The sequence below is a fragment of the Bos grunniens genome, chromosome 20 (genome assembly GCF_055505025.1).
Source record: "Bos grunniens cultivar Pamir isolate PY7600 chromosome 20, Bosgru_T2T1.0, whole genome shotgun sequence".
Classification (NCBI taxonomy): domain Eukaryota; kingdom Metazoa; phylum Chordata; class Mammalia; order Artiodactyla; family Bovidae; genus Bos; species Bos grunniens.
In genome coordinates this window covers 6950707-7022795 of record NC_141184.1, presented here as the reverse complement: position 1 = coordinate 7022795, position 72089 = coordinate 6950707, and the positions used below count along the sequence as shown (strand labels likewise).

Genomic DNA, 72089 nt, shown 5'->3' with positions numbered 1-72089 from the left:
ACCCACTCCAGTATTCTTGCCTGGAGAATCCCATGGTGGGCTACAACCCATGTGGTTGCAAGAATCAGACATGACTTATTGACTGAATCACCACTGCCACTAATATTTTATTAAATTTTCCTAAAAAAGTGTTATTTCAAAAAAAAAGCATGTCAATATTACTGGGAAATATGGTGCTACTCTATAAGGGAAAGGAGAGCAAATCATGGAAAAAGTCAATGAAAACATTCGTTTAATTTCCCAAAACAACTTGTAACAGTGATTCAGTTGTTGATAAAGGTTATTGCCATTTGTAGGTAGATGAATTATGTCAGTTTTCAAAGGACTTACCTGCAGAAGACATTTCAAACAAGATGTTGTAAGAGTTTGTTATGAGTTACACTGGGAGAAGTCCTAAATTGTTAAATTACAGAAGTATAACAATTTCAGTGGTCATTTGACTCTATTTTCATAAGAAAATTATTTGGTTCAATCTTACATCTTTCCCCTAAATATGTTTATTCGGCTATTTTGTAATTTATGGATGTGAGAGTTAGATCATAAAGAAGGCTGAATGTCAAAGAATTGATGTTTTCAAACTGTGGTGCTGGAGAAGACTCTTGACAGTCCCTTAGACAGCAAGGAGATCAAACCAGTCAATCCTAAAGGAAATCAGTCCTGAATATTCATTGGAAGGACTGATGCTGAAGCTGAAATCCCAGTACTTTGGCCACCTGTTGTGAAGAACTGATTCACTGGAAAAGATCCTGATGCTGGGAAAGATTGAAGGTGAGAGAAGAAGGGGACGACAGAGGATGAGATGGTTGGATGGCATCATCGACTCAATGGACATGAGTTTGAGCAAACCCTGGAAGACAGTGAAGGACCGGGAAGCATGGTATGCTGCAGTTCATGGAGTCTCAAAGATTTGGAAATGACTTAGTGACTGAACAACAATAAATTTGTTCTTTAGAAGTTGTGCTCCCTTAGACTTTCTTGCCTTCCATAAAATGTACCCTATAAAAGAGATTATGTATCCCTAGTGGTGTCTTTAAGTTTCAGGTGCTAGTAATTATTGCCATTTAATTTCTTAATTATGTGCCTCTTTTCTGAAGTGCTCTTGTGGTTTACTCTCCTTAAGCACCCAGGTTAATGAGGTACTTTGCCGTTTGAGATTACAGTTATTGTAAGGAGCAATTCTCTCACCTTGGTGTGGTTTATTTCAGGCAGCTTTCGTATTTGGATAGGAAATGGAGTCCTCTTGGTGAGAGGCTCAGTAATGCTCTCAGTTAGATTTAATTAGGGCTTTAAAGCACCATGTATGAGAATAGTTTGTTTCCTCTCAGAGCTTATCTCTTGCCTTGTACTCTGAGTCAGCCTCCTGGTTCTCCGTAAAGTCAGGAGTAAGGAGGTATTACGAATAGACTTAGACTTAGTTGTGGTCACTCCTTGGCCTCTGATTTCTGCAGCTCCTCCTGAGGGGCCAGCAGACTTCCTCACTAACAGCGGCATCTTTTTCCTTCATCCCCACTGAGCCAAGAGGGCTCAGAACAAATAATATCATCTCAGAGAATGAACCCATTGGCTAATGTGTTATTCCTTTCTACTGTACAAATCTTAGGCTTTAAGTAATGATAAATTCTGGGATTTCAGGTATCAGGTGAACCAAGAGGTTTTGGTGGCTGTCAACAGGAAGTATGTATTCAACTCAACTCATCAAGTCTCTGTCATCTCTGGCTTATTCTTGAAGTCTCTCTTTCTCCCCTTTATTCCCAGTGCCCACTCCAACACAACCCATATTTACTGAGTCGCTGGGTCATACGAGGAAAAATAAAATAACAATGTGTTCAGCCCATTCAACGGTGTGGATGGAAAGCTCAGAGCAACTCTGACTTGAAAGCTTGCTCATCAGGTGTCTTTTCCTCTCAGAAGCAAACCTATCGTCTTCCCTACCTCTCCCTGGGTTCCTTCTTTCCTTTCCCAGTCCTCTCAGCTTCTTTCCTGAAGTTCTCCCTATATAGAACCACTTGGGCAAGAAGTTCTCTTTTCATATTTAGTGAGGGGAGAAAGAAACCTTATCTCCATCTTCATCTGTTGGCAAAATCTTAGAACGGTTTGTCTTGGAGTATCCATATTCTGCCTTTGGGATGTTGTTTCCACTGTGCCTCTTATGAAATATGCATGTGGCTGTGGCATCTTGGGAGCAGAAACGGCTCTGTTTTATCCCAAGCCTTGGTACATTTCTTACATTCTAGCCTGGATTGAGGTATTTACCACCTATTTAACAATAACAGTGAAGAAAGCAGCCTTTCATCCAGACTATGCTGGTGGGTCATCAAGAGGTCTTCTAATTAATCAAATAATCTACATTTTTATTTCCAACTTAAAAAGCTCACAGTTGAAGTGTGATTTCCCTATAGTCTCAAAAAGTAGAAAAAAAAATGTATTTCCAAAAGAAAAGTCATGTTCTTCCCTTGAAATTTGCAGACTATGTAAAGGAACTCAAAGATTTCTTCTTTCTTACAAGAAGGTTTACCTCACATCAGGAAGGAGTTCTTTAGTTCTGTATTATTTTTCTGTTCTTGTTTAATCAATTAACATGAACTTAGTGGCTTAATTTAACACCCATATATTATCTCACTGTTCTGTGTATTACAGGTCTCATATGGATGGTAGGGCTTTCCAGGTGGCGCTAATGGTAAAGTACTTGCCTGCCAATGCAGGAGACATAGGAGACTCAGATTCAATCCCTGAGTCAGGAAGATCCCCTGGAGGAGGGCATGGCAACCCCCTCCAATATTCTTGCCTGGAAAATCCCACAGACAGAGGAGTCTGGTGGGCTACAATCCATGGCGTCACAGAGAGTCGGACATGACTGAAGCAACGGATCATGCATGCACATATGGAAGGTTTTGAAAATAAATAACAGAAACCATAGTTTAATTGTGAAATTGCCCTTGGACTGCAAGGAGGTCCAACCAGTCCATCCTAAAGGAGATCAGTCCTGGGTGTTCATTGGAAGGACTGAAGCTAAAGCTGAAACTCCAATACTTTGGCCACCTTATGCAAAGAGTTGACTCATTGGAAAAGATCCTGATGCTGGGAGGGATTGAGAGCAGGAAGAGAAGGGGATGACAGAGGATGAGATGGCTGGATGGCATCACTGACTCAATGGACATGAGTCTGAGTGAATTCCGGGAGTTGGTGATGGACAGGGAGGCTTGGCGTGCTGCAATTCATGTGGTCACAAAGAGTTGGACATGACTGAGCCACTGAACTGAACTGAACTAAATCTCTCATTACAAAGTAATCCTAAACTTCAGACAGTTTAGAAACAACAACAACAAAAATTACTGTGACCAGAGATCGCCATTGCTATTGTTATTATTAGTTTTGATACCAAACTGGCTTCACATCATGAGACTCTGAATCATTTATTAGTCAAGCCAACGAGACTAATGCCAGTTACCTAAGGTATTTATAACCCAGATATCTAGATATCAGATATCTAGAATCCAGAATCTAGATAAAATTTGACTTGAAATACATCAAATATGAACACTTTTAACATTGGGCAGTGACTTTGAATGACCTTGCTTTCATCCTGGTGCATGTTCTTAGAGCCTTGGGCTCTGTTCCAGGGTGCCTCTGTCTCTGTGTCTATTCTCAAGTAGTGGTAATTAGGGTGTGGTCCTGGGACCAGCCAGCCAGTCTCCTGGAGAACTTGGTAGAAATACAAGTTCCCCACCTCCATTTGCTGATTCAGGAATCCCAAGAGGGAAACCAAAACCACGCTTTGACCAGTGCTCCAGTCCATAGTCATCACGTGCAGGCACTCTGCCCCTTCTTCTAAAACTAACACCATCTATAGGGCTTGGTGGTGGTGGTGCTTTAGTCGCTAAGTCATCTGCAACTCTTGAAACCCCACGGACCATAGGCCACTTTGTCCATGGGCTTGCCCAGGCAAGAATACTGGAATGGGTTGCCATTTCCTTCTTCAGAGGATCTTCCCAACCCAGAGATCCAACACGGTCTCCTGCATTGCAGGCAGTCTCCTACATTTCAGGTGGATTCTTTGCCGACTGAGCCACCAGTGAAGTTCTTCTACAAGATTTACACTTATTTAACAGGTGCAGAGTTAGCAATTAACCCTAGTAATGCACATCAATATGGCACGTCCCTAAAGTCAGTGAGCACGCACTGGATGCAGTGTTCATAGTATGCGCCGGGACTTGCCGAGTATGGGGATCTGTTGCTGGCAAACAGTCCTGAAACTACAACAGATGGAACACGGAAGTGAAAGTGAAAGTCACTCAATCGTGTCCGACTCTTTGTAATCCCATGGACTCTACAGTCCATGGAATTCTCCAGGCCAGAGTGCTAGATGGGGTAGCTGTTTCCTTCTCCAGGGGATCTTCCCAACCCAGGGATCAAACCCAGGTCTCCTGCATTGCAGGTGAATTCTTTATCAGCTGAACCACAACGGAAGCCCAAGAATGCTGGAGTGGGAAGCCTATCCCTTCTCCAGCGGATCTTCCTGACTCAGGAATTGAACCGGGGTCTCCTGCATTGCAGGCGGGTTCTTTACCAACTAAGCTATCGGGGAAGCTCAGATGGAACATATGAGACCTGAATTCTGACAAACTGGATTTAGTAGCAAGGGATTACTTGTTTTAGTCTTTTTTTTTTTTTTTTTAATAATTATGTACACTGTGCTCCTAAGCTTTGACCCTCTTAACTAACAGTGTGTCTCTCTTGCTCTGTAGATGAGAAATCTCTAGTTTATAAGCCAGAAATGCCTTCAATTCGCCACCTTCTAGCCACTTGTGATTCTAAGAACTCAAACTACTCAGATTTCCCTTGTTCACTCAGTTCAGACACCCTGCAGCCTTGTTTCCACTTTAAGAGACTTTAATTAGCTGCTTATCTGTCCTACTGCCTGCCATAGGCCATTTCTATTGGCTTAAACTGTTCAAGGACTCATTTTACTTAAGGTCAGAGTTCCAAAACCCTCTCCCTTTCTAAGGAGCTCAGGCTGAACTTAGGAACCAGCTTGCTGAAAAATAACCTACCCTGAGATTATCTCAATCAATTACTCAGGGATTAGCAATCAGACATAAATGGGTCTCTAACTTTTCTCAGCAGACCACGAACAGATAATCACTCATAGAGCATCACACAATTTGGCATCTTTTCGAGGAACACTCTTGAGGATTGCTGTCTTGTTTTCCATTTACAAGACTGCAAAACATTTGAGCAAAACAGAATAAAACAATTTTAAAACTACATAACCTCTACACAGTTTTATGGGCTTGATTTCTTTCATCATCAGAGAAGAATACTCCTGGGAAACATGTTAAATAGGAAAGGGGCAATGTGCAAAGTCCAACTTAAATCAAGAGCATTCTCTGCTGTGTGCTAGAATGTCTGACATGTCATAATTATTTAACTCACTTAAATGATATTTTTATTATAAGCTTTTCTGATAATTTTTGGAAGGATTAGCACAGATAGCTGGTCAAAGCTATGGTTTTTCCAGCAGTCATGTAAAGATGTGGGAGTTGGACCATAAGGAGGGCTGAGCGCCAAAGAATTGATGCTTTTGAACTGTGGTGTTAGAGAAGACTCTTGAGAGTCCCTTGGACAGCAAGGGGATCAAACCAGTCAATCCTAAAGGAAATCAGTCCTGAATATTCACTGGAAGAACTGACGCTGAAGCTCCAATAGTTTGGCCATCTGACTAATTGGAAAAGACCCTGATGCTGGGAAAGATTGAGGGCACAAGGACAAGGGGGTGACAGAGGATAAGATGGTTGGATGGCATCATCGGCTCAATGGACATGAGTCTGAGTTAACTGCAGGAGATCACGAAGGACAAGGAAGCCTCGGGTGCTGCAACCCTGGGGTCACAAAGAGTCAGACACAGCTGAGTGAGTGACTGAACAACAGCAACAACAACAACACAGGTAACACAATCCCTGAGAAAAAGTTACTGTTTAAAAATAATAGTATAAACAACAAACATATAAATAAGTAGAGTGAGTCCTGAAAAGATGAAACATCTGTGCCAGTGTGATCCCAGATGAAGGCATTTACTCTGAGCATCCTTTGAGCTGAAAGACCCTTATGATCATTGGACGTAGTAGTAGAGGGAGACTTTACTGCAGTCATTCTCTTCCTCTGCCTGTAGATACTTACAGCTGCAAGGATGCCCTAAATAATCTGAAATCAAGGAGGATGGTAGAGTCAGAGGAGGCCTAAGAAATCACAGGGGGCTTCCCTAGTGGTCCAGTGGTGAAGACTTCATACTTCCAATGCAGAGAACACGGATTCAACCTCTGGTCAAGGAAATAAGATGCCATGCTGCATGCTGTGCAGAATGGCCAAAAAAAAAAAAAAAAAAAATCCCCAAAGAACAACAATAAAAAAGAAAGAAAAGAAAGGGGGAAAGGAATGAGAACAGGAAAGAGATGACATCAGGGGCAATCAAGTAATCTTGACTTCATGGTTTAGATCCATGAAAACCAACAAGCAGTCACGTAAGCAGCCTTTCTAAAACATAAGGGCAGTCACAGGACGAGCATTTACTATGATTCAAAAGTCAGAGCCCATCTAACTAGCCCCTCCTAAAGCTACTAAAACCTCCTGATTCCACTTGAAATAAAATCCAGTTCCTTAATGAAGCCTATAAAGACCTACATAATTGACCACCTCTGGCCAACCTGAGTATTTCAATCCTCAGTTTATCCCCTTGGCCTTTTCTCTTTCTGCTCTAGTTACCCTACTTCTCTCTGTTCATCAGTCACATTCATTGTTCCATCTGCCTGGGATATACTTCTTCTAAATTATCTCTATCTGGCCTCATTCATGTGTCATCTGCACAGATATGCCTTTTGTGACCACAATTGTCAAAGTTGCCCTGCCCCAAAGTCACTGACTATCCCGTGGCCCGTTGAGAATGTACTATTGTTGGGGGCCAGAGTGAGGCACTCGGCCCGTGGCAAAGGTCATGAGGAAGGAGGCTCGACATACGCAAAGGCAGGATTGAGCCTCAGGAGCCCCCCTGGAAATCCTCGAGCATCTACCCCCATAACCAGAGCCTGACTACTTTACTATTTTGTGCTCATCTACACCTCTGACTTTATGGGGGGCTGTCCCCCACCACCTCTTTCGGAGAAGGAGTTAACCTAGAGCTCCAGTTAATAAAAACTCCTGGGTGTGACAAGAGTGTTTTAACCTACAAACTCCTCTGAAGGTTCTCTAGCCTGCTTGACAGGCTTGTTCGGCCACATGTGATTGCTCACAGCCTCCCAACCATGAGAGGCACGAGATGCTTTAAACCTTCTAAAAACAGGTTCCTTAGAAAAGTTAGAAAACTATTAGTCTAAGTATAATGGGCTGATTAGAAACTGTATTGGTGAAGGGTTTTTCATTTGTTGAGCCAATGTTTGTTGCTAAGTCTCCACATCCCCTGCCCTTACACACATTAATGAATATATAGAAGAAATAAGTATTAACCTTTGATATAAATCACGTTAGACCTTAGGCTAAGTAAATTCTTTCCTTAACTAAAACCCACTATACCCTCACTCTATAGGAATGTAACTTTGTTTGGGTTAAGAATCTGTTTTAAGAATAACCACCCCTGGAGAAATAAGTGTCCTGGTTGACTGACCATTGTCACAAGGAGAGGGTCATAAATTGTCAGCAGGCCCCCTGGCCAGAAGATGATGTAACACCCCTAAGACCTCTGTATACATTTGTATGAAGCACCTGACTTTGATAAAAGTCAGGACTGCTGACCCCACGTGACTTTTGCATAACATCTCAGTGTATAAAAGTAGACCATGGAAAATAAAGAATTGGGATCAGTTTCTCGAAATACTGGTCTCCCCATGTCACTCTCTCTCTCACTCTGGCTGAGTCTCCATCTAGAGTGCAGAACCCGCCATGCTTACTAATTTTGCCTGGGCTTCTAAGATCCGACCGGGGAGGCCTCAGTGTCTCTTCTCCTTTGGGAGAACAGAAGGACGCCTGTGGCCTACGTAAGTGGTGCAAGCTTCTTGTCTTGAACTTTTATTGGTCTCCCGTGTAAACTAAGCTACTCAGCCTCTTTTCTCCACTGAATTTTCCTACTGAGCTATCTTCATTCTATTACTCTTTACATCTTTAATTAATATCTAATTGAAGCTATTGTATCCTGATCCTCGCCGACGCCATCCCCGCTTCGAATACCCTGGATCAGCAGGGGCTGGACCCCAGAATACTATCTTGGAAATCACATATTCCTGGTGGCCCCACTTACTTCTGTCTCCATTGTCCAAGGCATAGTGGGTGGTCCTCTAATGCTTTCTAAGTGAATGGACTGGAAGTTCAGTGGGTATCCAATATACCCCTGTATTTGGAAAATCTTTTTTTTTGCATTGGCATTATATTGTTCAAGATGTCCTTAATTCCTGTCTGCTTCATGCCATCAACAAAACTCATTAGCAGGCCCCACATATCTTCAAATCACTTCCAAATTAATTCTCATCAGGTGGAGGATATGTTACAGGATGTCCTTGAATATTCCCATCCAAGGCAAAAATAATTCATGATGGAACACTTTAAGAGTTAAAATCAAGTACTAATTTATTTATTTGCTCAAATTTTCCAGTCTTGGCCATTGGGAGTTCTTTCAGTTGGCTACTATATTCCTTTGACATATATTCATCATCATATTTATTTTTTATGTATTTGACCAGTTGCGTACTTTCTGGTCCTACAAGATTCTCCAGGATCATCTTGTGTATTTCCTGCTCCAGTTATGATATCATCCATTTCTCCAAGGAGCTCTGCTTCTTTTTACTGGAGAGTGGTTATAAACAAAGACCTGGGTGTGTGCATTGCTGCTAGGAAGTTGTTATTTTATATCCTCTCACCTGACAGCCCAAAACATATGTGTGTGTCTACTAACTGGTCTATATACACACATCAATAAAAACTAAACATGTCTTCATGCTGATGTGTTCAACTCTAACCCTTACCACCTGGATTATTCTACCCTCTCTTTTATCTGTAACCACTCACTCCCATCCAGGAAACGTCTGGGTCTCACTATCTACCATCTATTTTCTTAAATGTTTGATTTTAGTTTTAGGCATATAGTGGCTTCAGATATTTGGGGGAAACAAAAACTTTTCAACTAGAGTATGTGCTTACGTACAGCTCCTTTTTCCTTTAATATTACAGACTACTCATTTGCACAGTTTCTTAAATCAGGACCCTTTTTCAAAACCTTATCTCTAAACCCAGGGACACACAGATTTTTCTCTTATGTTTTCCTTCTGGAAATATTGTAGTTGATGCTTGAAATTTAGATATATGTTCCATCTGGGGCTATTTTTTGTGAAAGATGTAAGGTTTCCATTTAGTTTTGTTTGTTTTATTTGTTTGCTTCAATAGGGGCGTGCAGTTAGTCCAACACTATTTGCTGGAAAGACTATTCTTTCTCCGTGAATCAGTCTTTTCACCTTTGCCAACATTCAGTTGACTAAATTCACCTGGACTCACTCTTTTGTTCTGTTGGTTCTGTGTGTCTTTTCTTCAATCAGTAGCCACAATAAGCTGATTACTATACCTTTCAGTACAGCTTGAAATCAGATATTGTGGGCCCAAATACTTTGTTCTGTTTCAGTATTCTGTTGGATATTCTAGGTCTTTTATTTTATTCATATAAATTTTAGAATCAGTTTGTATGATTTTTTAATGTTGAGTAAGTCTTTTTATACCTGGAATAAATCTCTTTCGTTATACTGTATACTTTGGAAATTGTCTTCAATATGCCAACATTGTGTTGAGAATTTTTGTATTTATGCTCATGAAAGATCGGAGAAGACAATGGCACCCCACTCCAGTACTCTTGCCTGAAGAATCCCATGGACGGAGGAGCATGGTAGGCTGCATTCAATGGGGTTGCTAAGAGTTGGACACGACTAAGTGACTTTGCTTTCACTTTTCACTTTCACTTTCACTTTTCACTCCATGCATTCATTGGAGAAGTAAATGGCAACACACTCCAGTGTTCTTGCCTGGAGAATCCCAGGGACCTGGGAGCCTGGTGGGCTACCATCTATGGGGTCACACAGAGTTGGACACGACTGAAGCAACTTAGCAGCAGCAGCAGCAGCAGCATGAAAGATATTGGACTCTAGCTTCCTTTCAATAACGTTTTTATCTGGTTTAGGTATTAGTAATCTGTAAGAAACCATGGGAAATTTGTATTATTTCTTTCTTAAATGTTTGGTAAAATCCACCAGTTAGATCATCTGAGTTTGGTGTTTTCTATTTAAGAAAGTTATTAATTGCTGATTTGATTTATTTAATAGATGTACGCTATCCAGATTATCTATTTGATCATTTGTGTCTTTATTTTACCATTTGACTGCCTAGAGGTTTATTACTTTAATTGATGTTTCAAAAAACAACTTTTTCCCATGGCTGATTCATGTTGATGTTTGGTAGAAACCAACACAATACTTGAAAAGCAATTATCCTTCAACTTAAAATAAATTAAAAAAAAACTTTTTGGTTTATTTGATGTTCTTCATTGTTTTCCAATTTTTTTATTTTACTTTTTTAACTTTTTATTTTATATTGAAGTACAGTTGATTAACAATATTGTGTCAGTTTCCAATGTACAACAAAATGATTCAGTTATACATATATGAAAGTGTAAGTGAAAGTTGCTTAATCGTATGTGACTCCTTTCAACCCCATGAACTATGCAGTCCATGGAATTCTCTGGGCCAGAATACTGGAGTGGGTAGCCTTTCCCTTCTCCAAAGGATCTTCCCAACCCAGGTCTCCTGCATTGCAGGTGGATTCTTTACCAGCTGAGCCACAAGGGAAGCCCAAGAATACTGGATTGGGTAACCTATCCCTTCTCCAGGGGATCTGCCCAATCCAGGAATCTAACTGGGGTCTCCTGCATTTCAGGCAGATTCTTTACCAATTGAACTACCAGGGAAGCCTGCATAAATATGTATCTACTTTTTTTCAAGTTATTTTCCCACTTAGGTTGTTACAGAATACTGAGCAGAGTTCCCTGTGCTATATAGTAGGTCCTTGTTTGTTACCAACTGTTTATATAGCAGTGCGCACACATCAGTCTCAAACTCCCTAACTATTCCTTCTTCCTATCCTTCCCTCTATAACCATAAGTTCATTCTCTAAGTCTGTGAGTCTATTTCTACTTTACAAATAAATTAATTTGCATCATTTCTTACGTTCCACATATAAGCCATATCCTATGAACCGGAGATCAAATTGCCAACATCCGCTGGATCATAGAAAAAGCAAGAGAGTTCCAGAAAAACATCTATTTCTGCTTTATACTATGCCAAAGCCTTTGACTGTGTGGATCACAATCAACTGTGGAAAATTCTGAAAGAGATGGGAGTACCAGACCTCCTGATCTGCCTCTTGAGAAATCTGTATGCAGGTCAGGAAGCAACAGTTAGAATTGGACATGGAACAACAGACTGGTTCCAAATAGGAAAAGGAGTACATCAAGGCTGTATATTGTCACCCTGTTTATTTAACTTCTATGCAGAGAACATCATGAGAAACGCTGGGCTGGAAGAAACACAAGCTGGAATCAAGACTGCCAGGAGAAATATCAATAATCTCAGATATGCAGATGACACCACCCTTATGGCAGAAAGTGAAGAGGAACTCAAAAGCCTCTTGATGAAGGTGAAAGTGGAGAGTGAGAAAGTTGGCTTAAAGCTCAACATTCAGAAAACGAAGATCATGGCATCTGGTCCCATCACTTCATGGGAAATAGATTGGGAAACAGTGGAAACAGTGTCAGACTTTATTTTTCTGGGCTCCAAAATCACTGCAGATGGCGACTGCAGCCATGAAATTAAAAGACACTTCCTCCTTGGAAGGAAAGTTATGACCAACCTAGATAGCATATTCAAAAGCAGAGACATTACTTTGCCAACAAAGGTTCATCTAGTCAAGGCTATGGTTTTTCCTATGGTCATGTATGGATGTGAGAGTTGGACTGTGAAGAAGGCTGAGTGCCGAAGAATTGATGCTTTTGAACTGTGGTGTTGGAGAAGACTCTTGAGAGTCCCTTGGACTGCAAGGAGATCCAGCCAGTCCATTCTGAAGGAGATCAGCCCTGGGATTTCTTTGGAAAGAATGATGCTAAAGCTGAAACTCCAGTACTTGGGCCACCTCATGCGAAGAGTTGACTCATTGGAAAAGACTCTGATGCTGGGAGGGATTAGGGGCAAGAGGAGAAGGGGACGACAGAGGGTGAGATGGCTGGATAGCATCACTGACTCAATGGACATGAGTCTGAGTGAACTCCGGGAGTTGGTGATGGACAGGGCGGCCTGGCGTGCTGCAATTCATGGGGTTGCAAAGAGTTGGACACGACTGAGCAACTGATCTGATCTGATCTGATCTAATAGCATTTCTTTCTTTGTCTCACTTCACTCAGTAAGACAATCTCTAGGTCCATCCATGTTTCTGCAAGTGGCATTATTTCATTCTTTTTAATGGTTGAGTAGTATCCCACTGTATATATATAGCCCATCATTTTATCCATTCTTCTGTCAGTGGCCATTTAGGTTGTTTCCATGTTTTGGCAATTGTAAAGAGTGCTGCAATGGATATTGGGGTTCATGTATCCTTCCAGACCATGTTTTTCTCCAGGTATATGCCCTAAAGGGGGGTTGCATGATCATATGGTACAATAAAATACCTAAGAATAAAACTACCTAAGCAGACAGATGACCTGTACTCTGAAAACTGTAAGACATGCTGAAGGAAATTGAAGATGATACAGATGGAGAGATATACCATGTTCCTGGATTAGAAGAATCAGTATTGTGAAAATGACCATACTATCCAAGGCTATCTACAGATTCAGTGCAATCCTTATCAAATTACCAATGGCATTTTTCACAGAATGAGAAAAAAAATCTTAAAATTTGTATAGATACACAAAAGATCCTGATTAGCCAGAGAAATCTTGAGAAAGAAAAAAGAAGCTGGAAGAATCAGGCTCCCTGACTTCAGACTACATTACAAAACTGTAGTCATCAAAATAGTATGATACTGGCACAAAAATAGAAACATAGATCAGTGGAATAGGATGCTGTTGTTGTTCAGTCACATCCAACTCCTTTCAACCCCATGGACAGTAGCATGCCAGGCTTCCCTGTCCTTCACCATTTCCCGGAGCTTGCTCAAACTCATGTCCATTGAGTCGGTGATGCCATCATGAGGAAGACATCCCATTCTCCCTCTGCCTTCAATCTTTCTCAGCACCAGGGTCTTTTGTAATGAGTCAGCTCTTCGAATCAGGTGGCCAAAGAATAGGAGCCTCAGCTTCAGCATCAGTCCTTCCAATGAATATTCAGGGTTGATTTCTTTTAGGATGGACTGGTTGTATCTCCTTACAGTCCAAGGGACTCTCAAGATAGGAAACCCAGAAGTGAACCTGTTCACCTATGGTCAATTAATCTTTGATAAAGGAGTCAAGACTATACAGTGGAGGAAAGATGGTCTCTTCAGTAAATGGTGCTGGTAAAATTGGACTGCTGCTGCTACTGCTAAGTCGCTTCAGTTGTGTCTGACTCTGTGTGACTCCATGACGGCAGCCGCCAGGCTCCACAGTCCCTGGGATTCTCCAGGCAAGAACACTGGAGCGGGTTGCCATTTCCTTCTCCAATGCAGGAAAGTGAAAAGTGAAAGTGAAGTCACTCAGTCGTGTCCGACTTTTAGCGACCCCATGGACTGCAGCCTACCAGGCTCCTCCATCCATGGGATTTTCCAGACAAGAGTACTGGAGCGGGGTGCCATTGCCTTCTCTGGTAAAATTGGACAGCTACATGTAAACAAATGAAATTAGATCAGTCTTTAAAATCATATGCAAAAATAAACTCAAAATGGATGAAAAACTTAAATGTGAGACCAGACACTGTAAAAGTCTTAGAGGAAACCATAGGGAGAACACTCTATGACAACTCCGGGAGTTGGTGATGGACAGGGAGGCCTGCCATGCTACGATTCATGGGGTCGCAAAGAGTCAGACACGACTGAGCAACTGAACAGAACTGAACTAGTATAATGGAAATAAAGACAAAAATAAACAAATGAGACTTAATTAAACTCAAAATATTTTGCACAGCAAAGAAAACCATAAACAAAATGAAAAGACAATAACAGAATGGGAGAAAATATTTGCAAATGATGTGACCAACAAGGGATTAGTCTCCAAAATTTATAAACAGCTCTTGCAGCTTAATAGCATCAAAACAACCAATCAAAATATGGGCAGGAGACCTAAATATACATTCCTCCAAAGAAGACATGCAAATGGCCAAGGGCACATGAAAAGATGTTCAGCATCATTAATTATTAGAGAAATGCAAATCAAAACTACAGTGAGATATCTCCTCACACCAGTCAGAATGGCTGCTGTCTCTCTCTCTCTCTCTCTCTCTCTCTCTCTCTCTCTCTATATATATATATATATATATATATATATATATATATGTCAACAAACAATAAATGCTGGGGGGGTATCAAGAGAAGGAAATCTTCCTATATAGTTGGTGGGAATGAAAATTGGTGCAGCCACTATGGAGAACAATAGAGAGATTTCTTAGGAAATTAAAAATAGAGCTAATATATGATCCTGTTTTCCTGCTTTTAATCCCATGAATTTCTGCTTTATTTTTAAAATTATTTTCTTTTTTTGGCCTTAAAATATCTTTTTTTAATCTCTGGTTTCCTAGAAGGAAATGATAGGTTATTTATTTTAAATATTTCTTCTTTTTGTAGTACACACATGTAATGCTATAGATTTTCCTTTAGGTACTTAACTTCCACTGTAACCCACACATTGCACTATTATATTTTCCATTTTAATTTAATTCAAAACATTTTCAAGTTTCTCTGGCAGCTCCTCCTTTGATTTTACTTCCAAATGTTTTGTTCCATTTCTACATATTTGAGGGATTCCCCGGCTATCTTTTCATTATTCATCTTTTTATTTTTCTGTTTGTTTTCTACTCTTTTACGTGTGCTTGTTTACTACACTTGCAATTCTGCATCACCCAGAATGTGGTCTATCTTGGTGAATATTCCATAGGAGCATGAATGAATATGTTTTCTGCTGCTGCTGGATGAAATAATCTACAAACATTAAGATTCTGGTGTCCTCTTGGTGTGATGGCAGGGTGTAGGGAGGAAGTATGTTTTATTATTGTGTGAATAAATGTCACCTGTAGTGAGCCAGTGAAAAGCCATGGACTGTTTTTTGCAGCCCACTCAACTTCCTTTTCGCCTCTATAAAAGTGTTCTCTTTCCCTTGCTATACGGAGATTTGCACATGACTCACCCTGAATTGCAGACCCTGAATTGCAATTCTCTGCTGATCCTGAATAAACCCATTTTGCTGGAGAAATACCTGGCAGTCTATTTGTTTTAGATCAAGAGGATGAAGCTTGATGTGTTTTGAGCCTAGAAAATTGCCAGAACTAAAAGCATCTTGAAGAGAATCCAGGTAGATAAGCCAGGCAAATAAAGATGTGTTGAAGGGGCCCTTCTTACTATGAAAGATAAGACACTGTGTAAGGCAGAAGCTGCTGAGACATGAAGATGATCAAGTTCTCGGAACAGGGAGCCCAGAGACAGGCAGAGCTGAATTACAAAGAACCACCTGTCAACCATGATTAGTATTACCGGTCATTTGCAGATAGAGAAACCGGTACTAATGACTGTGACACTTCCCTCCTGGCAAAGAAGCACGCTGTTCGGAGCGCTACAGTGGAAGTCCTCGGAGCAGAGCGGGAGCTCTATGTACCTGTGGTCTACTGCATTCCTTCGGAGGTTTATGCCCCAGGGGATGTTGGTTCTACCAGAAAAGAGGTCCAACAGTCTAGGAACCACTGAATAAGGGTTGAGGTTGGAAAATTATTTAGATTTGAGTATGGTTTTTGTATGTAATTTTTACTAATTCCATGTACTTTCATTTGCAACAGAGATCTGTATATTTCTACCAGAATAACCAAAAATTTTTGAGAAAATACTGCAACAGCATTACTTTTGCGGGGGGGAAAGATAAAATGCAACAAGTGAAGTTCGTGTTTTTTTGTGTTTTTTTTTTTTTTTTTTTTGCTTTTTATGAAAAGGAAGCAAAAATGCAGTGTTAGAAGGAATACTAACTAGCCCATTCCCAGAGTCCTAAGAGGGAGGCAACAACTTGCACGTTTTAGTAAAAATACCCAGAGGTCTTCAGGTATTACACATTACAAACTATTTACTTTAATTTTTTTAGCTTAAAATTCTATTTCAGTAGGCGAAATGTTTCATTTCTATCTCTGAAAGCGACCCATGTATTTTTGGAGAGCTACATAATAGGCTCCCTGGTGGTTCAAATGGTAAAGCATCTGCCTGCAAGGTGGGATACCCAGGTTTGATCCCTGGTTTGGGAAGATCCCCTGAAGAAGGAAATGGCCACCCACTCCAGTATTCTTGCCTGGAAAATCCCATGGACAGAGGAGCCTGGTGGTCCCAAAGAGTTGGACACAACTGAGTGACTTCACTTTCACATAATAGGAGCACTTCTTTATTTTTTAAGGTGAATATTCACAGGGATTAAACTTACCTCTCAACTATTTCCCTTTTAGGCTGTCTAGAAACGGTGAGTTTCAGATGAAGGCCTTCTTGTGTTACCAGAATGCCAACACCATTTCCTTCTCCCTTCTCTTCTCCAGGTGGCTGAGCAGAAGACCGCCATGTGCCAGGAGCATTTTGGGGAATATCAGCATCTTCCTCTCGCTCAGTGTTAGTGTGACATGGACACCTGGACTGGCCGCACCTCAGACACCACCCCGACCAGGAGCCCCCCGTGGCCCTCCCCTGGAGCAGGAGTCAGGGCGGAAAGTCTGTTGTCAGCCTGGCTTTGCACGCAGGACCAGTTAACAAGGTAGTTCGACTGTCACTCCTGTCTCACGGGTGCTGCTGTTCACGGTGTGCAAACAGAAGTAGAATGCTTCTGGAGAACGTTCATAAATCAGAGACCGCGACGATGGAGGGATGAAGCGGTCTGCTTCCTAAAAATTACATTTCAGAGGAATTGGTGAAAATTCCTAGGGCAACAGATCTTAGATAAAGCGGCCTTTTCTTTGGTGTACATTCTTTCCTTCTTGCAGTTTCCAGGTTGGGCAGCCTCCTCCGATTCGCTTGTTTGGGCTAGGGAAGTTTCCACCCACTGACTCTAGCTCCTCTCTCTCTGTCTTTTCTTATTTCTATCTTTCACATCACTTATCTTCCCTTTTGATTTCATTAGACTCAAAGTATTTCAAAGATCTTGATAAATAATTCATGTTAATTTACTAACAGTCTATACATTTATTTAAAGGCAAGACCTCCTGAAGCATGCACTGCTTTAATAAATTAACAGCTCAATGACTTTCTGTTGCTCGGAGAACAGAATCCTCTCATGTATCTCTCCTCTACCTCATACCCACCTGTCACAGACAGTTTATTAATAAGCAATGAGGTTTGCTTATAGATAATTTTATTATGAAAAGTAATCATTTGCTCCAGGTCTGCCTCCTCCTTCCCAGGGAGATTTGCTACCAAAACTTCTTATCTAATCCGAATTTTATTGATCATAGACAGCACAGCCATTGTGTGTGAAGCAAGGCAGCAATTCCCTCTTTTAGAACATTCATGACCCGGGCACCTCCCCTGTCTTCTCTCTGCCTGGGTCACACAAAGTGCCTGGTGTGTGTAGTGGATAGATGGTGAATAATATTCACTGACTGTCTAGACTCAAAGCACCTCATAGCTCAGTTGGTTAAGAATCTGCCTTCAATGCAGGAGTCCCCAGTTCGATTCCTGGGTTGGGAAGATCTACTGGAGAAGGGATAGGCTACCCACTTCAGTATTCTTGGGCTTCCCTGGTGGCTCAGCTGGTAAAGAATCCACCTGCAATGCAGGAGATACGGGTTCCATCCCTGGGTTGGGAAGATCCCCTGGAGAAGGGAAAGGCTACTCACTCCAGTATTCTGGCCCGGAGAATTCCATGGACTGTGTAGTCTATGGGGTTGCAAAGAGTTGGACACGACTGAGCGACTTTCACTCACTCAGACTCAAAACAAAATCAAACAAAATGACAGAAACAACTAAGCAGTTACAGAAAGATGGCTCAGATGGTCAAGAGTCTGCCTGCCAATGGAGGAGATGCAGGAGATGTGGGTTCAGTCCCTGGGTTGGGAAGATCCCCTGGAGGAGGGCATGGCAACCCACTCCAGTATTCTTGCCTGGAGAATACTACAGACAGAGGAGCCTGGCAGGCTACAATCCACAGGATCACAAAGAGTCAGACATGACTGAGTGACTAAAACTTTCACTTTTCACCTTCCACATGTAACACATCTAATATTTCAAATCTCATAAAATTTTCCAAAAGGCTAGTCTGAGATGACTGTACCAAAATATGTCAGTTTTCACAGGTGACTGAACAATTCGGTTTCACTCCTGCTCCCTCTCCTTACTTCACTGTGAAACAAAACTACTACAGAATTAAATCTAAGGGAAATTTGCAAGCAATTCTTTGTGTAAAATAGAAATACTGCTCTGAAATTGCTGCTATCACTTTGACCACATATAGCAGCAATAGCCATCCTTTTGTGGATGAAACATGTGTCCACTGAACACACGCTTACTCAGCACCTACTGTACACCAGGCACTGTTCTAGGTGTTGGGACGTAGCAATCAAACAGACAAAATTCTACAAATTTTTTGTTATTTATTTATTTATTTTTTTAACTCTCTTAATTTTATTTTATTTTTAAACTTTACATAATTGTATTAGTTTTGCCAAATATCAAAATGAATCCATCACAGGTATACATGTGCTCCCCATCCTGAACCCTCCTCCCTCCTCCCTCCCTATACCATCCCTCTGGGTCGTTCCAGTGCACTAGCCCCAAGCATCCAGTATCGTGCATTGAACCTGGACTGGCATCTCGTTTCATACATGATATTTTACATGTTTCAATGTCATTCTCCCAAATCTTCCCACCCTCTCCCTCTCCCACAGAGTCCATAAGACTGTTCCATACATCAGTGTCTCTTTTGCTGTCTCGTACACAGGGTTATTGTTGTCATCTTTCTAAATTCCATATATATGCGTTAGTATACTGTATTGGTGTTTTTCCTTCTGGCTTATTTCACTCTGTATAATAGGCTCCAGTTTCATCCACCTCATTAGAACTGATTCAAATGAATTCTTTTTAATGGCTGAGTAATACTCCATTGTGTATATGTACCACAGCTTTCTTATCCATTCATCTGCTGATGGATATCTAGGTTGCTTCCATGTCCTGGCTATTATAAACAGTGCTGCGATGAACATTGGGGTACATGTCTCTTTCCCTTCTGGTTTCCTCATGTTATTTAGCTGCTCAGTCATGTCGCAACTCTTTGAGACTCCAAGCATGCATTGCAGCACAGCCAGGCTTCCCTGTCCTTCACCAACTCCTGGAGTCCACCCAAACCCATGTCCATTGAGTCGGCGGAGCCATCTCACCCTCTGTCACCCCCTTCTTCTCCTTCCTTCAATCTTTTCCAGCATCAGGGTCTTTTCCAATGAGTTAGTTCTTTGCATCAAGTGGTCAAATTATTGGAGCTTCAGATTCAGCACCAGTCCTTCCAATGAATATTCAGGGTTGATTTCCTAAAGGATCAACTGATTGGATCTCCTTGCAGTCCAAGGGACTCTCAAGAGTCTTCTCCAACACCAAAGTTCCAAAGCATCAATTCTTCAGCTCTCAGCTTTCTTTATGGTCCAACTCTCACATCCATACATGACTATCTTATATCCTTACATGTCTATAAAGAGATGAAAATGAACAACTTCAATATGTAATGTGCAAAATATTGGTATAAGTACTAAGGGAAAAATAAAGCAAAGAGTGCAGGTGAAGAATTAATATTTTGACAGAAGAGGGTGTGTACTGACTGGAGAAAGAGAATTTTGGTCACAGGAAGCACTGACGCCAGGACCTTCCAGGACCTCTCCAGGGAATGAGCCTGGGCAGTTCTGGAAACAGCAGAAGAGGTCAGAGGAGTGAGGAAGAGGGAGAGCGATAGATGAAGTGATCTCAAAGACCAGGGAGACCCCTTAGGCTAGGGCATTAAAGTGAAAGTGAAGTCGCTCAGTCGTGTCCGACTCCTAGTGACCCCAGGGACTGCAGCCCACCAGGCTCCTCTATCCATGGGATTTTCCAGGCAAGAGTACTGGAGTGGGGTGCCATTTCCTTCTCCAAGGCTAGGGCATTAGAGATCCTCTTAAAGACTTTGTTCCCTGAATGAGTTAGAAATCAATGAAGGGGATTGATCAAAGGAAGGATATTTTCTAAATTTAATAGATTCCAGTTTTGTCGATAATAGACTGTAGGAAGGCAGACCTAAAACCGAGACACCAGCAATCCCTAGAAGGCTACTGCAATAATTAAGCAAAGTGTGCTGATGACTTAGGCCAGACTGGATGCTGTGGAGAAGAGCAGGAAAGACCTTTTCTGGCTATATTTAGAAAATAGTATATACAGGATTGGAAACAGGGTCTGAGAATAATGGTTAAAAGAATGACTCCAAACTTTTCAGTTTAAGCAAATTGAAGATGGACTTTTCCCCTTTATAGATGAGGAGGCCCACAGATATTTAACTGAAGGGCCCCAGGTAGCCAGAGATTAGCAAAATAATTGCTTTTCAATCTTTTCTGAGATTTAGGGGAGCATAAGGCATCAGACTTAAGGGCAGGTCCCAACATCCCCATTCCAGGAGCCAGAATGGGACCAGCACAGAAGTAAACATGGCTTGGTGGGGCAGAAGAATTAGTCTTTTAATATTAACTTTGTATTCCATCTAAATGAACTGGCCGTTGGGACTTCCCCGGTGGTCCAGTGGTTAAGAATCCACCTTCCAATGAAGGAGACACTAGTTTGATCCCTAATCAGGAAGCTAATATCCCACATGCCACAGGACAACTAAACCCACACACTTCACCCAACTAGAGAGGCCACATACCACAGCAACTGAGCCCGTATGCTCTAGAGCCCGTGTGCCACAACCAAAGATGCTGCCTTCCACAACTGGAGAAAGCCCGTGCCTGCAGTGAAGACCCAGTGCAGCCAAATGAATAAACAAGTGAAGTGATGGTGGCTGGTTCATTTCTTCTCCCACAACTTTTGGATGTCAGTCCCTGATCCTCTGAGGCAAGAGCACAGGACACAGAGGGCAGAACCCCCTGGCCCACCATTAAATCCTGGAGCTCCTGGGATCCTGCACATAGCTGAGCTCCTTCCCAGGCTGGCTCAGCCCACACCTGTGCCTGAACAGGAAGAATCGCCCTGCCCCTGCACAGGGAGCTGACCATGGTACTTTCAGGAGATGCGGAAACGCCAAGCACTGATGCTTCTGTAAAAAATGTGGCCTGGCCCCTGGGTGTCATCTCATTAAGGAGAATTACCTGCATAAATGAATTATAATGAGAGATTGGAACCATGAAAGATTAAAAGTTTGATTTATTTCTGGGAGTACTCCAGAAAAATAGGCATGTTTCAAAAATATTAAAAAGGGTTTTATCTTCAGAAACCGCACCATGTTACATTTACACAATTCACTTTCTGTGCAGCCAGGATAGAAATACATTTCTCTGACACAGATATATTCTTGTGGAAATGGAAACTGTATGTCTTATATGGTTTTGGCAAAAATGAATCTCTTTCAGAGGTGAATTTATGACTACCAGCTTTCTACTTTCAAATCTCTTTTCCATATCCCCTTCTATTCCTTAAATACCACAAAATAGGAGAGGATAGAGATTTAGTTACATAAATTGCCTACTGCTTCTTGACTAAGGCCAAAAAAGAGGTCAAAAACCACATATATTAAGCTTCAAGTGTCCTGTGGAGCTAATTGTAATTCCAGAAAACAGATAACCTCTTGTTTGGATTCCCACCCTTTCCCTCATAATTCTTCTCAAATGAAATCATAAGGCTTTAAAACAATTTAATAAAGTATCAAACAATGTACACCAAAATCAGATCTAAAAGATAACTAAGATCAGAGTAAAAATAAATAAAATAGAGATATAAAAAGATAACAAGATATCCATCCACACCTCTGCAAGCTGCACTATCCCATTCTTTTTGTGGCTGAGTAATGCTCCGCTCTGTGTATGTGCCGCGTCTTCTTTATCCGTTCCTCTGTCAGTGGGCATTTAGTTCGCTTCCATGTCCTGGCTATTGTGAATAGAGTTCCTAGGAGTGAATCCATACATATGTGGGCAATTACTTTATTTAAAAAGGGTCCAAGAACATATAATAGGGAAAGGATAGTCTCTGCAGCAAATAGTGCTGGGAAAACAGGGTATCCACATGCAAAAGAATGAAGCTGGACCACTGTCTTACACCATACACAAAACAGATAAGACATGAAACCATGAAAACTGTAGAAGAAAGTGTAAGCAATAAGCTCCTTGACATCAGTCTTGGCAATGACTTTTTGGATTTAACACCAAAAGCAAAAATAAACAAGTGGGACTTCACCAAACTAAAAAAATTCTGCAAAGCAAAGTAAACCATAAGCTAAATGGAAAGACAACTTATGAAATGGGAGAAAATATTTACAAATCATATTTCTGATAATGGGTTAATATTCAAAGTATATAAGGAACATATAACTCCATGGCAAAAAAAAAAAAACAACTAATAATCTGATTTTAAATGGACAAAGGATCTGAAGAGACATACAGTTTTGTATGTCTTTTTCCAAATAAGACATATAATTGGCCCAAAATTACACAAGCATCACTAATCATTGGGAAAATGCAAGCAAAACCGCAATAAGATGCCACCTTACTCATACTGTTTGAATGACTACTACTAAAAATACAAGAAATAAGCATTGTTGAGAAGATGGATAAAAGGGAACCTCTGTGTGCTGTTGGTGGAACTGCAATTGGTGTAGATGCTATGGAAAATGTTGTGAAAGTGCCTTTAAAAAATTAAAAGTAGAACTACCATGTTATCCAGCAATTCTCCATCTGGGTATTTATACAAAAAAAAAAAAAAAATAGAAACTCAAGAAGATATATACACCTTCATGATCATTGTCACATTATTTATAATGGCCAAGATTTGGAATCAAACTAAAAGCCCAGTGATGAATGAATGGACAAAGAAGATGTAAGGACTATTTGCCACAAAAAAAAAAAAAGAAAAATGAGTGAAATGAGTGAGACAGAAAAAATGAATTCTGTATTATTTCTCTTATATGTGGAATCTAAAAACAAAAACAAGTCTGAGCTAATGGATATAGAAAATATGTTGGTGGTTGCCTGAGGCAGGGGTTGGGGGGATGAAATGGGTGAAAGGCGATCAAAGGGTGTAAGTTTCCAGTTATATAAAGAATAAATCATGAGAATGTTGTACACGGTGTGGTGACCATAGTTGACCATACTCCATTGCATCTATGGGGAAGTTGGAGAAGACTCTTGAAATCCCCTTGGACTACAAGATCAAACCAGTCCATCCTAAAAGAAATCAGTCCTGAATATTAATTGGAAAGACTGGTGCTGAAGTTGAAGCTCCAATACATTGGCAGCCTGATGCAAAGAAATGACTCATTGGAAAAGACTCTAATACTGGGAAAGATTGAAGGCAGGAGGAGAAGGGGACGACAAAGGTTGAAATGGTTTGATGGCATCACTGACTCAATGGACATGAGTTTGAGCAAGCCCCAGGAGTTGGTGATGGTCAGGGAAGCCTGGCGTGCTGCAGTTCATGGGGTCGCAAAGCGTCAGACACAACTGAGCAACTAAATTGAACTGAACTGATTGCATCTATGAAAGTAGCTAGAGGATTGAACCTTGAAAGATCTCATCACACACAAAAAATCTGTGTATAATTATGTATTGCAACAGATGTTAGCTGATCTTTTTGTGGTGATTATTTTATGATATAAACAAATATCAGTTCATCATATATCTGAAATTAATATAATGTTATACCAATCATATATCAATTTAAAAAATAGAAAATGTGGAATTGAATGAAAATATATAGAGAGAGATTAATAAAATAAAAAAAAATAAAATCAATGAAGCATACAAACTGGTTATTTAAAAAAACTAATAATACTTCTCAATTCCTGGTGACACTCATCAAGGAAAAAGAGGAAAGAGAAGACAGAAATGACTAATACCCTGCATTCATTAAATATACTAAGAGGTTATTTTTTTAAAGTGTACTTTAGCTTCTTCAAAGTCCCACATGTGTGTTACTGATGGCTGGTGGGACAGGAGGGGAATGGGTGGAACATCATTAATACATGTTCTCTTAAGTGTGGAGTATGGAGAAAGCAGGTTGTTGGAAGGGATATGTTTCCTATGTGAGAATCACTTACACAGTTATCATAAACCAAAGGACCATACAGAGATGGGGGTCAGACAGCAGGGAGGATGTTGGGAGACATAGAGAAATGCAAAGTGCACTGTTCATGTCAGTGAGGTGATGAACATGGGCAGAAGAGAGCCTGGACTTACAATTTTGCCTGAGAATTTATTTATTCCCATTTTCTTTCATCTTAATAAATTCTCCATTTGTTCACTCTGAATTATTCACAGGAGAGAAGACTGTGTTATCTGTAGTTTAGGACTTGGGAGAAAAAAAGACACCACTGTCACAATATAATAAAATAATAACCATAAAGTCTAAGGGTGGCTGGGGAATAGTTCTAAAGCTTGGTTTGGTTTTCCTTGAAGTTTTTCTTTTTTTCCTTGAAACTTCCTTGAAATAGTTGAGTTCATGTTTTGAGTGTAAACATCCATTCGGGAAAGAATATATTCTTAGGTCTACATCCACTGGAATAAGTACAATTTATTTTTATCACTCTTTAAAACATTTCTTAAACAAGTGCAGGTTAAGGAAAAGAACGAAAGAAGCAAGCATTCATTGAGAATGATGCTGAACCTGGAAAAAATTTGTAAAGAGAGAAATCAGAAGGCAAATTTGAAGAGTATGCTGGTAAGGAAAGCCATCCGAGGGCTTTTAAAATTCGTTCTCAGGGAATGGAACTTTCCCTCTGTCTTCACTGAATTTTTTCTTGAGTAACTACCCAGCTGGTAGCAATGTTGGGCCCACAGCAACTTCCATCACTATATTTGAGGATCTATGGGATGTTCTTTATAGGTTTTCTCTCTTCTGTCGTTATATCCCTTTTATCACAGACACAGACTGATCCATCATGAATGATCAGAATGAATCCTCTGTGTACCAGTCCAGCAAGGTACATTAGGGGCTGGAATTGTCTCTGTAAAGTGCTAGATCGAGAGTGAGGCCCCCGTGGCCTCTCACTGCTGGTGTTTCAGGCCCTGTAGGGTGCCCTGCAGCCTGCAGGTCTCAGGGCATCACTGGATTACATTCTCCACCTGCTACCTGTTCTGTAAGCACAAGATATCAAATGCTGTCAGGCCGCTGACTGCAGTATCTTTCCTTCTTACCTGTCTGCATATATGCTGGGAGTTTGGGGTAGAGAAAGATGAATAAATCATAAGAATTTATATGAGACAGAGAAATCCTTTCTTACCTATTCAAAAAAAATAGTGGAGACACAATAAAACTTTTTAATGTGTGTAATATTAATTATTTTTGAACACCATATAACAGATCAGATTTGGAAGCTTACTTTTAGCCTCACATTACCATTTTTTTAGCATGTCATTAAAAATGAAAATAATTTAAAATGAATTATCAGTTCACTACACTCAAAATCCATCTGTATAGAATATGTTTCCAGGTTAGCTCCGTGACGAACCACACACAAACCCATCAAGTCTTATTTAAATACATGAGTCTTTGTTAAAGAAAGTAAAGAAAACCTGGGTGGTACAGTGGTAAAGAATTCACCTGTAAAAATGCAGAAGACACGGCAACCAGTATTGACTGGTTCAAAATGGTATGCTTTTGGAGCTCTTATTTTTGCTCTCTGCGGGGTTCTTTCTTTGTTGTTGCTGTTGAGCTGGGAGCAGCCATGGATTTCCTTAAACAGGGTCTCTGTCACTCTGTCGCTCAGTCATGTCCAACTCTTTGCAACCCCATGGACTGTAGCCCACCAGGCTCCTCTATCCATGGAATTTCCTAGGCAAGAATACTGGAGTGGGTTGCCATTTTCTCCTCCAGGGGATCTTCCGAATCCAGGGATCTTCTCAACCCAGGGACCAAACCCATTTCTTCTGCATTTTTACAGGTGAATTCTTTACCACTGTACCACCCAGGTTTTCTTTACTTTCTGTATTTTTTTTCTAGCCATTGTGGACTTACACATCACAGAATCTGGAGGATTAGAGTTAGAGCAGAATTGAAGCCCAAGGTTAATGAACAACATTCTTGGACTTTTATGGAATACTTTTAATGACTTTTGATTGGCAATTCACAGGCCATTTTGGGGTTTTGTGGGGTTTTTTTGTTTTTGTTTTTGTTTTTGTTTCTTGCATTTTCTCTGTTGTTTAAGTTCCTGAAAATGCACAGTTTTAACACAAGGCTTAATATATGATGAATTTATTTAATGGCTAAAGTTTAGTATGTAGAGTACATCATGAGAAACGCTGGACTGGAATAAGCACAAGCTGGAATCAAGATTGCTGGGAGAAATATCAATAACCTCAGATATGCAGATGACACCACCCTTATGGCAGAAAGTGAAGAGGAACTCAAAAGCCTCTTGATGAAAGTGAAAGTGGAGAGTGAAAAAGTTGGCTCAAAGCTCAACATTCAGAAAATGAAGATCATGGCATCCGGTCCCATCACTTCATGGGAAATAGATGGGGAAACAGTGGAAACTGTGTCAGACTTTATTTTTTTGGGCTCCAAAATCACTGCAGATGGTGACTGCAGCCATGAAATTAAAAGACACTCCTTGGAAGGAAAGTTATGACCAACCTAGATGGCATATTCAAAAGCAGAGACACTACTTTGCCAACAAAGGTTCGTCTAGTCAAGGCTATGGTTTTTCCTGTGGTCATGTATGGATGTGAGAGTTGGACTGTGAAGAAGGCTGAGTGCTGAAGAATTGCTGCTTTTGAACTGTGGTGTTGGAGAAGACTCTTGAGAGTCCCTTGGACTGCAAGGAGATCCAACCAGTCCATTCTAAAGGAGATCAGCCCTGGGATTTCTTTGGAAGGAATGATGCGGAAGCTGAAACTCCAGTACTTTGGCCACCTCATGCGAAGAGTTGACTCATTGGAAAAGACTCTGATGCTGGGAGGGATCAGGGGCAGGAGGAGAAGGTGACGACAGAGGATGAGATGGCTGGATGGCATCACTGACTCGATGGACGTGAGTCTGAGTGAACTCCGGGAGTTGGTGATGGACAGGGCGGCCTGGCGTGCTGTGATTCATGGGGTCGTAGAGTCAGACATGACTGAGCGACTGATCTGATCTGATCTGATGCAGAAGCAGACATTTCTTCTGGGTAGAGAATCTAACAACTTGTTGTATAAATGTAAAAATTTCTAGAGGAACCTATGAAATCTGAAAAATATGAAGTAGTCTCTGATGCAAAGCAGTTTCTAAAACCAACATTCTAAGAGAGATACAACCATATGAGGGTCCCTGTGAGCCTGTGTCCCCAGCTGATGCCTACCAGAAGGTTGATTGGAACAGTTTCTATCTCCAAGTTGAAATAAATACCTCCTGACCTTGGGCATTCAGTCCACTGCTTTTATGAGACATGAAGTCAATAGAAAAAGGCCCCTGCAGTTTTGATCACCCCACAGTATTTCCTTTAGCACAATATCCTTGTTTTTGCCAGCAGACATAACTAATTTGATGGTGCTAGGAAATTGGCTAAAGAAGTTATTTAAATATTTAAAAGAGGAATGTTGATTCCTGTTTTCAAAGCACATAAACAATTAGCAGAACTGCTAAGATAATACCACTTAGGTAATGCCAAGTTAATAATTAATGGAGATGAATCCTCAGAAAAAGTGCAGGATAAAATGAGTAGAGAATCTGGGGTAGACTGCACCACCAGGAGCAAATTCAGACTTTATAAAGCCCAGACAGGTCAGGCCTACCAGACATGCTAATGCTTTATCTAAGAGCACTGATTCTCTTCAAAGAATTCTACCCTGACTTTAGGTTAATGGTTTCATAGAAAATCTTTATTGGGAGGAGGGATGACATTTCTCATGTGAGGGAAGTAACAGGACCCCATAAATCACTCTGCCTTTGTAATTAATTTGGATATATTTTATGTATAAAGATTTAAGCCAATACCATTGCAATATTTTGAATTATTGACTGAAGCTACATGAAATATTAGCTAAAGAAGAATTAAATATTTTATTTTTTAATATTTTAATCTAACTATTTTACATGAGTTGCTTTGTTTAAAAAATAGTTGGGCAATAGGAAAGGCTTTCAAACTTTATGCCACCAAGGAAAACTTTATTATTTTTAATAAAAAATTGAAAGATATGGTCTATCATCCAAATTGAATTACAAAAAAATTTAATAATACTTATAAAACAGTGACATGTTCTTTATCAGACATGCAAATAACACAGGAGTATTGGAAAAAGTGATCACAGGTGTTCAGGGAAAGGGAAGATGAGGACCAAGTGCAACAATTTCATAACTTTTTAACATATGAATTCAGAGCTTGGTGAGTGATCAAACTTGATTACCTATTGCTGGAGAGTTTAGAGGGGAAAAAGTGAATTATCTCTTTTTATGAACATTGTCTGTGTGTTTGCATAACCAGCCTACGGTGAGCTATACACAACTAAAAATGCATTGAGATTATAGGCTTTGGAAATATCACTGCTTATATTCTGCTCTGAATGGATTTCTATACTTAACATGCTCTTAAGTATGTGGTTTTAAAAATTAGTAGCAAAATTCTACTTTCAAAAATATAGCAAAATTTCCATATTTTAATAAATTGTATACCCATAATAGAGAAATCATGATGACTATTACTGATATATTCAGCCTGAAATACATCAATCAAATTCAAAATATCTACTAAACTGTCATCTTTGTTACCTTGTAGGAAGCTTCCTGTTAGAGTCTATGAGAAACAGATGAGGCACTTAAAATATCTTTGAATTAATTTAAAATCCAGGTGGAAATTTCTTTCTATGGGTAGATTTTCAGAGCCCTAGAAGGAAATGTATTAAAATTTTAAATTAATAATCTTAAGTATACAAGTTCTGGAAATAAGGATAACTTCTATATATTTTGTGTAAATAGTTCTTGAGGTTATAATATTTCATTGTGTAACCTAGAGCTAATTGTAAATTACAGGGTCTTTACTTATATAATTCATTATGTTTATTGGTAACCATTTTTAATCTTACATGCGATAGTTGCTCAGTTGTGTCCAGCTCTTTGTGACCGCATGGGCTGTAGCCTGCCAGGCCCCTCTGTCCATGGGGTTTTCCAGGCAAGAATATCGGAGTGTGGTGTTGCCCTTTTCTCCTCTAGGGGATCTTCCCAACCCAGGGATTGAACCCGAGTCTCCTGTGTCTCCTGCTCTGGTAGGTGGGTTCTTTACAACTGAGCCAAATTTTACATAATAGACTTCTAAAGAGATTTTGAGTTCTTATCCAATCGTTCCTCCACACCCATGACTTTCAAGGGGGCATCTAATGTCCAGAGAGACGTGGCGACGTGTTTAATATCAAAGGGCTTGTCACTGTGGCAGAATAAGCTCCAGCCGCAATCATTCTAGTGTCCCCATCACACTTGTTCTTCTGAACCATGCTGCCTCCTTTAAGGGAATGGACTAGTATTTTTTTTTATTATTATTATCTCAAATAAACACAATAGATAGAATGTGTGAATAAGTTGATTACATTTAGATAAAACTGAAAGTCACCCTAATGGAAATGATGAAAATGTCTTTTATATGAGCCACTATTCTCTGGGGAAAAAAAAATGATTGCAGAAAAAATAAATGAAAGAAAGAAAAATAAGTTATTGATTTTTTACCTCATTTTGGGAATATATGGTATAAGTAATGCAACCTCCAAGTGGTGATTTAGAAGTATTATGGCAAGCTACAATCAAGTAATTCTAATAGAAAAGTGAGGCGATCCCTAAACAGTATTGTTTTCCCAGCTGGAATTCAGAACAAGGAACAAAATAATGTTAACAAGAAAACGATAACTTCTCATTAGGACTGGTTTTGTGAGTTCTATAAACTCTTAAATAATCCTGAAACTAATGAAAAAGTTCTAAAGAGAGAATCATAATACTGTTTATTACATGATGAATAGAATATTATCTTCTTTTGTGTCACATGAAAGAAACAGCATGTGACTGAATGCCTGTTTTTCCCTAAATCAGTGGTTCCAGTGTGTGCTGGCTAGACCAGCAGTATTGGCACCAGCTTGGAACTTGCTAGAACTCTGACTCCACCCACCCCTCCTTAATGAGAAATTCAAGGAACAATTCATAAAATCATACTTTTAACAAACCCTCCAGGCAATCTGTTGTTGTTCAATCTCTCAGCCGTGTCGCACTCTTTATGACCCTATGAACTGCAGCACACCATGCCTCCCTGTCCTTCACCATCTCCTGGGGCCACTCAAACTCATGTCCATCGAGTCAGTGATGCCATTGTCCCATTAAAGTTTGAGACCTGCTGCTCTAAATCATGTGAATGTATCCATCTAAGCTCTGAAGGATATGTGAGATGAAAATAATACCATGACGCTGAGATTTCGTGCCTGTAGAATCCATGATGCTAGGGACATCTTGCTTTTCTTGCTTATGTGACAAGAGGGATAGCTCATGTGCTAACGATTGTCCTGTTGATATTGTACGGTTTCTGTCATCTGTTTCTGTTTAGGATTTGTACTGATTTTTCTCCCTGTTATTCAGTTTGGTCCTTAGTCACTTCTTTCACCTTCATTTCTGGGGAACATGTTGCTTCTCCTTAGCATCCCTGTGAAGGAGCTTCAGTGAACAGAGCAAGTCCAGGTTTATCTTGATGGGATCTTGGTGGAGACTCATTGGAAGTAGGGAATTGATCTCAAAAGAAACATTTCAACAGCATGAAGTGAAAATGAGTTATAACTTGCCTCTTGATTTCCAGTGGAATATGAAGGTGCAAATTTCAGTTCACTTGCACAAAAAAAAACGGGTCAAATATTGTGTCTTTTTTTGGCGTTCTTGTTCAGTCTCTCAGTCATGTCCAACTCTTCGAGATGCCATGGACTGCAGCACTCCAGGCTTCCGTGTCCTTCACCATCTCCCAGTTTGCTCACAGTCATGTCCATTGAGTCAATGATGCCATCCAATCATCTCATCCTCTGTCGCCCCCTTCTTTGTCTGCCCTCAATCTTTCCCAGCACTGAGGTCTTTTCCAACGGGTTGGCTCTTTGCATCAGGTGGCCAAAGTATGGGAGCTTCAGCATCAGTCCTTAGAAAAAATGGGAGAAGTTATTTATATCATATACTTGACAGAACTAAGACAGAATAAGTAAAAGGACAGGTAAATTCTCCTTCATCTTTCAGATTCTTGTTATCTAAATTCTCTGGGGATAATTAACAGATGATGAGCCAGGCTAACCAAGTTTATAGAATAATTTAAAAAAAAGAAAACAAAGTATGTGTTAGCTCTCATTATTGCTGTCAGTAAAAAAGGCCAAGGGTAGAGACTTTCCTGTTGGTCTAGTGGCTGATAATCTGCCATGCAATTAATTCAGGGGACATGGGTTTTATCCCTGGTGGGAAAACAAAAAGCCCGCATTCCACAGAGAAACTAAAGCTGTGCCTCACAAGTACTAAGCCTGTGAGCTCCAGAGCCCATGTGCCATGACTAGAATCCATGTGCTACAAGGAAAGATCCCTCAACTAAGAGCAGATGGAGCCAAATACACAAAACCTACTGAAAAGGGGTGGGAGCAAGGTAGACAATGGGCTAGAGGAGCTACCTGGGAAAATTTTAAATTAAGAACCACTGGCTACTAGGTGATAAGGCCACCAAGAAGCATGGGCCCTTGGAGAGGAGGCTACCCTGCAGCATAGGTGTTGGGTCTGCAGGATGAAGAAGGAGACCGATGCCTCTCCCTTCTTCCTACATCTTACACACCTCACATCCTCCTGGACAGCAGTTCTCTAAATAGATTTCCATGTATTTGGATTCAGATCTGTGAACCCTCAAGGCTCATGAGGGGTGGAAAAATTGGTGGACAGTATTGCAAACAAATTGGTGGACAGTATAACTCCTGTTTGACAAAGGTCCATGTAGTCAAAACTATGGTTTTCCCAGAAGTCATGTACAGATGTGAGAGTGGGGCCATAAAGAAGGATGAGCGCCAAAGAATTGATGCTTTGGAACTGTGGTGTTGGAGAAGACACTTGAGAGTCCCTTGGACTGCAAGGAGATCCAACCAGTCCATCCTAAAGGAAATCAGTCCTGAATATTCATTGGAAGGACTGATGCTGAAGCTGAAGCTCCAATACTTTGGCCACGTGATGCAAAGAGCTGACTCATGGGAAAAGATCCTGATGCAGGGAAAGATAGATGGCAGGAGGAGAAGGGGACGACAGAGGGTGAGATGGTTGGATGGCATCACCAACTCAATGGACATGATTTTGAGCAAGTTCCAGGAGATAGTGAAGAACAGGGAAGCCTGGCATGCTATAGTCTGTGAGGTTGCAAAGAATCGGACACAACTGAGCAAATGAACAACAGCAATGACTCCTGTACAAGTAACTTGGGTCCTGAATAAAAGTTACTTCCCTGGATACAAGTGAGGTGAATTCCTGGGAGGAATCATAGATGATGGATAGATCAATAATACGTATCTATAGATATGTAGATAATAGATAGATATATAGATACATAGAGAGACGTTGATTGTAAGGAGCTGGTTCATGTGATGGTGGAGGCTGGCTAGTCCATAGCTATAGGGCATGCTGGTAAACTGGAAACTCCAGCAGGAAATGATGGTGCAGTGTTGTCTCAAATCCATAGGCCAGGCCAGAATAATAGAAACTCAGGCAAGATTTCTGAGTTACAGCCTTGAGTCAGAATCCTTCTATAAGAGGAAATCTCAGGGTTTGCTACTAAGGCCTGCAGCAAATTGGATGAGGCCCATCACGTTACTGGGGCTTCCTGGTGGCTCAGATGGTAAAGAATCTGCTTGCAATGCAGGAGACCCAGGCTTGATGCCTGAGTTGGGAAGATCCACTGGAGAAGGAAATGGCAACCCACTCCAGTATTCTTGCCTGGAGAATCCCATGGACAGAGGAGCCTGGTGGGCTACTGTCTGTGGGGTCACTAAGAGTCAGACATGACTGAGCAACTAACACTCACTTACTCACTTATCACGTTATTGAGGATAACCCTATTCATTTAAATCAATTGATTTTAAATGCTTAGCCCATCTATCAAAACACCTTCAGAGCAACATCTAGACTACCGTTTGGCCAAAAACTATGCATCACAGCCTAGCTAAGCTGTCATATACAATTAACCATCACACCCAGTCACATCCTCTGACACTTCCCCATCATTCCAGAGGCCATGCTTCCAAATACCATTGAATAAGTCCCCAGGTGCTTCTTTTTTTTTTCAGCAGAGAGGATGTGATAAACACAGACCACATGAGTTTGTATCAATACTTGCAGAGACGCAGTCCTTGCTGTCCTCCCACTAAAGAACAAGTTTTTGTTGTTGTTTAGTCATGAAGTTGTGTCTGACTCTTTGCAACCCTATGGATTGTAGTTCACTAGGATTCTCTGTCCATGGAATTCTCCAGGCAAGAGTACTCAAGGGGGTTGCTATTTCCTTCTCCAGGGATCTTCCTGACCCAGGATGCAATTAATTAAATCAAGACTTTCTTATACTTCAGCAGTTGCTTAGAAATGATATATATACTTAATACAGTTTTTTGCTTTGAGTTTAACACAGTTTTGTTATACTGAAGTGACCACTTTCCTTCATCTTTTTTTTTCTTTTGACAGAAAAATAAAAACATCATTTTCATCTAATTTCTTATACATTTTAATTTGTACTTCTAGTCTTTAGTTTGGAATCATACTAACTTTTTGAGTTTCTATTTTCAATGCACTAAGTTATTCATATTGGAAATCAATTTCTTAAAAACTTTTGTTTTTCATTCATTATAATTGCTTATTTTGTTTATGTAATACTTGTCTCCTGGTCTTCTGACCTTTCGGTGGTACTGTCTTTTCTCCTGAGTGCTCCCTCTCCCACCTTCTTCCCTTCACTCTCTTGACAGGCAAGTCACAGACTCTAATCTGATCAACTGCTTTCTAGGTCAACTGCTCTCCTTTCATATTGCGAGAGTCCTGTACTTTTTTAATAGTACAAACTCTGGATTTCTAACTGGTGAAATGAGGGTGATGAAATCGACTTATAATGGTATTGTGAAAAGGATAATTCATCCATATTGAATAAATGGTTTGAAGACAACATGAAAATTACACATTTTTTAAAAGTTTACCTTGATTTGTTTCTTCAGAGAACAAACACGGCATTACTAGGATTTACTCTGGGCCAGTTTTGAAAGTTTAAATGAATGTAAACTTTTTATTCTAATGCTTTTGTGAGTTTACCTTTTAAAAAGTAACTTTATGAAGTATTTTTAAAGTGAGGCAAGTTGTTATGGTGGAGTAGGAAATGGCTACCCACTCCAGTATTCTTAGAGAATTTCATAGACAGAGGAGCCTAGAAGGCTACAGTCTATGATGTTGCAAAGAGCTGGATACCACTGAGCAACAGAACACACAAGTTGTTATGGAGATTAAAATTTATATTTATCTGGAGCAAATGCATAGCCTTTCATATTCATATATTTTAAAGCTATAGTTTCCTTAGTATAAAGAGCATATCATTTGGGAGCAAGCATATAATATGTACCATGATGGACATCAAACAAATGAAGAAAGGAAATTAAATTACCAATAGTTAATATTTGCAGCTTCACTCAGTAGTTTCATTTCTGTGAAAGTAATATGGGATTTTATAGTTTGTCATTATCACACTTTCTTCTAGATTTCTTTTATAAATCAATACTCCTTCTACTACTGACACTGGCTAAGTACCACTTCTATCTCTTCTGTGACATGTCTGCTAAGTATCAGTTCAGTTCAGTCACTCAGTCGTGTCCGACTCTTTGCGACCCCATGAATTGCAGCATGCCAGGCCTCCCTGTCCATCACCAACTCCCGGAGTTCATTCAAACTCACGTCCATCGAGTCGGTGATGCCATCCAGCCATCTCATCCTCTGTTGTCCCCTTCTCCTCCTGCCCCCAATCCCTCCCAGTATCACAGTCTTTTCCAATGAGTCAACTCTTCGCATGAGGTGGTCAAAGTACTGGAGTTTCAGCTTCAACATCAGGCCTTCCAAAGAAATCCCAGGGCTGATCTACTTCAGAATGGACTGGTTGGATCTCCTTGCAGTCCAAGGGACTCTCAAGAGTCTTCTCCAACACCACAGTTCAAAAGCGTCAGTTCTTCAGCACTCAGCTTTCTTCACAGTCCAACTCTCACATTCATACATGACCACTGGAAAAACCATAGCCTTGACTAGACGGACCTTTGTTGGCAAAGTAATGTCTCTGCTTTTGAATATGCTATCTAGGTTGGTCATAACTTTCCTTCCAAGGAGTAAGCGTCTTTTAATTTCATGGCTGCAGTCACCATCTGTAGTGATTTTGCAGCCCCAAAAATAAAGTCTGACACAGTTTCCACTGTTTCCCCATCTATTTCCCATGAAGTGATGGGACCAGAAGCCATGATCTTCGTTTTCTGAATGTTGAGCTTTAAGCCAACTTTTTCACTCTCCACTTTCACTTTCATCAAGAGGCTTTTGAGTTCCTCTTCACTTTCTGCCGTAAGGGTGGTGTCATCTGCATATCTGAGGTTACTGATATTTCTCCCAGCGATCTTGATTCCAGCTTGTGCTTCTTCCAGCCCAGCTTTTCTCATGATGTACTCTGCATAGAAGTGAAATAAGCAGGGTGACAATATACAGCCTTGACGTACTCCTTTTCCTATTTGGAACCAGTCTGTTGTTCCCTGTCCAGTTCTAACTGTTGCTTCCTGACCTGCATATAGGTTTCTCAAGAGGCAGGTCAGGTGGTCTGGTATTCCCATCTATTTCAGAATTTTCCACAGTTTATTGTGATCCACACAGTCAAAGGCTTTGGTATAGTCAATAAAGCAGAGTATATTGCTATGTATACTTGACTTCTATCCTGAAGATTAATCTCAATCCTACAACAATAGTTCATGGTTAGAAATGTGCAGACCCAAATATAAGACATATCCTATGAATGAAATATTGGGATGCTGCACACCAGGCTTCCCTGTCCTTCACTATCTCCTGGAGTTTTCTCAAATTCATGTCCATTGAGTTGGTAATATTATCTAACCATTTCTTCCTCTGCTGCCCCCTTCTCTGTTTGCCTTCAGTCTTTGTCCCTTTGTTATATTTTGTTACAACATCAGGCATCATCCCCAAAAGTGCCAAGCATATATAGCTTGGCCCTTTCCCTGTTCAGTTTCGATAAATAATATTGTGATTATCAATGGATGTGTATTGGTTTTTCTCTCTGGAATCCAAGGGATATAACCCTGCCAAACGGTTTCCACTGTATAATTATCATGAAACTGTTCTATCCTTGTCTTAATAATCTTCCTCATTCTTTTCTTCCTAGTATACTCTTGGTGGCAGAACTCTGCTCTTTATAGATGAGGAAAGAAGAAAAGCAGATTATTGTTTTCCAAAAAAACTCCCTCACTTGTTCATTCATTCACAGGCATGTGCTCAGTTCCTAGCGTGTGTTACATGTGAGGTCTGTGCTGGAAAAGAAAAGATGATCATGGCAAACAGTCAGAGGACTCGCAGTGCAGGCTCTGCAGTAGGCAGGGAGGCATCGGTGTGGCAGCCCCACATACATGTGACATTACGACTGGGAAAAGGGCTGGTGTGCGACCATCTCAGAAATCGCAGTAATGAGGTTGACATGGTCAGAGGTCTGGGTCATCTTTCTGAGAATGCCACAGAGATTGGGTGAGATGTAAGTGGGACTTAAGTCAAGTGGGAATGGAAAAGTATTTTCAGTCAGAAGGCACAGCATGTACAAATGCCCTGCACACTGAGAGCCACAGAGAGCCCAGGGAGCAGGGAACTGGAGGACATCAGGGAAATGCCCTGGAGACGCCAAGGGTTGTGTCTTTATTCCACGGACAATGGGAGAGAATGGAAGCGTTTCAGAAAAGGGTATAGCAGAGAGCTTAAGAGCAAGCACTGTGTAATTTGCATATTCCTGATCAGAGATAAGTTATTTTATCACTTTTACCCTCCTTTTTCCCATTTCTTTAATGATAACCAATAGTACCTATTTAATTTGGTTGGTTGTTAATGAAATCAAACAACTTGTGTATAATTCTAAAACGATGCTGATCACATAATAAACACTTGATAAATATTAACATAACTATTATTTCCCAAAGAAGGTGCCTCACTGATTTTAAGTACAGTGCTTATATAGCATAGACACAAGATGGCTTTCTTTCTGTGTAGACTCTAAACTAAGAATCATTTCAAATCTCTCTTAGTAGCTATTAAAGAAATAAATTGATGGCAAACCAAATATACAAAGCTTATTCCTTCTTTTAAGTCAGAATTAAAATAAATTTGTCATATTATGGTAAGTTATCAGCCTTATCCCACTGGTTCACTGTAACTGGCTGCCTTTGAATCAGTAAGCTAAAATCAAAACAAACAACAGAATTTCTTGTTCTCTATGAGGCATGTCAAGTTCGACCTTGTAATATCAATGGTGCCTGAGAAGAGCCACATCAGAGCTCCTGAACTGTGAGTTGAGTAGTTGGCAAAGACAACTTTTCTGATTTATCACTTGAAAATCAACATATTTTGGGAAGGTAGGTATTTTATGTATTAGGGAACTATCCGCTAATATATTTGCTTTCTTTGTCTACACAGTTTTATTAGCTTAATTTTGACTTAGAGAAATTCTACTTTACATAAAATTAGTAAAAATACTTTCAAACCTAACAGCAAATGAGACACTTCAATTCCAACCTAACATATTCTTGAATAATGAACAAATGATAACTTTTCATAATTCATGATTAATTATATACATGTTGGAGATGTTTGAGTAGACAGGTTAGCTTTTTAAAATACCAACTTATCATTGATAATATTCCCAGTTTAAAGAAATTGGTTTTATCTTTGCTCCCTCGTATTTTTCTTTTGAATCTTGACTTCTAACATTTTTGCATCTCTCTCTCCTGGACTGAATCTTAAGGAATGTGTAGACAGGGAATGAATATCAGTGAATCCAGTTTTTTGTCATTGCCTTCTCTGTCTCATACTTAGTAAAGCACTAAACTCATTAACTTGAGATATCCGTTCTTTGTGGTTCGCAGTAATTTTTTGATGTTCAAATATATGTTATTGTTGTTGTTGTTTTCCCAGGGAAAAACTCCCATATATTCTAACTCCTCCCTTCCCTGTTTTAGAGCAGTTCTTATGAAACTTAACTTGCAACTTCTAAGTTCTGCATTTTTCTTTATTCAATAAATGTATGATAGTCTCATTGACCGTTCTTGCTTGTCGTAGTATTTTTTAAATGGCAAATAAAAAACAAAAAACATTTTTGTCCTTTGGTTTATTTACAAAACTATCCTTGTGATAATCTCCCAGTATTTTAAGTATCAAATGCCCTATGTTTCCTTCAAGTCTTCCCTTTGAGTCACCCTATGGGACTCTGTTAAAATTAAGAAGTCAGCATAGATATTCATAGATTTCGCTCTAGAGGCATCTGTCTTTGATTTTCTTTGTTGTTATTTTTATAGAACACCATGTTCCATAATCCTGGTAAAGTCACAAACTGCTTCAGTCAAGGGCAAAGAGTCTGCTTAACCTTAAAAAGAACCAAAGGTTGAGTCTAGAATATTTATCATTTCAATTCCACCAATAAGTACTCTATGTAAAAAAAAAAAAAAATCTACTTTTATTCTTTAAAATCTCATTTAAGCAAATCTGTACAGACAATAAATACATGATTCTATTGAATACGCCCAGTGCTGAGCGCATGGCAGAAACTCATTAACTCTTTGATAAATGAACGTTTAATAAACACTGGAGTGCCGCAGTGAACATTGGGGTACACGTGTCTCTTTGAATTATGGATTCCTCCGGGTATGTGCCCAGGAACTGCTGGGTCATGTGGTAGGTGCTAAGGGAGGGCTCCAAAATGGCACTTGCCAGCACCAGGGTCCTCATGGGAGAACAAGCTCCCTAAAAGAGTTGCCACTCAGCCTCTAGATCCCTGAGGTTGTCCCAGTGACCTCCTGCTTTACTGGGAAGCTCTCCAAGCTTAGCAAGTTTTTTCCGGCCCATTAGCAAGCATTTCCGGCCCATCCTCCTCTGAGACTTCTGCCTCTGTGCTGGGTCTCGGAGTGTGTGGGACTTTGTGTGCATCCATGGGAGCAGAGTCTCTGTTTCCTACAGTCCTGGGGCACTCAGGCACACAAGCCATGCTGGCCTTCAAGGGCAGATGGATTTGGGGCTCGTCTTTCTGGCGAAGGACCCCTGCAGGGAAGCCAGATATGGGGCTTATCTCCCCACTCCTTGGGAGAACCTCTTTAGTGGTGATTAGCCTCCTCTGTGGGTCACCTACCTGAGGAATGTGAATCTTGACTGCACTGCAGCTCCTACCCATCTCATTGTGGTTCCTTCTTTATAGCTTTAATTGTAGATCCTTCCTGCTAGTCTCCAGGTCACTTTCATGCTTCGTACCTGGTTGAAATTTGGGTGTGTTCATAGGAGAAGGTAAGCTCAAAGTCTTCCTACTCTGCTATCTTGGGAACTCTCCTCTTCTGAGTATTTTTAATGACCAGGTCCTTGTTTCTTTGAGTTTTATAGAGATGAATGGATCTGTAGTGAAGCTGAAGAACTTGTTTTCTGGAACCAAACTGCCTGTGTTCAACTCCTGTCTTTGCTACTTAGCTGCATTCTAAGCCTCAATCAAGAATTTTCATTTCCTTTATCTTGTGTCTGCATGTGTGTGTAGAGATAAATACCTTTGTGTCTAGTGAATGGACTTACTTATATATATATATATCTGCCTTTCTTTATATTTAGAAGCCACGTAAGTTGAGGTAAGTTGCTTATTGTAAACAGCACTTTTTTCTTTAACCTGAACTGGAAATTCAAAGAGCTTATAAAAATGCCAAGGCAACTAGTTGGAAATCCAACCTTGCTTGGATTTCAGTGAAACAGCAACATGCCAATACTAAGTTAAATTCATGCTTTAAGAAAACCAGTAGTGCTAAGGAATTTACTTGACCCAAGACCTTAGTAAAAGGATATTCATTCCACCACTGCAAGCCATCAGTTTGATTTAGTCTGAGCTGGCAGTTTCTCAAGACATCCACTATCTGGTTGGTCTTCTGTGGTCAGTGTATAAAGGGATCAAGGTCTGCTATCTTAGTAGAGATTCCTTATCTAAAATGCCCCAAGTGCTTGTATGTCCCTTTTGTCCCAAAGGTCAGGTTCAGGTGGACCACGGATCCCTGAGAACACTTTCTCCCAGGAATAGCTCGTCAAGTGGTGGACATGCCATCCCAGCGTCTTCTCACTGCGCAGATGGGCTTACTCCTCAGCCCTCCCCTCCGTGTGTTGGCTGTCACGTGTGTAGGTGCCAAGTGATGAGCAGGCAGTTGGGGAAACGATTCTTTGCTGTTATTCATACAGCTCTATCAGTCTGAGTCCCTGAGTGTTGTCCTGTGTTCTCTTCTTCCAAGGAGATGCTTTCTCCTGAGAGTATTTTACCCTTGATAGCAATCTCGTGCAATAAAGGAGGTTTGAAAGTGAAAGTGTTAGTCTCCCAGTAGTGTTCAATTCTTTGTGATCCGGTGGACTGTAGCCCGCCAGGCTCCCCTGTCCATGGGATTCCCCAGGCAAGAACACTGGAGTGGGTTGCCATGCCCTCCTCCAGGGGATCTTCCTGACCCAGGGATTGAACCCGGGTGTCCTGAATTGCAGTCAGACTCTTTACCATCTAAGCTACCAAAGAAGCCCCAAGAGAAAGTTTAGGGGATTTTTCTCCTAGAAGCTCAGTTGTAAAGAGAGATTAAAATGCACCAAACTATCTTTTTTTTTTTTTTTTCCAGTGAAGGGTAGATTTTCTTTTTATTTTCTTTTATTTTATTTTTAAACTTTACAATATTGTATTAGTTTTTCCAAATATTGAAATGAATCCACCACAGGTATACATGTGTTCCCCATCCTGAACCCTCCTCCCTCCTCCCTCCCCATACCATCCCTCTGGGTCATCCCAGTGCACCAGCCCCAAGCATCCAGTATCGTGCATCGAACCTGGACTGGCGACTTGTTTCATACATGATATTATACATGTTTCAATGCCATTCTCCCAAATCTTCCCACCCTCTCCCTCTCCCACAGAGTCCATAAGACTGTTCTATACATCAGTGTCTCTTTTGCTGTCTCGTACACAGGGTTATTGTTACCATCTTTCTAAATTCCATATATATGTGTTAGTATACTGTATTGGTGTTTTTCTTTCTGGCTTACTTCACTCTGTATCTGGATGACTAAAATACAGAAGAGTCAAATCATTTAACCAGAGGCACTTGTGGATAGGCTTCTAAAAATAGTCTAGAAGGTTTGGGTACCAAAAAATGGCACTAAATTTGGGAGTTAAGCTTTAGAAATAATAGTTCATACAGGAATATTAATGGGATAAATCTTACAATTATTTCAATTCTGCAATTGAAAACTATGTACTTATCCCTGTAACACAGGAGTGGGTAGCTTAGTGATCTGTAAAACATGACTGGGAAAGGATTATGGTTTGGGATACTTATGCATTTTATCAAATATCTTTAGTACTAGTACCAATTTTATTTGGGGGATGGGATTGCATATATGTATGGCTCATGATAAAAGTATTCAGAGGGTGGTTCATAGGAATTTGCAGCATTACATGGATATTTTCTCATTTTCAGTTAATTTGAGTGTAACTCTTTGGCAGAAAAGTGATCCTTCAGAAGTTCTTTTCATAAATCAGTATCACTATGGATGGTTGGATGGCTTCACTGACTCGATGGACATGAGCTTGAGTAAGCTCCAGGAGTTGGTGATGGACAGGGAGGCCTGGCGTGCGGCAGTCCATGGGGTCGCCAAGAGTCCAGCACAACTGAGGGACTGAACTGACCTGAATCACTGTGGGGAAAAAATCTATGAGTCATGACTGTGCTCAGACAACCCTAGGAAGATAAGGACTACAAGTCCAAATCAGGCAATTATGGCTAAATTCTAAATTTGGCTGAGGATGCTGTTTCTTGTAGAAAGGACCCAAAGCCCACTGAAGAGAAAGATGTGTCTCCTATGGACAGGCACTCATGGAATAAAATTCTCAGGGTAGGAAAGAGATATTTCCTATTCTGGGGAGAATTAGCAGGGAGGTAGTTTCTTGTCAAGGAGAAGCTTCAGAACCTTCTGATCTTCAGAAGATCAGAACCTTTCTGATCTTGGCTGTGTTTTCACCCCTGCCTTCAGAGATAATGGTATCACAAACTGCAGTAACTATTAACAGTTTCAGGGTGTAAATTGGGTTACTTTGGGACTTGCCCCACTGTTGATTTGAGCAAGAGGAGAAGGGGGCAACAGAGGATGAGATGGTTGGATGGCTTCACTGACTCAATGGACATGAGTTTGAGCATGCTCCGGAAGAAGGACAGGGGAGCCTGGTGTGCTGCAGTCCATGGAGTTGCAAAGAGTCGGACACAACTGAGGGACTGAACAACTGTTGACTTAAGATGTGGTTGTTTTGCTTTTGCTGCATAAGCTAATGAACACTAAGTATTACCTGACCCTTCTATCACAAAGCAGGGGAAGCTTTTAAAGCCTACTGGTTCAACAAGCTTTCAAAGCATGTGCTTGTGTGCATGCTAAGTCACTTCAGGCATGTCCAACTCTTTGTGACCCTGTGGACTGTAGCCCACCAGGCTCCTCTGTCCATGAGATTCTCCAGGCCAGAATACTGGAGTGGGTTGCCATTCCTTTCTCCAGGGGATCTTTCCAACCCAGGGATCAAACCAGTGTCTCTTATGTCTCCTGCATTGGCAGGCAGGTTTTTTACAACCAGTGCCACCTGGGAAGCCCTTTCAAACATAGCAAGGAAGAAATGATCAGAGTGATCTCGGTTTGGGAGCCTGGAGCTCATGCAATTTCAGAGCATCTTTTCAAGAAAAAGAATAAAACATTCAAAATTAGGAAATCAAGTATAGGCCACTAATCTTATGAGCCTCATAAAGTTTAGCTGTCTCAATGACCACTATTTTCCTGGAATCAGCTACATAGGAGACACTTGAAGTGGTACTAATCCCAACGTATGCGTGGTTTTTGCAGTAAAAAGACAGAACTATACTTCTGTAGTACCAATACACACACACATACTTATTATCCAAAAGGAGTTTTTACAAATATTTGTTTATTACTTTATACATGCATGCTCAGTCACTCAGTCATGTCTGATTCTTTGCTATGCTATGGACTGTAGCCTGCCAGGCTACTCTGACTATGGGATTTCCCAGGCATGAATGTTGCAGTGGGTTGCCTTTTCCTCCTCCAAGGGATTTTCCTAACCCCTTGGATCAAATCCACGTCTCCAACGTCTTCTGCATTGCAGGCGGATTCTTTACCGCTGATCCTCCATGGAAGCCCTTATTACTTTATGCACTAGTAATTAGACTTTGAGTTTAGTTGCTGAAATATATTAAGATTATTAAAACATTGCTTTATAGTGACTAATTCATGCACTTTGGGGGTCTTCTGACTTCCACTGCTCAGGGCAGAGGCTATCAGAATTTCTACACAATTAGACTCTGTGGACCAGGGCTCAGCAAAGATGGTGAGGGTTCTGGAAGCCAGAGCTCTGTGTCTGTTCTGGGTAAGCATTTCTTACCCTCTGGGTGATTAGCCACAGCTTTTAAATAACAGAACTTCCTGGTTTTATTTAAACTAGTATTTCCAGTATCCTTTTTTCCTTACAGTATAATTTAAGGTGAAGTCAGGATAGATTACTCGAAATAACACGGTGTGGAAAACAAACAAAATATTTAGTGACATTCAGGCGTCAGGCACAAAGCCACATTCCATGACATTTCAGGCTTATTAGGGTTTGAGGAACCATCTGTGAAGATCTCTCCCTATTCTTTCCTATTATTCAGTCATACAGCTTGAAGATATTACCCAGAGAGGAAGGCTCAGCCTTTTTATTAAAACGTACATTTTTTTCTCCAGTCACATATGGTTATGGCATTTGCCAAGAGAATATGTCATCACAAAGACAGACCTCAAAGGGTAAACATTTGAATTGCAAATTCTTAAAGCAAAAAACAGTGTAGATTCTGTATGAAATTTCAAACATTTTGTTGAAAGGCCAATAACTTTCACCAACAAATGATTCCCAAAGGTGTTCAAGAATAATTGTTGAGAGAAAAATAAAGATGTCCGTTTTAAAATCACTTTATACTTGGAAAACAGTTTCATGAAAAAAGTTTAAATTCTGCTGTAAGACAAGTGTTTGTAGCTGCAAAAAAAAGGAAACGAAAGCTGAGGAGTTAGTGGATAATTCACTTTACATGATTAACGCTTAGCAGGCCATCCCCGTCACTCAGGGGCCAGTTACTAGGTTACATGGCATTTATATTTCCTCGAAATTTACATTACTTAAAATTTGACATGTAAACATATTTTGTTGTTCAGTTGCAAAGTCATGTCCGACTCTTTGGGACCCTGTGGACTGCAGCACAGCAGGCTTCCCTGTCCTTCACTGTCTCCCGGAGTTTGCTCAAACTCATGTCGATCGAGTCGGTGATGTCATCCAATCATCTCATCCTCTGTTGCCCTCATCTCCTCCCACCTTCAATCTTTCCCAGCATTAGCTTCTTTTCCAGTGAGTAGGCTCTTTGCATCAGGTGGCCAAAGTATTGCAGTTTCAGCTTCAGAATCAGCCCTTCCAATGAATGTTCAAGGTTGATTTTCTTTAGAATTGATTAATTTGATACCCTTGCTGTCCAAGGGACTCTCAAGAGTCTTCTCCAGCACCGCAATTCAAAAGCATCAATTCTTTTGGGCACACTTATGTAATTTATAATACATAAACTGAACTTACATAATAAATGGGTTGGGAAGATCCCCTGGAGAAGGGCATGGCAACCCACTCCAGTATTCTTGCCTGGAGAATCTCATGGACAGAGGAGATTATCACAATCCTACATTAATTCTTGGTGGTGGCCAAAGAGATGCCCTGGTAGATCTTACATCTAGAACACAAGCCATGAAGCTGTGAGGAGCAGAGCTGGCTGCTTCACCACTGAGTTCACACTGAGGCCTCACTCACTCGGGCTGCTCCCAGCTGGGCCTGAACAGGGCCATGGTTGCCTGGTGCAGGATTTCTATCATAGGTGATCTCTTTTTTTTAATTAATTTATTTTTAAATTGAAGTATGATTGTTTTACAGAATTTTGTTGTTTTCTGTCAAACATCAATAAGAATAAGCCATCAGATCAGATCAGATCAGTCACTCAGTTGTGTCCAACTCTTGGCGACCCCATGAACCACAGCATGCCAGGCCTCCCTGTCCATCACCAACTCCCGGAGTTCACTCAGACTCACGTCTATCGAGTCAGTGATGCCATCCAGCCATCTCATCCTCTGTCGTCCCCTTCTCCTCCTGCCCCCGATCCCTCCCAGCATCAGACTCTTTTCCAATGAGTCAACTCTTTGCATGAGGTGGCCAAAGTACTGGAGTTTCAGCTTTAGCATCATTCCTTCGAAAGAAATCCCAGGGCTGATGTCCTTAGGAATGGACTGGTTGGATCTCCTTGCAGTCCAAGGGACTCTCAAGAGTCTTCTCCAACACCACCGTTCAAAAGCATCAGTACTTTGGCCCTCAGCCTTCTTCACAGTCCAACTCTCACATCCATACATGACCACAGGGAAAACCATAGCCTTGACTAGATGAACCTTTGTTGGCAAAGTCATGTCTCTGCTTTTGAATATGCTATCTAGGTTGGTCATAACTTTCCTTCCAAGGAGTAAGCGTCTTTTAATTTCATGGCTGCAGTCACCATCTGAAGTGATTTTGGAGCCCAGAAAAATAAAGTCTGACACTGTTTCCACTGTTTCCCCATCTATTTCCCATGAAGTGATGGGACCAGATGCCATGATCTTCATTTTCTGAATGTTGAGCTTTAAGCCAACTTTTTCACTCTCCACTTCCACTTTCATCAAGAGGCTTTTTAGTTCCTCTTCACTTTCTGCCATAAGGGTGGTGTCATCTGCATATCTGAGGTTATTGATATTTCTCCCAGTAATCTTGATTCCAGCTTGTCTTTCTTCCAGTCCAGTGTTTCTCATGATGTACTCTGCATAGAAGTGAAATAAGCAGGGTGACAATATACAGCCTGATGTACTCCTTTTCCTATTTGGAACCAGTCTGTTGTTCCATGTCCGGTTCTAACTGTTGCTTCCTGACCTGCATACAGATTTCTCAAGAGGCAGGTCAGGTGGTCTGGTATTCCCATCTCTTGCAGAATTTTCCACAGTTTATTGTGATCCACACAGTCAAAGGCTTTGGCATAGTCAATAAAGCAGAAATAGATGTTTTTCTGGAAATCTCTTGCTTTTTCCATGATCCAGCAGATGTTGGCAATTTGATCTCTGGTTCCTCTGCCTTTTCTAAAACCAGCTTGAACATCAGGAAGTTCACGGTTCATGTATTGCTGAAGCCTGGCTTGGAGAATTTTGAGCATTACTTTACTAGCGTGTGAGATGAGTGCAGTTGTGAGGTAGTTTGAGCATTCTTTGGCGTTGCCTTTCTTTGGGATTGGAATGAAAACTGACCTTTTCCAGTCCTGTGGCCACTTGCTGAGTTTTCCAAATTTGCTGGCATATTAAGTGCAGCACTTTCACAGCATCACCTTTCAGGATTTGGAATAGCTCAACTGGAATTCCATCACCTCCACTAGCTTTGTTCGTAGTGATGCTTTCTAAGGCCCACTTGACTTCACATTCCAGGATGTCTGGCTCTAGGTCAGTGATCACACCATCGTGATTATCTTGGTCGTGAAGATCTTTTTTGTACAGTTCTTCTGTGTATTCTTGCCATCTCTTCTTAATATCTTCTGCTTCTGTTAGGTCCATACTATTTCTGTCCTTTTTCAAGGCCATCTTTGCATGAAATGTTCCTTTGGTATCTCTGATTTTCTTGAAGAGATCTCTAGTCTTTCCCATTCTGTTGTTTTCCTCTATTTCTTTGCATTGATCGCTGAAGAAGGCTTTCTTATCTCTTCTTGCTATTGATATCCCCTCCTTCTTAAACCTCCCTCCCATCTGCCTCCCCATTCCACCCTTCTAGATTATTACAGAGTCCTTGTTTGAGTTCCTAGAGTCATACAGAAAATTCACATTAACTATCTATTTCACTTATGATCTTGGAAGTTTCCATGTTACTCTCTCCATACATCTCAACCTCTCTCTCCTCCCCTCCCCTGATGTCCATAAGTCTGTTCTCTGTGTCTATTTCTCCATTGCTGCCCTGCAAATAAATTTATCAGTACCATCTTTCTAGATTCCAGATATATGTGTCATTATATGACATTTATTTATTCTCTTTCTGGCTTACTTCACTCTGTATAATAGGCTCTAGGTTCATCCACCTAATTAGAACTGACTGAAATGCATTCCTTTTTATGACTGAGTAATATTCCATTGTATATATGTACCACAGCTTCTTTATCCATTCATCTGTTAATGAACATCTAGGTTGCTTCCATGTTCTAGCTATGGTCAATAGTGCTGCAATGAACACTGGGGTACATGTGCCTTTTTCAGTTTTAGTTTCCTCAGGGTATATGCCTAGTAGCAGGATTTCTGGGTCATATGGTGGTTTTATTCCCAGTTTGTAAAGAAATCTCCATATTGACTTTTTCCATAGTGACTGTATCAATTTACATTCCCACCAGCAATGCATAGGTAATCTCTTTTTTTCTACTTTTTTTTGTGGTAAAATATATATATGTGCTGTGCTCAATCATGTCCAACCAACTCTTGCGACCCTATGGACTGTAGCCTGCCAGGCTCGTCTGTCCATGGATTTTTCAGGCAAGAGTAGTGGAGTGGGTTGCCATTTCTTTCTCCAGGGGATCTTCCTGACTCAGGAATTGAACCTGTGTCTCCTGTATTGGCAGACTGATTCTTTACCGCTGAACCACCAGGGCAGCTCAATGCATGATGGCCTAACCCAAACAAAAAATAAACTGCTGTTGTTTTAGGGCACTTACATTTGGATGTTGTTGGCTACTGCCCCCACCAGACTTCTCCTGACTGACACAGGGGCCTGGAACACTGTTGAAGGAATCTTATTTGCACTTAAATTTATCTAAAACAAGACTGTCCACACTGACATTGGCACAATATGACACTTTCTGAACTTGATGCCAAAAATCTTGGCTTTCTGAGCACCAATACCGAAAAGAAATAGAAACAGAGTTTTGGAGGAAGGAGAAAAATGGCTTTTATCTTTTCCTGGAAAAGGGGAATACACGGCAGGCTAGTGCCTCAAGAACTAATCCAACCCCCGCCCCCTGTCTTGGGAATAAGGAGAGGTTTTATGTCCTCATGAAGGTCTTGCTTTATTTTTCTTTTGCAAAGTTTCAGAACAGCTACACCTGTCATCAGACGATTTAGCATCCGGGTCTGGTGTCCGTGAAGTTGGTGTCCGTGGTCTTGACCTTCTTCCTCTTGAGATGTAGAATCCCACAGTGGACTGTAGGGGAAGGAGGGGCTTCCCAGGTGGCTCAGATGGTAAAGAATCCACCTGCAATGCAGGAGACATGGGTTCGATCCCTGGGTCAGGACTATCCCCTGGAGACGGAAATGGCAACCCACTCCAATATTCTTGCCTAGGAAATACCATGGAGAGAGAAGCCTGGAGCGCTATAGTCCGTGGGGCCCCAAAGAGTCAGGCGCGACTGAGTGACTGAAGTCATAGAGGGAGAAGAATGCCAGGAAGAATTCAGAAAGCAACAATAGCTTTGTGAAGGACAAGTCTAGCTACAAGTGTTTGCCAGTATTAACAGCTAAAGAATAACCACGAGTGCTTAGCTCTCTCAGGCATATATGTTGTTTCCCCAACCTGCTCGTTGTTTCCTTATTTTTCTTGCTTATCAGAAAGTCTTACCTTATGCTTTGGCCACAAAAACTGGACTTTTTTTTTTACTGCAAATTTCCTAAATTTTGTATATTGCTTTTTAATGACATCTTCAAATAACTGCGAGCATAGCTTTGCTATGTTACTCAGGAAAAGAGACTTTTTAAGAAACTTAGATAATTCAATTCAAGTATGTCTGATTTTGGTACTTGTCTTGATTGCCTGTAGAGAGCCAATATTTAAGCAATTAGATAGACTGCTTATCCCGTTCTCATAAAAATTACTTAATTCAGCCAGGTTTTGACATGTGCTTAATAGCACACAGATCAAGACTGTCATGGACAAGAAGTACCCATTTTCTGTTGTAACGGTCTGAACGGGGCCATGTGCTGTGCGCTTATTTATGTGTAGGCATTTGTGTTCCTTAAATTGATGATATTCAGAAAGGGACAGAGCCAGGAAAATATAATATCGTCCCTAAATTATTACTTGCTTTTGTGATTCTTGTCAAGTGAGTGCTTTGTAGTTCACGTTCTGAGTAAAATACTTTATCCAACAAAAGAAGGGATTAAAGGGCATGTCTGCAGAGCAAATTATGAAGAAGATTTTAAGTATTTGAAGGGAGGTCAGGAAACCAATCACTGATAGATATTAACTATTATTCTGACATCATGCAATGCAGCGAATACAGTGTTCGTTACAAATCACATAAGACAAATCATTGTAGTCAGTTTAGAGCAGCTATTATTTGTTCCTGAGGGTTTAGAATATCTTCCCAGGATTAACCTTTTTCATGTAGTAAATTACCCCAGGTGAATCAAAGGGCAAGGTCTGATTTCTTAAATGCTCCATTGTAATTCAGCATGACAATATATTTAAGTCTATTTAATTTGCATCCATATCACTGTGTCAGGCTTTGAAAAATTGACCCTATTTATTTTCAGAGCAATAACGATTATGTTACATTTACTAACATTACAAAGCATGTTCTTTAAGGTAAAGAATAGAGATTCGAGATAAAGAGATTACTGAATGGTGATTTTTGTTTCTTGTTACTTTTAACCTCGTTTGTTTTCTCACTAGTTATGTTTTCAGCAAACTCTTTTGTGTATGTGTATTTATCGAATAGTAAAGGAAGTAATCCTTCTTAAATTACTGCCAAAGAAACCTGGATTCTTTTCCCACAATTTTCAGTTGCGTAAGTGATTTATTCATAGTCATAGTACTGTTGCAAGTTGCTTCTATTATACTTTTATATGTTACTGCTCTGGAGAAGGAAATGGCAACTCACTCCAATATTCTTGCCTGCAGAACCCCATGGACAGAGGAGCCCGCAGGCTACAGCCCTTAGGGGTCATAAGGGTTGAACACAACTTAGCGACTAAACCACCACCAGCATGCTACTTTTCAGTTGGTGGAATCACAATGGGAAATTATCCCAGACTTGACATGCCAAGAGTCTGCTGAATGTCTAGACTTTGCAGATCTTACAGTCTATACATTAGGTAAATTTTCAGAAGCCTCATGGTAAAGAAATAGGTCCTGAAAATGTATGTATAGGTATGTATGACACATGGGAGATTCCTGAAAGAAGAACACTACATAAATCCTCTTTCTTAGCTATTATGCATATGTACTTGCTTCCCAGGTGGCTCAGCGGTAAAGAATCTCCCTGCAATGCGGGAGATGTGGTTCGATCCCTGGATTGGGAAGATCCCCTGGAGGAGGAAATGGCAACCCACTCCAGTATTCTTACCTGGAACATCGCATGGTCAGAGGAGCCTGGTGGGCTACAGTCCATGGGGTCACAAAGAGTCAGACATGACTGAGGCAACTTAGAACTGGTTGTGGTATGCCATTTTAAGGATTTTTATTAAAATAAGAAGAAAAATGCAAGCCTATTTGAAATAAGGGGACATCATATAACTAGTATACTTGTCTTTTTATTTTTTAGTTGCTAAGTCATGTCTGACTCTTTGAGACCCCATGGACTGTAGCCCTCCAGGCTCCTCTGACCATGGGATTTCCCAGGCAAGAATACTGGAGTGGGTTGCCATTTCTTTCTCCACTTTTCGGACGTGCTTGAATAACTTTGAGTATATTATGCTCTTTAAACTGGCCAAATCATAGTCTATTGAAATCTATTATTTGCATGGAAAATAGGGTAAGTAGATAAACCAAAGTTTAATAAATAAATACTGTATTGTACCATATACTATGAGTTGGTGGAAAAAAAATTTTTTTCAAGTCTCTTGCAGTAATTTGTGAGTGAACGTATCTAAATGGATGGCATACACACTCCATGCATGGAGTATGTCACTCTTTCAAGGACATGATTAAATCACATCTCCTGAATCACTGGAAGGTGAGGTCATGAATTTTTTAGCAGCATATAGGTGGATGACCTTTGTTTCCTGAATTCTTTTGCCTCTGCCACTTAAAATTTGGCACGTGCTAAGTTGTTTCAGTTGTGGCCGACTCTTTGTGATCCCAAGAACTGTAGCCCGCCAGGCTTCTCTGTCCGTGGGATTCTCCAGGCAAGAATACTGGAGTGGGTTGCCGTGCCCTCCTCCAGGGGGTCTTCCCTACCCGGGTAATAGAACCAGCGTCTCTTACATCTCCTGCACTGCAGGCGGGTTCTTTACCACCAACGCCACCTGGGAAGCCCAGAATCTGGCACAGGAGTCACAGACGTCGCCACTCTTTTACACGTTTACCTACTTCCAAGACAAAACCAACCTGTGCTCCTAAATCATCACAAACAAAATTCAACCATAGAGAAATTAATAGTTAGGTTGAATGTATAAAGTCATGGAGCCATTAAGCTCTGACTTTTCACTTCTAACACAACTTTTGACCAAATCAGCAGAGATAGAGGGGTATATCTGGAGCACATTGCAAACTCCAGGGGAGTGATGCTCATACATCACTAAGGTTTGAGGGTGACCTTCGGATAGTCCAGTCCCACAGACAGCTGCAGCAGATGCAAGGGGCAGTGTACACAGCAGTGAAGACCGTGTGCGAGAAAGATGCATTTTAAGATGTAGCCAAGAACTTTACTTATTTGGAAGAGTCCCTAAATCTATTTTCATACCTGCATGTGTATGCCTTTTTATGAAACTTATATTTCAGTAAAATAAAGATTTTTTTTTTCCTCTTGGAGAAATAGCACTTTAAAAATAAACTGTCATACTTAAAAAAAAAAAAAAAAGGTCCAGACCTTGAAATTAGTTTTCCAGTGATACTGTTAATCCTGCTTAAGCTGAAGCCCAAATGATTGGAAAGCAAAAAGTAATTCAGCAATTCCCCTACAGAGTCAGGCTATTTCCCTTAAATACGTTGAATTATTTTTAATAGTATTACTTTAGAATATTTAGGAATACCTGAATAAACAAGCCCCAGTCATTTGTAGACAGAATTATTTTTTCACTTACTTTTTTGGCAATGATTATTATAAAACTTAACACTACATTTTTAACTTATTTTATATTTGACAGATATGTTTGCTTTTAGGGCTTTTGCAGTTCAACTGAAATTTAAATTGCCATGAGCTATTTTGGGGACACATTCTTGAAAGAATCTCAGTTCCCAATTTCAGAGCATATGGATATTTTAATTGATTGATAACATCATAATTTACACTGCTTTCCATCTGGTCAGTAACAGAAAACACTGTATCTTTTAAACCCAAGAATGTTAATCATTGACATTATTTTAAATGCATTAAGATATAATCAAACAACTTCAATTTGGTACAGGAAAGCACAACACTGGAAATGTGAAAACGCTAAAGATCATTTGTCTTATAAAATACAGCAGTATTTGTACTGTGATGCTGAGAAAAGTGAAACCAATACCTGTTTCAAGTTGATATGTATTTGACCCTTTGAAATTCATAAAATTAAAAATATTTCAGCAGACATCAGGATTTCCCTTTGGGACATAAGCTACTGATTCCCTGGACCCAGAGGCTTCTGATTTGCAGTCATGTCATTTGCACTTGAGTGGGGAAAGGGAAGTGGTGGTTACTATAGGGATGAGATGTCCTGGTGTGCTTGATGGAGACAAAGATGTCAGGAAGGATGCTTTTAGTTTTTACTCTCCTGAGTTGTCCGTAGGATTTCTTTAGTGACCAAGTCCTCATTTTTTCATAAGACCAACAGACGTAGAGAATTTTAGATCCCCCTTTTGGTCATTTCTTCCAGTCACTGCTATGTAACAACCCGATAAGGAAGGAGGGAGAACCAGGGAAGAGATGGACCATCTTGTTTGTGATCCAAATGGGGCCTTGATAGCTGTGCTTTGCTGTGGAGATTGACCTGTCCGAGGCTGACAGTTTCGGCCTGTTCAGAAACAAAGAAGTCTGACGTGGGGGAGAAAGTAGCAGAGTGATGGGGAGGAAGTGGTGGGTGCTTTCTATTCAGCCTGGAATCTGGTACAGTCAGGTTCTCAGAGGCCACGGACCAGCATTTTGGCCCCATCTACCCCTGACCTGCGTCAAGTACGATTCCATGCCTGGGTTTTCTCTCACTTCCCTCCTGACCTCGTCTCAGTGGTGGGTGCTCCTAGAGACCAAGGCAATTCTTTTAATAATTAGTTATGACTGTGCTGCGTCTTAGTTGCAGGGCGGGGACTTAGTTGCGCTGCGGCGTGTGGGATCTTAGTTCCCCGACCAGGGATTAAACCAGAGTGCCCTGCTTTGGAAGGCAGATTCTTAACCACTGGACTGCCAGGAAATTCTCCCAAGGCAAATTTTAATTTTGAAATAAATGTGAGAGTAGGAGCTTTTTTTTTTTTAATGAGAGAATGTTTTCAACAAAAATTTCCTACAATGTTTCTTGATCCAAAAAAGATTTGCTCTTAAAAAAATCACCAAAATATAAAACAAGGATAATGCAGAAGTTGCTCCAAATCAATCAAGTATGAATTAATAAGCAACTGATTCCGCTGTTTGACATTTGCACTTTCATTTTTTTATTTATAACTTTTCTGTTTCCTTTTGCCACTGTAATTAATTGATGAAATTCCTCACATATTCTGAAAGATTCTGGTGTCCTAATAAACTTTACACTGATGCAGTGAATTGTTTGAAAAGGCTCTGCATAGTGATTACTACATATTAAGGATGGCACATAAAAATAACAATAACCAACCATGAGGTACATTCTAAAGACTACAGTTAAGGAGAAAAGGGTTTACAAGTTTGCTCTGAGCCTGTTCCTACTATACTGTGGGTTCTTGGCTAAGATTTTAAATCTCTTGATTCTGGTTGTCCTCCTGAGGCTGCCCACTCAGTTTTGAAAAATAGAGGACAATTCCTTACAAAATAGTGTGATGTCACTCATACAATGTTGTCCCACCATCTCTTCTGACTTGCACTTAAATGCATAGCATAGGAATCAAATGTTTTTTAAATCAACACCTTGGGATTTAGTCAATGGCGGCATATAGGAACATGTCACAGCATTAATCAGAGAGAAAAAGTTGGGAAAATAAAGAATAAAATGACTGGCTTTAGGGATCCCCGTCCTTTCCCTTTCCTCAACTGTGATCGTACATTATGAGGCCCCCACTTGTTCGAGCTCCTATCCTTTCCCCCATCCTTACAACTGCCGCTGTATCTTGTTGAGGTCAGCCCAGGTAAAGTGCATTGCAAACATGCCTGGGCAGTGTGCCCAGCAGTCAGCTTCACCAGGAATGAATCTGTACATGGACTGAAGCTTCAGGACAAGAGAAGTTCTAACAAATGATTATGAAACTGTATCAGAGCCTTTCTTGTCTCAGGGAGTGTAACTGTGCATACAACAAGATGCATGCCACTCAGATCTGGATTGCAACTCAGCAGTCACGGCAGTCCTGTGTCAATACAGTGAAAAATGAAAGAGACTCAAGAAGAACAGGCATGTAAAGAAACCTCTTTCCTGTGGCTTCACTGCCTGCTGGTCAACCCCACCCTCCATAGCCCTAACCTCCACAAAATAGTCTCCACAAGATGGTTCTAGCTTCTGGACTCTGGATCCTTCTTTACGTTACTCTATCAGCTCCAAGAATAACAGCAGCGCTCCAGTGTTTATCGACAGCTAGGTTGCCTCTCCTATGGCTTCTCATTCTCCCATCTTGGGTACAAGAGACCCCAGTATTGAATTCCCTTGTTTAAAATTTCTGGAGTGGTTTCTATTTTCTTGTCTGGACCCTGACAGATATAAAGTCTATTTACTAAAAATCACTTCGGTAAAGCAAGTAGAGGAAGCAAAACCCGTGACTTAGGAAATCTCTCTGAATAATGCTGAAGGTGAAAAAGTGAAAGTGTTAGCCACTCAGTCACGCCCACCTCTCTGCAACCTCACGGACTGTAGCCCACCAGGCCCCTCCGTCCACGGAATTCTCCAGGCAAGGACACTGGAGTGGGTAGCCATTCAATTACCTGGGGGATCTTCCTGACCCAGGGATGGAACCCGGATCGCCAGCCTTGTGGTCAGATCCTTTACCATCTGAGCCACCAGGGAAGCCCTAGGTGAAGGAAGTGAGAGACCAGTGAATTGGGCCATTCTCTCTGAATAATGTTGAGGCTAGAAAACCTCATTTACACATTGCAAAACTGAGTGACTGAAAACACTGATGTGTTCAAAATTCTTTTGTTTGGTCAGGACTCAGTTGGGACCACTCAACTCTGCTCCACATACCATCAGCTGGGTGGCCCAGTTGGTATTAGAAATTCCATTTCCAAAATGTCTTCACTCTGATGGCTCACTCCTGGCTGTTGGCTAGGAGTCCAGCTGTGGTTGTGGGTTAGGCCCTTGATTCTTCATGTCTTCATATGACTATGTTGATCTTCTTCTGACAGGACCATCTCCATTTAATCAAATTCTTACATAACAGCCCAATGCCCCTGGAATACAAAAGCAGAAGTTTCCAGGGCTGTTCAATGCCCGGAATCAGAAGTCCCAGAATAGGATTTACATCACTGCCAAGCATGTAGGCATCTTGCATTTGGGTCTCCCTGGTGGCTCAGATAGTTAAAAAAAAATCTGCCTGCAATGCAGGAAACCCAGGTTTGATCCCTGGGTGGGGAAGATCCCCTGGAAAAGGGAATGGCAACCCACTCCAGTATCCTTGCCTGGAGAATTCCATGGACAGAGGATCCTGGTGGGCTACAGTCCATGGGGTTGCAAAGAGTTTTGGACACAACTGAGTAATTAACATTAGCATCTACTATTCAAAGTAATCGTGCTGCTGCTGCTAAGTCACTTCAGTCGTGTCCGACTCTGTGCGACCCCACAGACGGCAGCCCACCAGGCTCCCCCATCCCTGGGATTCTCCAGGCAGGAACACTGGAGTGGGTTGCCATTTCCTTCTCCAGTGCATGAAAGTGAAAAGTGACAGTGAAGTCACTCAGTCTGTCCAACTCTTAGCGACCCCATGGACTGCATAGAGTAAACGATTTGAGGGAAGGGGAATTTGGCTTCATCTCTATGTGAGAGGTAGCAAGGTAACATGACAAATGAATATGTCGAATTGGAAATGTTTCTCTGCCACCTTTGAAAGCATGGTCTACTATATTTTGTTGGTGGGATTTCTTGCATTTGTTTGTCTTAGCTTTCTTACTACAGGGCGATATGGCATCAAATTTAACTCAGCCAGGATACAGAAACTTATTCTCCAACTTTCTCCAGATTCCTTCTAATTATTTCTTCCCTAATGCACGTGAACATTTTTTAACCTGCTTCTCTTATGCCCTTTTCTCTTCCAATCCACCACTTGTGTTTAGTCACCATTGTCTTTTCCATGTATGCATTGAAATGTTTTCTTTTCTAATTAAAAATGCATCTATAATATTTCTTTTCCCCTCTCAGTTGTAGGGGATTCTCTTTCCTCATTCTTCTTGATACATTATTCCCATACCTTTTTCCTGGGGTTAACAAAACCTCTCCTTTCCTGATTTATGCCTCAATTACATCCTTTTTAAAGAAAGATCCCTTTATTATACTATACAAATGCTTTTTTGGATCCAAAGCCAAATATTGTGCTGTTTGGGATGTGTAGGGGAAGTCGTGGGCCAAGGTGTCTATTACATCATGTGCATTATTTAATGAAGCTAAAAGAAACAATCAATTATAATGTTTTGAAAACACTATCAGAATGTCCTCAAGCCCCACCATAATCCCAAAATTGCAACCAGCTTCATCAACTCATCTTCACATGGTCTGATAAAGAGGATCATGGTACCCAAGCTCCTTCAAATATTTCCCCTCCACCAAAAAAAAAAAAAAAATGTTCAATGTTGTACACCAATCACAGTTGGAAAGAAAATATATACACTCAGTGATTCCTAACTGTGTATTATGAATGGTCATCTCTGTTGGCACTCAGAGTTCCAGAAGTGTCTTGGTTCATGGTACACTGTATTGTTTGCTGCTTATATTTGTTCATGTGACTCCTAGGCCTAAAGAAATGACAACAATTCAATTAACTGTGTATTTAAATCTAAACAACTTTGTAAATTGTTAATTCTAATAATCCTGTAAATTTTGGCCACCTATTGGCCACCAGTAAATAGATTCTGAAACTTTGCAATAAAATTGGATATCATTCCCTGTTCAACATTGATATTTAGTTAGTACTTGCTTTTTAAATTATAGTTATTCTTCAAATCCAGATTCACAAATACTGAATGTCATCCAAAGTAAGATAGCAATTTAATGTTTAAACTGTGAACTACTCAGACTAGTAGCCTTTATGATGTCAGAAAAATGTCCCTGTGTTTTCGTGGAAAATTTGAGATCTGCTTTAACACCTTTGAGAGCTATTATAGTGCTCTGGGGAACCTCAGCATGAAGTTTGGGAACTGTGGTTCTTGAGCAGTAGTTCCCAATCAGGAGTGATTTTGTCCCCAGAGGATCCTTTGTTGTTACAACAGGGAGGAGGTGTCACCAGCATCTAGAAAGTAGAGGCCAGTGACACTGCTAAGTATCTTACAATACATTGGAGAGCCCCAGAACAAATGTTGACAATGCCAAAGCCAAGAAACCCTCTTCTAGAGGTTTGGAAATGGTGAACATGCAGGTTTAGGACCGGAGATATCTTTTTCTCTTTTTTCTAATCTTTGCTTCTTTGTAACTAATCTTTTACAAAAGCCAAGGATCTGATCTAACACTTCTCTTTTGTAAAGATGAGAATATTAAAGATAAATTTCAAAAGTTCAATGAAAGCAAAGGTTCACCTGCTCAGCTCTCATGGGGCTTCTGTCTCATCCAAAACTACTATTGGTTAAAAAAAAAAATCAGTCTTCTGAACTAACACACAAGATATAAGAGGTCTATGTAGAGCATAAGAGATATATATAGACATTTTTCTCTGTCATATTTTGAATATCTTCTTATATTTGCTTTGGGGACTCAGCTTTGGATTTGTAGGTCTTTTTTGTAGGTCTCCTGATTCTCCTCTCAAATATTTCACTCTGCATTGAGGAAAAAAAATATATATATATATATGTATATATAAACATATATATAAAGACTTCTTTAAAATTTGAGAGGGAAATAGCAAATGTCAAGAAAACAAAGTGGAAGAGAATAAACTAGCTCTGTTAAAATTTTGGAGTGGCAAATCAGGAGATGATCAACAAATTATGGCAAGAGTTGGAAGAAAACTACCCTGAAAAATCTGTGCTTGGTTACAGGGAGAGCATGCATCTGGGGAGATATGGGACAGTGGGCCATGTTGAGTTTGTAGGTAAATGGGCAGGACAGACTTGTAAGTGAATAACAACGTTGAATATAGTCCATAGTCTCACAGAGATCTTAGTGATGCTGTGCTGTGCTTAGTCACTCAGTCATGTCTGACTCTTTGTGACCCCATGGACTGTGGCCAACCAGGCTACTCTGTTCATGGGGATTCTCCAGGCAAGAGTACTGGAATGAGTTGCCATGCCCTCCTTCAGGGGACCTTCCCAACCCTGGGATTGAAGCCAGGCCTCCCGCATTGCAGGCAGATTCTTTACCGTCTGAGCCACCAGGGAAACCCAAGAATACTGGAGTGGGTAGTCCATCCCTTCTCCAGGGGATCTTCCTGACCCAGGAATCTAACCGGGATTTCCTACATTACAGGCAGATTCTTTACCAGATTAGCTCCCAGGGAAGCCCTTAGCGACGCTATGTGAGACAAAAGATGAATAAGCCAGGAGCCTTGGGAAAGATTTCACAGAGGAAGTGAAATTCACTTTAGGTCCTAAGGAATTGTTAGGGTGCTATATGGGGAAAGGATAAGGCTCATCTGGACGACTGTAAGAGCATATGCAAAGCAAGGGGTGGTGAGAGCATCACTTAGAAAGTGGTAGAAATTGTGTGCACTGGGAATGTGGGGTGGAGGGACTGGAGAGGAGGGAACAGAGATGGAGGCTCACATATCTGATGGTCTTGAGTGAGCAGGATCCTCCCGTCATGCTGGCAAAGAAAACCTTGAGAGCAACAAAGGTTAAGCCAGGGATCAGTCACCAATAGTTCAGCTTGGAGTGAGATTGGAGGGAAATACAGTGAGGGGCTGAGTTGACATGACATGACCCCAGGTTCCAACAAGTGTAGCAATGCAAGGATGAGAGATGTTTGGGCTCTAACTCCTCAGACGTTTCACTTGGAGATAACTGGACACTTTAAGGGCACTTGACGCCGGCACAAAAAGCAGGTAGAGACAATCCCCTCCTATCCTTAATGCCTGGAGAGAGACTGGGTGGGGGAAGCAGAGGGAAAGACAAACCAAGTGAGGGACCATGGACGCTCATGCTTGCTCCTTCAAGGCACAAGATTACCAGTGTGCTTCATCCAGGGAATGCACTCACTCCTCTCAAAAGTAATTTTTCCCTTTGGGGAAATGATTTTAAACTGCTCAGTACCTGAACATCATAAATTCATTCTAACTAATGTTCCTTTTCAGATTAATTACTCAGAATGGATTGCACACTTTTATGAGGTAAACAGACCTAATGATTTGTAAACTTCCCCCAGCCTGCTGTGTGCTGTGCTGTTTCTCCTTGAAACTGTCACCGTTTTATTTACTTGTGCTGGTGAATATACTCCCTCGCAAAGAACGAAGCTATCAATTCAGGGTTCTGGGCAAGAGATGAACTTAATTTCTCATGTAAATATAAACTTGGCAGAAAGATGGCAGCTGTTCCCCTAGTGCCGCTCTTGAAGCAGGTTCACAGGCACCTGAGATGGGAATTCCCTGGTGGTCCAGGGGCTAAGACTCCACCCTCTCACTGCCGAGGGCCCCAGTTCAATCCCTGGTTGGGGAACTAAAGTCCCACAATGCGCATGGGGTGACCAAAAAAAGAAAAGAAAAAAAACTGAAGTCAAGCACCTGAGGTTGATGAATATTCCCTCCTCGTCTATGGGAAAAGATAGTGAGAAAAAGTTTCTTAAACACCACTTTGTTCCTAATTCTCTTTTGCCTACAGGAGCCTACGAATAAGAACCCAGGCATCTGCGATTCTTAGAACTTGGTGCTGTTGGCTCTTCACCTATGAGGGGCTTTGCTGATGGTTGGGCAGCAAAACAGTCTCTGAGAGAGACCAGGAGAGCGCATAAGGAGAGGACCCCGCAGGCAACCTCCCAGGGTGTGGATTAACACTAATTCTATTCGTCTGTTTCTTACTCTTCTCCTTCTCCTCCTCCTCTTTCACCCGTCCCTCCTCCTCCTCCTTCTTCTTTTTATTTTAAGAGATGGAGAGGAATATTGTATCATATGGTAGATAAATTGGCTGGAGGCAAAGAACTAGAGATCCCATGGTGGTTTGGAGAGACTTTAGCCCTCCCATAATCACCGTAACCAGAGCAATTAAAAAACAGTTTGATACAGATTTGCTTTTATCAGCTAAACCAGGAGGCTCTCCTGTTGAACATAATTTCACAAAACAATTAGCACAAGACAAGGACACTCTGCGTTCATGATGGAACAAGAAGAAAACAGGACTCCTGGATAGTCGTGTCTAAACACACACAGGATACTGCCCAAACCACAAAATATGACCAAAGGTTACCCACCCCCAGCTCACATGACTGATTCCTGCCTTTTCCCACCTCGTAAATAAGACACTGAGACAATCACAGAACCAATTCTACTTTCTAAATTCACTCATCCAAAGCGAAATAAAGGACAGAAATGTATGGACCTAACAGAAGCAGAAGATATTAAGAAGAGATGGCAAGAATACACAGAAGAACTGTACAAAAAAGATCTTCATGACCCAGATAATCACGATGGTGTGATCACTGACCTAGAGCCAGACATCCTGGAATATGAAGTCAAGTGGGCCTTAGAAAGCATCACTACGAACAAAGCTAGTGGAGGTGATAGAATTCCAGTTGAGCTATTCCAAATCCTGAAAGATGATGCTGTGAAAGTGCTGCACTCAATATGCCAGCAAATTTGGAAAACTCAGCAGTGGCCACAGGACTGGAAAAGGTCAGTTTTCATTCCAATCCCAAAGAAAGGGAATGCCAAAGAATGTTCAAACTACCGCACAATTGCACTCATCTCACACGCTAGTAAAGTAATGCTCAAAATTCTCCAAGCCAGGCTTCAGCAATATGTGAACTGTGAACTTCCAGATGTTCAAGCTGGTTTTAGAAAAGGCAGAGGAACCAGAGATCAAATTGCCAATATCCGCTGGATCATGGAAAAAACAAGAGATTTCCAGAAAAACATCTATTTCTGCTTTATTGACTATGCCAAAGCCTTTGACTGTGTGGATCACAATAAACTGTGGAAAATTCTGCAAGAGATGGGAATACCAGACCACCTGACCTGCCTCTTGAGAAATCTGTATGCAGGTCAGGAAGCAACAGTTAGAACTGGACATGGAACCACAGACTGGTTCCAAATAGGAAAAGGAGTCTGTCAAGGCTGTATATTGTCACCCTGCTTATTTCACTTCTATGCACAGTACATCATGAGAAATGCTAGACTGGGAGAAACACAAGATAGAATCAAGATTGCCGGGAGAAATATCAATAACCCAGATATGCAGATGACACCACCCTTATGGCAGAAAGTGAAGAGGACCTAAAAAGCCTCTTGATGAAAGTGGAGAGTGAAAAAGTTGGCTTAAAGCTCAACATTCAGAAAATGAAGATCATGACATCTGGTCCCACCACTTCATAGGAAATATATGGGGAAACAGTGGAAACAGTGTCAGACTTTATTTTTCTGGACTCCAAAATCACTGCAGATGGTAACTGCAGCCATGAAGTTAAAAGACACTTACTCCTTGGAAGGAAAGTTATGACCAACCTAGATAGCATATTCAGAAGCAGAGACATTACTTTGCAACAAAAGTTCGTCTAGTCAAGGCTATGGTTTTCCCTGTGGTCATGTATGGATGTGAGAGTTGGACTGTGAAGATGGCTGAGAGCTGAAGAATTGATGCTTTTGAACTGTGGTGTTGGAGAAGACTCTTAAGAGTCCCTTGGACTGCAAGGAGATCCAACCAGTCCATTCTGAAGGAGATCAGCCCTGGGATTTCTTTGGAAGGAATGATGCTGAAGCTGAAACTCCAGTACTTTGGCCAGCTCATGCAAAGAGTTGACTCATTGGAAAAGACTCTGATGCTGGGAGGGACTGGGGGCAAGAGGAGAAGGGGACAACAGAGGATGACATGGCTGGATGGCATCACTGACTCGATGGACGTGAGTCTGAGTGAACTCCAGGAGTTGATGATGGACAGGGAGGCCTGGCGTGCTGTGATTCATGGGGTTGCAAAGAGTCGGACATGACTGAGCGACTGATCTGATCTGATCTGATCTGAATTAAATCTCCCAGATCACACATATGTGTGTGCTCAGATGTTCAGTCAACTCTTTTGACCCCATGGACTGTAGCCTGCCAGGTTCCTTTGTCCGTGGGATTCTCCAGACAAGAATACTGGAGTGGGTTGCCACTTCCTTCTCCAGGGGATCTTCCCAACCCAGGAATGGAACCTGCATCTCTTGCATTGGCAGGCAGATTCTTTACCACTGAGCCACGTGGGAAGCCCTGACTGAATGACACTTCCATGGTTATGAATTGTGAAGGATAGCCTGCTGCCACTTCCTGCCCTTTCCTTCCTGGATACAGCCCAGTGGGTGTAATCACGACCTTAGCTTTGCCAGCAGTGAGTGACCTCTCTTATTGTTTGGGCAACATGGGCTTGACTCTGTCCTTCTCTGCCTTGGTAGAGGGTCGACCCAGGGAGAACATGATGCATCTCAGCTTCTTCAGGCTGCATGTATGAAGCTCTAGAATCCCCACCTGGTCCAACTCAGCCTAATACTATCTGAGGCAGGGATGGGAAGGTTGGCTTGATCCTGGAATGTAGTGAATCATCTCCTTTGACTCTCAAGCTAACCAACACATCTAATGTTACCTTTATTGTAATAAAGATTGTGCAGCTTGATTTATTTTTCAATTTGTTGAGGAACTCAGTTGGGTTGTAGAGTGCTATTTGGGGTACCCATTGGATGTCCCAACTGAGGTGTTTCGGGATACGTATGATTGAATCTCCTTTAACATGGACTGGTTTGATCTCCTTGGACATCACCAATTCAATGGACATGAACTTGGGCAAGCTCCAGGAAATGGTGAGGGACAGGGAAGCCTGGTGTCCTGCAGATCAAGGGGTCACAAAGAGTCGGACATGACTTGGTGACTGAGCAACAGCAATGATTGAATCATCTAATCTATCTGCCACTGAACATTATTAAAGTCTCTTTTAGAGCAAGCTTATTTTGACCTCCAAGTGCTTAGCTTGTTTTCAAGATGAAGGGTGTGAGAAATATAATTTACATATCTCAGAAATTTCTCTCTCTGGGTTGCTGTTAGTATTAATTCACATTTAGAGTGAAGCATAAGGCAGCAATTCTTTCTGGAGGAATCAATTCTAAAAGACACGACCTCCGTCATGATGTTTCTGAGTCATTTCTGCTTTCAAGGTTTCTCACAGATGTACTCCCAAGGACCAGCTAAATGAATTGGTCATTGCTGGGTTCCCATATGCCATCCCCAACAAGGATCTGTTCCCTCTCTGTGTGATGGTCAATGGTACATTCTGTTCACCCCAGTATATCAGAATTAATCCCTGCCTCACAGAAACGCAAAACAGGTGACAGCAGGACACGTGGGCAGAAAGGAGAAACATTAATGACCCTGAGAAGGGGCGCCACAGTATAAACACTTTAAAAAATGTTTATTGGAGTATAATTGATTTATTAAAACAATGCTATGTTAGTTTCAGGTGTGTGGCAAAGTGCTTCATTTATATATCTATGTATCTTTATCTATATCTCCATTCTTTTTCAGGTTCTCTTTGCATATGCAACATGCAACGTGCATGCATGCTCAGTCATGTCCAATTCTTTGTGACCCCATGGACTGTAGCCCACCAGGTTCCACTGTCCATGGGATTTTCCAGATAAGAATACTGGAGTGGATTGCCATTTCCTCCTCCAGGGAATCTTCTTGAACCAGGGATTCAAGTCACATCTCTTATGTCTCCTGCATTGGCAGGTGGATTCTTTACCACTGAGCCACTTGGGAAGCCCCCTTTTCACATATAAGTTATTACAGAATATTGAGTAGATTTTTCAGTGCTATCCTTCAGTTCAGTTCAGTTCAGTCGCTCAGTCGTGTCAGACTCTTTGCAACCCCATGAACTGTAGCACGTCAGGCCTCCCTGTCCATCACCAACTCCCAGAGTTCACTTAAACTCATGTCCATCGAGTCGGTGATGCCATCCAGCAATCTCATCCTCTGTCGTCCCCTTCTCCTACCCCCAATCCCTCCCAGCATCAGAGTCTTTTCCAGTGAGTCAACTCTTCACATGAGGTGGCCAAAGTACTGGAGTTTCAGCTTTAGCATCATTCCTTCCAAAGAACACACAGGACTGATCTCCTTTAGATGGACTGGTTGGATATCTTGCAGTCCAAGGGAATCTCAAGAGTCTTCTCCAACACCACAGGTCAAAAGCATCAATTCTTCAGCGCTCAGCTTTCTTCACAGTCCAACTCTCACATCCATACATGACCACTGGAGAAACCATAGCCTTGACTAGACAGACCTTTGTTGGCAAAGTAATGTCTCTGCTTTTGAATATGCTATCCAGGTTGGTCATAACTTTCCTTCCAAGGAGTAAGCGTCTTTTAATTTCATGGCTGCAGTCACCATCTGCAGTGATTTTGGAGCCCAAAAAAATAAAGTCTGACACTCTTTCTACTGTTTCCCCATATATTTCCCATGAAGTGATGGGACCAGATGCCATGATCTTCGTTTTCTGAATGTTGAGCTTTAAACGAACTTTCTCACTCCTCTTTCACTTTCATCAAGAGGCTCTTTAGTTCCTCTTCACTTTCTGCCATAAGGGTGGTGTCATCTGCATATCTGAGATTACTGATATTTCTCCCGGCAATCTTGATTCCAGCTTGTCTTTCTTCCATTCCAGCGTTTCCATGATGTACTCTGCATAGAATTTAAATAAGCAGGGTGACAATATAGAGCCTTGACAGACTCCTTTTCCTATTTGGAACCAGTCTGTTGTTCCATGTCCAGTTCTAACTCTTGCTTCCTGACCTGCATATAGGTTTCTCAAGAGGCAGGTCAGGTGGTCTGGTATTCCCATCTCTTGCAGAATTTTCCACAGTTTATTGTGATCCACAAAGTCAAAGGCTATGGCATAGTCAATGCAGCAGAAATAGATGTTTTTCTGGAACTCTTTTGTTTTTTCCATGATCCAGCAGATGTTGGCAATTTGATCTCTCGTTCCTCTGCCTTTTCTAAAACCAGCTTGAACATGTGGAATTTCACAGTTCATGTACTGCTGAAGCCTGGCTTGGAGAATTTTGAGCATTACTTTACTAGCGTGTGTGAGAGAGAGAGAGATCAGTCACTCAGTCGTGTCCAGCTCTTTGGGACCCCATGAATCACAGCACGCCAGGCCTCCCTGTCCATCACCAACTCCTGGAGTTCACTCAGACTCACGTTCATCGAGTCAGTGATGCCATCCAGCCATCTCATCCTCTGTTGTCCCCTTCTCCTCCTGCCCCCAATCCCTCCCAGCATCAGAGTCTTTTCCAATGAGTCAACTCTTCCCATGAGGTGGCCAAAGTACTGGAATTTCAGCTTTAGCATCATTCCTTCCAAAGAAATCCCAGGGTTGATCTCCTTCAGAATGGACTGGTTGGATCTCTTTGCAGTCCAAGGGACTCTCAAGAGTCCTCTCCAACACCACAGTTCAAAAGCATCAATTCTTCAGTGCTCAGCTTTCTTCACAGTCCAACTCTCACATCCATACATGACCACAGGAAAAACCATAGCCTTGACTAGACGAACCTTTGTTGGCAAAGTAATGTCTCTGCTTTTGAATATGCTATCTAGGTTGGTCATAACTTTCCTTCCAAGGAGTAAGCATCTTTTAATTTCATGGCTGCAGTCACCATGTGTAGTGATTTTGGAGCCCAGAAAAATAAAGTCTGACACTGTTTCCACTGTTTCCCCATCTATTTCCCATGAAGTGAGATGAGTGCAATTGTGCAGTAGTTTGAGCATTCTTTGGCATTGCCTTTCTTTGGGATTGGAATGAAAACTGACCTTTTCCAGTCCTGTGGCCACTGCTGAGTTTTCCAAATATGCTGGCATATTGAGTGCAGCACTTTCACAGCATCATCTTTTAGGATTTGAAATAGCTCAACTGGAATTCCATCACCTCCACTAGCTTTGTTCATAGTGATGCTTTCTAAGGCCCACTTGACTTCACATTCCAGGATGTCTGGCTCTAGGTGAATGACCACACCATGGTGATTATCTGGGTCGTGAATATCTTTTTTGTATAGTTCTTCTGTGTATTCTTGCCACCTCTTCTTAATATCTTCTGCTTCTGATAGGTCCATACCATTTCTGTCCTTTATCGAGCCCATCTTTGCATGAAATGTTCCCTTGGTATCTCTAATTTTCTTTCTTTCTTTTTTTTCTTTTTGGTCTATTGTCTTTTTTTTTTTTCTAATTTTCTTGAAGAGATCTCTAGTCTTTCCCATTCTGTTGTTTTCCTCTATTTCTTTGCATTGATTGCTGAGAAAGGCTTTCTTATCTCTTCTTGCTATTCTTTGGAACTGTGCATTCAGATGCTTATATCTTTTCTTTTCTCCTTTGCTTTTCGCTTCTCTTCTTTTCACTAATAGGCCTTAGCTATTTGTAAGGCCTCCCCAGACAGCCATTTTGCTTTTTTGCATTTCTTTTCCATGGCGATGATCTTGATCCCTGTCTCCTGTACAATGTCATGAACCTCAGTCCATAGTTCATCAGGCACTCTATCTATCAGATCTAGGCCCTTAAATCTATTTGTCACTTCCACTGTATAATCATAAGGGATTTGATTTAGGTCATACCTGAATGGTCTAGTGGTTTTCCCTACTTTCTTCAATTTAAGTCTGAATTTGGCAATAAGGAGTTCATGATCTGAGCCACAGTCAGCTCCTGGTCTTGTTTTTGCTGATTGTATAGAGCTTCTCCATCTTTGGCTGCAAAGAATATAATCAATCTGATTTCGGTGTTGACCATCTGGTGATGTCCATGTGTAGAGTTCTCTTGTGTTGTTGGAAGAGGGTGTTTGTTATGAGCAGTGCATTCTCTTGGCAAAACTCTATTAGCCTTTGTCCTGCTTCATTCCGTATTCCAAGGCCAAATTTGCCTGATACTTCAGGTGTTTCTTGACTTCCTACTTTTGCATTCCAGTCCCCTATAATGAAAATGACATCTTTTTTGGGTGTTAGTTCTAAAATGTCTTGTAGGTCTTCATAGAATTGTTCAGCTTCAGCTTCTTCAGCATTACTGGTTGCTATCCTTTTTAGTTATCTATTTTATATTTAGTATTGTATATATATTAACCCCAATCTCCTAATTTATCACTTCCCCCTATGTTTTCCCTTTGGCAATTGTTAAGTTTGATTTTGAGATCTGTGAGGAGTCTGTTTTTGTTTTGTAATAAGTTCATTTGTATTATTTTTTATTATATGCCACACTTAAATGATACCATATGACATTTCTCTTTCTCTGAGTTACTTCACTTAGTATGAGAATTTCTAGGCCTATCCATGTGATTGTAAATGGCATTATTTTGTTCTTTTTTGTGGTTGAGTAATATTCAATTATACCACATCTTCTTTATCTATTCATCAGTAGATAGACATTTAGGTGGCTTTCAAGTCTTGGCTATTATAAACACAGCTGTAATGAACATCTGAGAGCATGTATCTTTTAAAATTGTGATTTTTTTCTGCATACATGCCCAGGAGTGAGATTGCTGGATTGTGTGGTTGCTCTATATTTAGTTTACAAAGGAACCCCCATATTGTTCCCCATAGTGGCTGTACCAACTTACATTCCTACCAACAGTGTATGAGGGTTCCCTTTTCTCCACACCCTCTTCAGCATTTACAGTTTGTAGATTTCTTAATGATAGTCATCTGACTAGTGTAAGGTCATACCTCATTTTAGCTTTGACTTGCATTTTTCTAGTAATTGGTGATGCTGAGCATCTTTTAATGTGCCTTTTGGCCACATGTATGTCTTCTTTGGAGAAATGTCTATTTAGACCTTATGTACATTTTTTTTATTGGGTTGTTGTCTGTTGTTTGTTTTTTTAATAGTGAGCTGCATGAGCTGTTCATATATTTTGGAGATAAATCCCTTGTCGGTTGCATTGTTTGATGAAGCAAAAGTCAGTGTTAGCCAGGGTGGTCTGATGAGGGTTTATTTGTTGATGCATTGCTAACACCATTTTAACTCCAAAAGTATAGACTCATGAAGAAAGTCACATAGATGGGGCTTTCAAAGGTGCTCCCAGAGTTTGGAGGCTTCTAGGTGAGGTAAGGTTCACCCCAGGAGCTGAAATAGGTGGAAACCTGCACCCAATAAGGGCTGAGCACCATTAGTAGGGACTTTCCTTGAGAGGTGGTTTCATTTCGCTCCCAACAGGGCTACAGTGTTTATAATAAAAAAGACAAGATAGTTTTTAAAAACCAATCTAGAATATTCTTAATGGCATGATATACTGCAATAAGTATCTTATTGTCCAAAAATGAGAATGGAAAAGTTTGAAGAGATCCTAGGGCATAAGAATGACATCATTGAAGGATTTGCCAGTTCATCCAGTCCTCCACCTGGAAAGTGTGCATTAAATCTAGAGCATTCCTCCTCGTCATCTGGACAGAAAATCACCTGCGGTGTTTTTATGGATTGGTGAAAATTTTCCTTATGAAACATTCATATCCCTCCATTCTAACCCGGTCTGCTCACTGAGCAACTTCTAGGTCAAGTCATGGTCCCTTGTGTAAACTTACATAACTGAAGGGGTGCTCTAAGAAAATTCATGGTACCAGTTACAGAGCTACTTTTAACTCCATGCTGTCACTCTAGTTTCTGTCTACACCTTGAAAATGTATTAGGTTGAGATACTTTCTAGTGAAACTGCAGTTTTTCAAAGACTCCCAAACCTCCTGTGCATCCAGCAGCTCTGTGACATGGCCACTGGGCTTCCTTCTTGGGCACTTCTTGACCTGCCTCCTGTCCTCTGTGCATCAACATAGTCTTTCTTGGTTTTCCTATCAGTATCACATGCCTTTGTTATGGTCCAGTTCAGTTCAGTCACTCAGTCGTGTCCAACTCTTTGTGACCCCATGAACCGCAGCATACCAGGCCTCCTTGTCCATCACCAACTCCCAGAGTTTACCCAAACTCATGTCCATTGAGTCGGCGATGCCATCCAATCATCTCATCTTCTGTCATCCCCTTCTCCTATTGCCTTCAATTTTTCCCAGCATCTGGGTCTTTTCAAATGAATCAGCTCTTCTCATCAGGTGGCCAAAGCATTGGAGTTTCCGCTTCAGCATCAGTCCTTCCAATGAACACTCAGGACTGATCTCCTTTAGGATGGACTGGTTGGATCTCCTTGCAGTCCAAGGGACTCTCAAGAGTCTTCTCCAACACCACAGTTCAAAAGCATCAATTCTTCGGCACTCAGCTTTCTTTATAGTCCAACTCTCACATCCATACATGGTCTGGTAGTAGTTTTCAACAGTTTTGGTGATGCAACCTTGTCCCAGTTGGAGCAATTTGCCTGGAAGCAGCCTCCTGAGAAGAAGGAAGCCTTGGATCTGCTTTGAGAAGAGAGGGAGAACCATTGCTCACAGCCCTGTCATCAGGAGTGCTTCCTTGCCCTGCAAGGAGGCCCTTTACGAACAGTCCACACCCACAAGGGAGTCAGCTGACAAGTCAGCTTTGGCATAGCAGCCAGTTTTCCTCTCCTGCCTTGCTGGCCAGTGGCACAGGCTGCCTGGGTCCATATCTGAGGTTCACCTCCAGCCAGCTTCCAATGCACAGAGCCATGACCTCTGTGACCCTCCAAGGCTGGTCCCCACTCACTGGCCAGGCCTTTGTTCCAGCCTTTCTGATCAGAAGTTTAGGGTTTTGCCCCACTCTTCTCCACTTCAAACTCCTTCTGGTCTTGGATTTCCAAGTCACAAAAGTAAATCATTTTGATGCAAAAGTGCCAAGTGCATTTTACCTTAGCCTGCTTTCATGTAGCCACTTCATTGGCTGTGAAATGTCATATTCCCTCCATCCCCATGAGGCCATCTCGCAGGCACATGCTCAGGGCTCTTGGAGATCTCTTGGAGACTGCCTGGATGGGTCCTTCTGTGTAAGTACCGCACACTAACTGATGGTCCCGCTGGAGCTCCTGGACAGATCCTTCTGACTCCTCCTGTTCTCCAGGCCTCACTGTGACTGTCTGTCACCCAATTCCCTCCCAGGGCTCTCTTTAATTCTCCTGCTAACTGACCTCTATGCCCCCCTTTTCTCAAAAAGAAACATGGGCTCAGCCAGAAAGAAAAGTATTGAATTATTTTTTCAGAGAACATTATGATATGTATGTATGAACTGTCATGAATGTGTTCACTGAATTTTGGACTTTGTGTATGTTCCCTAGATATGAAATTAAAAGCTCAAATAGTCTTCTACTTAACATCCTTGGGACCTAACTCTTCTCTAAATAGACATGGGTACTTACATTTGTGTATATTTGTAACTAAAAAATGAATATTTTTTTCTATTGCAAGGTGAAGGAAATTATCAAAACCAGAGTATCAGGAAATCATTTCTATAATGCCTGGATTTTTCTAAGACTATAAATGCAAAATGAAAAATATCACAAAATACAATAGCACAAAATATCTAACTTCAGTACAATACTATAGATTTCAGTGAAAATCACTGTTTAGGGGTCACATGGAGAAGGCAGTTTGGACAATATTTTAGAGTGACAGCCAGAAAAGATTGTTTTCTTATTTCATTAAATGATGCACTAAAAGTGTCTCAGTACTAAAGAATCTGTCTGCAGTGCAGGAGACTCAGGTTTGATCCCTGGGTTGGGAAGATCTCTTGATAAAGGAAGCGGCAACCCACTCCAGAATTCTTGCTTGGGAAATCCCATGGACAGAGGAGCCTGGTGGGCTGCAGTCCATGGGGTCACAAAGAGCTGGACACGACGAAGTGAGTAAACAACAACAAATCACATTACACCACTCTTCAGCAGAAACCTGGAAAGTTCTCTACCTGTGTTCAGTTGCATTTAAATGAAAAACTGTATGAAACAAAACTGGAATACCCAACCTCAACAAGCAGCTACCCTAGAATACTCACCTTTGGACCCACCCCAAAAACGATTGCACAAGTGCAGAAA

The 72089-nt window shown here is 41.1% G+C and overlaps 1 long non-coding RNA gene across 1 annotated transcript; it reads left to right on the top strand.

Moving 5' to 3' along the window:
* The first annotated feature begins 39577 nt into the window (after positions 1–39577).
* On the top strand, positions 39578–64585 carry LOC147350066 (uncharacterized). Its single transcript, XR_015149154.1, has 2 exons — positions 39578–39918; positions 60783–64585. It is a non-coding gene; the product is annotated as an uncharacterized LOC147350066 (long non-coding RNA).
* The last annotated feature ends 7504 nt before the right edge of the window (positions 64586–72089 follow it).